At 37.0% G+C, this 72,089-nt stretch overlaps 2 pseudogenes; both read right to left on the reverse strand.

The window, feature by feature from the left end:
- Positions 1–26,751: 26,751 nt before the first annotated feature.
- On the reverse strand, positions 26,752–27,873 carry LOC140523689 (E3 ubiquitin-protein ligase RNF13 pseudogene; annotated as a pseudogene).
- A 13,627-nt stretch (positions 27,874–41,500) lies between these two features.
- Positions 41,501–43,417, reverse strand: LOC140523690 (bromodomain-containing protein 9 pseudogene; annotated as a pseudogene).
- Positions 43,418–72,089: the final 28,672 nt, after the last annotated feature.

Consider the following 72,089-nt stretch of genomic DNA (forward strand, 5'->3'; position numbering starts at 1 on the left):
AAAGAATGTTTGAAAAAGCAGAATTAACCAAATGGAAAAGGAAGTACAAAAGGTCACTGAAAAAAATAGTTCTTTAAAAATTAGAATGGGGGAAGAGGCAAGATGGCGGAGCAGAGAGATACACATATGCTAGCTCCTAACCCACAGCCCATAAAATACCTATAAAGAAGAACTCCCAACAAATTCTGGAGCAGCAGAAGCCACAGAACAAGAGAGTGGAGGAGATTTCTGTTCCAGAGAGACCTGAAAAACTGACACAAAAGGTCCGTGGCACCCTGGACCCGGAGCAGAGCCCAGCCCTGCCTTGGCCACTTGGCACTGAGAGGAGCAGATCCAAGCAGGCTTCAGAGACAGAATCTCCAGTGGCAGCACAGGGCCCTCCACCCACAGGCGCCAAAGGTCAGTGAGAGTGTCTTTTCAGCTTGCTGAGAGGGGAGTGGGGTGTCTCCATAACTCAGGCCCCCTCGAGAGGCAGCAGCAGAGGCAGCAGCAGACAGGGGCTCCCAAAGCTGGCAGGAGCCTGGATCCATTGTCAAAGTTCTCAGCATAAACCCTCTGGAGGAACTAAGGCCCTTGTGGCAGACCTGCCCCCACCTGAGCACCCAAACTTAATTTCATACTGAATAGCAGCTCCACCCCTGCCTAAAGCCCTGAGGCTGAGAGGCAGCATTTGAATCTCAGCCCCCAAGCACTAGCTGGGCAGAACTGGAGGTGAGGTGGGTGTGGAGAGGAAACTCAGAAGTCAAGTAACTGGATGGGAAAATGCCCAGAAAAGGGAAAAAAAATAAGACCATAGAAGGTTACTTTCTTGGTGAACAGATATCTCCTCCCATCCTTTCTGATGAGGAAGAACAGTGCTTACCATCAGGAAAAGACATAAAAGTCAAGGCTTCTGTATCCCAAACATCCAAAATAAATATTCAGTAGTCTCAGGCCATGGAAAAGCTCAAAAAGGATTTTGAAAATCAAGTTAGAGAGGTGGAGGAAAAACTGGGAAGAAAAATGAGAGAGATGCAAGAAAAGCATGAGAAGGAGGTCAACACCTTGCTAAAGGAGACCCCAAAAAATGGTGAAGAAATTAACACCTTCAAAAATAGGCTAACTCAATTGGCAAAAGAGGTTCAAAAAGCCAATGAGGAGAAGAATGCTTTAAAAAGCATTATTAGCCAAACGGAAAAAGAGGTCCAAAAGCTCACTGAAGAAAATAGTTCTTTAAAAAAAATTATAATGGAACAGATGATAGTTAATAACTTTATGAGAAATCAAGAAATTTTAAAACAAAAGTAAAAGAATAAAAAAAGGGAAGGTAATAAGAAATATCTCACTGGAAAAACAACTGATCTGAAAGATAAATCCGGGAGAGACAATTTAAAAACTATGGAACTAACTGAAAGCTATGATAAAAAAAAGCCTAGACATCAACTTTCATGAAATTATCAAGGAAAACTGCCCTGATGTTCTTGAACCAGTGTGCAAAATAAATATTGAAAGAATCCACCTATCACCTCCTGAAAGAAACCTGAAAAGAAAATCTCCTGGGAATATCGTAGCCAAATTCCAGAGTTCCCAGGTCAAGGAGAAAATATTGCAAGCAGCCAGAAAGAAACAGTTTGAGTATTGTGGAAATACAGTCAGGATAACACAGGATCTGGCTTCTCCTACATTAAGAGATTGAAGGATTTGGAATATGATATTCCAGAATTCAAAGGAACTGGTATTACAACCAAGAATCATTTACCCAGCAAAGCTGAATATAGTCCTTCAGGGGAAAAAATGGTCAGTCAGTGATATAGAGGACTTTCAAGCATTCAAGGTGAAAAGATGGAACTGAATAAAAAAATTGACTTTCAAAAACAAGAATCAAGAGAAGCATGAATAGGTAAACAGGAAAGAGAACACATAAAGGACTTTCTAAATTTGAACTGTTTACATTCCTACATGGAAAGATAATATTTATTACTCTTGAGAATTTTATCAGTACTTGGATGGTTGGAGGGATTATACACACAGACACACACACACACACACACACACACAGATGTAGAACAAAGGGTGAGTTCAATAAGAAGGGATGATACCTAAAAAATGAAATAAAATTGAGGGGTGAAAGAGGAATATATTGGGAGGAGAAAGGGGGAAATGGAATGGGGTAAATTATCACACATTAAGGAAGCAAGAAAAAGCTACTTCAGTGGAGGAAAAAAGGGAGGATGTGAGAGGGAAAAAGGGAAGCTTACTCTCTTCACATTTGTCTTGAGGGAATGACATATTCACTCTTTGGTATGAAAGCATATCTTGCACTACAGAAGGGTAAGGGAGAAGAGGACAAGTGGGGTGAGGGGGTGATAGAAGGGAGGTCAAATGGCACAAGGAAGTAATCTGAAATAAACACTTTTGAGAACAGACAAGGCCAAAAGAGAGAATAGAATAAATGGGGGGCAGGATAGGATGGAGGGAAATATAGTTAGTCTTACACAACATGATTATTATGGAAGTCTTTAGCAAAAATACACTTACATAGCCTATATTGAGTTGACTGCTTTCTCAGTGAAGATAGGTGGGAATGGAGGAAGGAAAAGAAGTTGGAATTCAAAGTATTAGGAATGAATGTTGAGAATTGTTTTTGCATACAAATGGGTAATAAGAAATAGAGGTAATGGGGAATAGAAACCTATCTTGCCCTAAAGGAAAAGACAAAAGAAGGGAAGGGAGAGGTGTGATAGAAGGGATGGCATACTGAAAGAAGTAGTAATCAGAATGCAAGGTGTTATTGGGTGGGGGGAATGGAGAGATGGGGAGAATATTTGGAACTCAAAATTTTGTGGAAATGATTATTGAAAACTAAAAATACACATTATAAACATTTTAAAAATTAACTATTTATTTTTAACATTTTTTTCAATTTCTGAGTTCCAAATTCTTTCCCCACCTCCAGCCCCTCCCAACCTATGAAGCAACCAATATAACATCGATTAAACATGTAACATCATGCAAAACATAGTTTCATATTAACCATGTCGCAAAAAAGCAAGAAAAATAAAATGAAAAAATACACTCCAAAAAAAATTATAGGTCATACATGTGCAACAATGCAAAGCACTTCCGTAATAGTTATGTTATAATAGACTAACCACATTTCTCTCTGTCCTATCCTGCCCTCAATTTATTCCATTCTCTCCCTCGACCTGTCCTCCCACAACAGTGTTTGCTTCTGAATATCCCTTTCCCCAATTTGCTGCCCCTTCTATTTCTTCCCTCTCCTATCATCTTCCTTCTTTCCTTCCTGCAGGTTAAAATAGATTTCCATACTCAGTTGAGTGTGTTTTATTCCACCTTAAGCCAAATTCCATGAGAGTAGGGCTTACTTATTTCCTTTCATCTTCCCCCTCGCCCCCTCCATTGTAAAGCTCTCTCTTTCCTCCCTCTTTTTTGTGAGATGATTTGCTACATTCTACCTATCCGTTTCTCATACTCCTAGTAAATCCATTCAATCGTCAATTTTATTTTTTTAGCTATTCTCCCTTCTTCCTTCATACTGAGCTCACCCTGTGCCCTCTGCTTCTCTCTCTCTCTCTCTCTCTCTCTCTCTCTCTCTCTCTCTCTTCCACACACACGCTCTCTCTCTCTTTCTCTCCCTCATCTCTCTGCATGCATATATGTGTATTTACACACATATACATATATACACAGTATACATACATACACACATGCACCATTGTGCATATACCTACATATATACAGTATACACATGCATGCATATCCATACACACCTACATATTTATATTCCCTTTAACTACCCTAATACTGAAAAAGGTCTCATGAGTTACAAATAACATCCTTCCATGTAGGAATGCAGACAGTTCAATTTTAATGAGTTTTTTAAGGCCTCTCTTTCTTGTTTACTTTTCATGTTTCTTTTGATTCTTATATTTGAAAGCCAAACTTTATATTCTGCTCTGGTCTTTGCAATAAGAATGCTCTCTTACTTGATTTTCAAAATTCTTTTTGAGCCCTCCTATGACCTGAGACCATTGCATCCTTTTTTTGAAGGTTTAGGATATAGAGGCCTTGACTTTGATGTGTTCCTCTGACAGTATGCTTTGTTCTTCCTCATCCAAAAGGATGAAAGACAATACCCTTTCACCAAGCAAGTAACCTTCAATAGTTTTATTTTTTTCCCTTTTTTTTGGTTATTTTCCTAGTCAGTTCCTTGATTTTTGAGGCCTTTGTCAAGTGGAATGTATACTATCCTAGGCTTCAGAGGTTTTGTTCAGCTTTTTCGGGAGATATCTTTAGGTAACTGTAAGTTCTCAGTTCATCCAAGGTGGCACAATGAATGGAGAGGAGTTTATTCCTCTCCTGGCCTGTGTTCTGGTCTGTGTACAATCACAAGCATTCTTTTCTGTCCTGGAACTGCAGGTAGCATTCCTTCTCCATAGCTACCACCAGCTCCACCATGCCAACACTCTTCCTCACCTCAAGATCTCCACTCCAAACTAAGACCCAGATCAGCTTCTCATTTCTCCCAGCATCATGAGGACAGGCCTCCAAAGGTGGATGCTGCTACTGAGATGGCTACAACCCTGGGGCCAGGACTGGGGCCAAGTGTGCTCTCCTCTCACCCAGGTGAAAGAACTTTCTTAATGACCTCCAAAGCTGTCTTTGGATTGAGAAATTTGGGAACTGCAGTTGTGACCCGTGACTCAGTGTCCTGTAACCTGTTCCACTCCTTCTCATGTGGCATAGCCCATACTGGGCGGTGCTGTGCTCTAAGACTGATGCCATAGACCTTTCCTGTCAATGCTCCTGGATTTCTTGGGAGGAAAATCTGTTTTACTCTGTCATTCTGTGGCTTCTGCTTCTCTAGAATGTTTAGAGTTTTTTTTTTTTTACAGGTATTTTATGGGTTGAGCTAGAGTCGATCCTTCTACTCCCAATACATTTTTCTCATATATAATTAAACTTTATGGGGTCTGTAATCCCATCTGTGTACTTCTGTAATCTGAGGTGGGGTTTGGCCAATTTCCCATTCTCCTTGCAATTAAAAAGACCAATCATTCCCAGAATGGTCCAGAAAGATGTCTTTCTCCTTGCAATGGAAAGGTGAAGGAATTTGGATGCAATGTCACATACTGTTAGAATTAGCCTCTGTACTGGAATATCTGTTCACTGGATACAGATGGCTCCAGAGGACAAAGTGACGCTGGTGATATTGCACAGCCCCCCCTCACTCAAATGAAAGTCAGCTGCAAGTAATGGCCATCATTTCTGATGCCATAGTTCTCTTTTGAAAAAGGAAGGAAAAACACAACAATTCTCCCTGCAGGTGTGATGAACTTGTATACAATGATTCAGGAGGATTTGTAGAGGCTGTTTATACTTCAGTGTTATTTCTAGTAGTAAGTCCTTTCTCCCCATAAATCTTACATAGATTGTTATGTGGAATGTCATCTATTTTTTACAATCTTTCTCTGTTTTCAATAAAGCAGTAAACATTTCTCTCCTTGTTAATCTATTTTGATATTGAATCCACTGGCTATTTTCTCTTCTCTTGAGGAAATTTATCTTTTCCCATTCCCCTAAGTCACCTGTCTGTGCAGTCTTATTGAGCATCTCTATAAGAAGTTGCCCTATTTCCCCAATCAGTAGTGTCAGAATTATGTTTTTATAAGCAGTAGGAGAAATCTTCACTATTAAATTTCTATGAGAAACTGTTAATAGAGTGCTGTCATACACATCTGTATTTCCAATCTTAATTACTGCTTTCATTACCTCTTCCTTTAAGTTTCTCACACAGTCTCTAAGAGGATACCGGGGTCTGTCTCCATTCAGTCACATAAAATCAATGGGATACAATTTATTGCATGCCTCTGGAGCTAAAAGTAACAAATCAGTTCCATTATTATCTCCTAAAAGCTTGTTGTTCAAAGGGATTCTAATACCTAAAATTTAAAATATTCTATATTGTCAATCCATACTCCTCTGTTCCCCTTGCCACTGATTATCACCATTAAGGATAGTAGTGATTCTCCAATTTTTGCGGGGTGAATTGACTTAAAATATCTATGATCTCCTGTTGTGTAAAATCTTTAAACATGGTATCACCATCATGGTTCTCCTGCTTGCTTCCTAGTATTAGCTGAATGTCTGCATTCTTGAAAGCCTCTTAATCTAAATTTGTTTCAATGTCCACACACATGTCTTTCTCCCAGGTGTCTGAGTCCCAATCAGGCCCCAGAAGGTGCAAGAATTGCATGCACCTTCCTCTTTTTAACTGTTCTCTTTATTTATGAACTAACCTCACAACTGTCTTATTTGCTACCACTTGATACTTTCTAGCTTGCTTTTCTAATGGTATGTTCTGATGCTGTAGCATAGCAAGCTTCTGCTGCAAATCAGCTAACTCCTTTTTGAGTTGAAACTTTTCCTCCAGCAATCTGTCTCTACATTTACAAATAATATAACTTGTTAACAATGCCCATCCTCTTCTCCATACCTCTGCCATTTCTTTCCCCAGTTCTATTGATAATCCTTGCAAATATATTTCTAAATCTATGGGTTCTCCCTTCTGTAGCCTTGGTTCCTAGTTTTCACAAAGTCCTGTACTTTTATCCCATTCTCTCACCAGGGAGAATTAAGGTAAATCCTCCCTTCCCAAGATACTAATTTCTTTTCCTAGAGCCTTCTTATCTTCAAGTAGAGGTTTTATACTTTGAAATCCCGTCTTCACTGACATTTCTAATGCCAATATAATTACCATAACAGATACTATAAATATGCATGTGAATTTTCAGGGTAAATTTGAAAATATCATAAACTTTCTTCCTCAAAGGAAAAACCAAAATATTTATTTGGGACATCATTAAAATATCAGGAGGTAAGATTTAACAGGGTACTTATCAATAATCCAGGGATCCAACATCCCTTAAATCTTCTTTCTGTCAGGTCTTCCTACAAAAACAAATTCCCGTAGATGTATTCCTCCTTCTACCAAAACACAGTTTGCTTCTCTCTATGTGCTTGTGCTCTCCTTCTCTTTCTTTCTTGGGCAAGCTTCTTGCAGTCTGAGCTCCATGTGATCCAGTCTCCATATGACCATAGATTCCATGTGATTACAGGCTATGTATGTTGGACCTATTAATGGTCAGGGAAGATCTTCTTTTTCTATTAACATTACACCCTGGAAACAATTTAACCCATGAAACTTCATGTCAACAAGGCCAAGATAAATAAACTTGGAGAGATTTTACTAACAACATCATTTTTTTCTATCCAAATGCTTAACATACAGGAAGGTAAATAATATGAGGTAAGAATGAAAATATAGATAAGATCAGTATTCTCATAGGCATTCAATGATAACCTAAGGAGTGTGGGTTTTATTCAGTAGGTAATAAGGGATCACTGGAGGTCAGAAAATATGAAAATGATATGTTGGCAAATAAACATTTGGAAGGTTATTCAAGTAACACAAAATACTAGAACCAGAACAGGCAGCCTCACTTTATGGAAGATGTAATATAGGAGGTAAAACAGTACTTTAAGTAAAATGCAATGCAGGCAACAGTAGGAATAGAAAAGATATAGATTTATGATGTATTGTTGAACTAGCATAAATAGGTTTCAATAATTATTGGACATAGAAGTTTAAGCAGGAGTTAGTGATGAAGTATGACTATAAAAAGAGATATACCATAATAGATATGGAAGCTGGATACGTTGAAATATAGAATCAGAAGTTTAAGAAGTGTGGAGCTAGGAGGCATGGAGCCAAGATGGTGAAGTAGAAAGAAAGACCTGTAGTAGCTCCCCCAATAGTACATAAAATACCTGTAAACTCTAAACAAATTCTAAAACAGCAGAAGCCACAAAACAACAGAGTGAAAGAGATTTCCATTTGAAGAAAACCTGGAAGGCTGACAGAAAAGTTCTATTGTGCCAGGTGCAGAGCATGGCTCCGCCCAGCCTTAGCCATGCTGCGCACAGGGACAGGAGCAGAACAGGCTTCAGGGTACCACCAACAGCAGCACTTCCCAGATTGCTCAACCCACAAATCTAAAGAAAACTTCAAAGGTCAGTAAGAAATCTCTTTTACCTGGGTGAGAAGGGAACAGGAGTTTGGCCCCACCAACAGGAGCCACTGCACTAGAAGTGTCCAATTTTGGTGCCCTCAGTTTAAAGACACTGGAATAATTGAAGGGCTGATATGGATCTCAGTCCTGAGTAGCAGTCCTGGAGTGGGGAACATTGGGTGGTGGAGTTGGTGGAGGCTCTGAAGATGGAATCCTACTCATAGATCCTGGGCAGAACAGGGCTTGTCGTTACTCCCAGACCAGAGCACAGGCCAGGAGAAGAATAACTTCTCTGCCTTGATTGTGCCACCTTGGAGGAAATGAGAACTTAAAGGTCCCAGAGCATACCTTCCTCTTGACAAAGGACTCAAAAGTCCAGTAACTGTCTAGGAAAATACCCAAAAGAGGGAAAACAAATAAGATTAGAGAAGGCTAATTTCTTGGTGAACAGGTATTTTCTTCCATCCGTTCTGATGAAGAAGAACAAAGCATACCATCAGAGGAAGACCTAAAAGTCAAGGATGTTGCATCCAAATCCTTCAAAACAAATATGCAACGATCTCAGGCCATGAAAGAGCTCAAAAATGATTTTGAAAATCAAGTAAGGGAGGTGAAGGAAAAGTGGGAAGAGAAATTTAAGCAATGCAAAAAAATCATGGAAAGTGAGTAAACGGCTTGCTGAAAAAGACCAAAAATAATGCTGAAGAAAATAGCGCCTTTAAAAATGGCCAACTCAGTTAGCAAAAGATGTCTTAAAAATGAATAACAAAAAGAATGCTTTAAAAAGCCAAAAGAAAAAGAGGCTCAAAAGCTCACTGAAGAAAATAATTCTTTAAAAATTAGAATGGAACAGATGGAAGCTAATGACTTTATGAGAAACCAAGAAACTACAAACCAAAATCAAGAGAACAATAATAAAAAAAGAAAAAAAAACGTTAAATATCCCATTGGAAAAACAATTGACCTGGAAAATAGATCCAGGACAGACAATTTAAAAATTACGGGACTACCTGAAAGCCATGATCAAAAAAAAACAATCTAGACATCCTCTTTCACCAAATTATCAAGGAAAATTTCCCTGCTATTGTAGAACCAGAAGGTAAAATAAATGTTGAAAGAATTCACTGATCACCTCCTGAAAGAGATCTGAAAAGAGAAACTCCTAGGAACTTTGTAGCCAAATTGCAGAGTTTTCAGATCAAGAAGAAAATGCTGCAAGCAGCCGAAAGAAACAATTAGAGTATTGTGGAAATACAATCAGGATAACAAGGATCTGGCAGCTTCTACATTAAGGGATCAAAGGGCTTGGAATATGATATTTCAAAAATCAAAAGAACTAGGATTAAAACCAAGAATCAGTTACCGAACAAAACTGAGTACAGTACTTTGGGGGGGGGGGGGAGGCCATTCAATGAAACAGAGGACTTTCAAACATTCTTGATGAAGAGACCAGAGCTGAATAGACAATGTGACTTTCAAACACAATAATTAAGAGAAGCATGATAAGGTAAACAGGAAAGAGACATCATAACCGACTTACTAAAGTTGAACTGTTTACATTCCTATATGGAAAGATAATATTTGTAACTCTTGGAAATTTTCTCAGTATTTAGGTAGTTGAAGGAATTATGCACACACACACAGACATAAAGATGTATATATACATTATACACACACACACACGTATATATATAAATATATGTATATATATATATATATACATATATACATACATACACAGACAGAGAGCAAGGATGAGTTGAATAGGAAGGGATGATATCTAAAAAAATAAAATTAAGGGATTAGAGAGAGGAATATGATGGGAAGAAAAAGGGAGAAATATAATAGGGCAAATTATCTCTCATAAAAGAGGTAAGAAAAAGCATTTTCAATGGAGGGGAAAAGGGAGGGCATGAGAGGGAAAAAGTGAGGTTTACTCTCATCACATTTGGCTTAAGGTGGGAATAACATGCGCATTCCATCTAGTATGAAATTCTATCTTACACTACAGGAAAGTAGAAGAGAAGAGGATAAGTGGGGTGGGGGTGATGATAAAACCAAGGGCAAATGAGAGAAAGGAGTAATTAGAAGTAAACACTTTTGGGGAGGAACAAGGTCCAAAGAGAGAATTGAATAAATGGGGCACTGGATCAGATGGAGGGAAATATATCTAGTCTTACACATCATGACTATTATGGAAGTCTTTCCAAAAGTAGACATGTATAGCCTATATTGAAATGCTTGCCTTCTCAATGGGGCTGGGTGGGGAGGGAGGAAGGGAGAGAAGTTGGAATTCAAAGTATTAGGAATGAAGGTTGAGAATTGTTTTGCATACAATTGGGAAATAAGTAATACAGGTAATGAGGTATAGACATCTACCTTGCCCTGCAAGAAAAGAGAGAAGATAGGGATAAGGGAAGAGAGAGATGTGATAGAAGAGAGGGTAGATTGGGGAAAGGAAGAATGCATGGCATTTTGGGATGGGGGGAGAGGAGATATGGGGAGAAAGTTTGGAATTCAAAATTTTGTGGAAATGAATGCTGACAATTAAAAATAAGTAAATAGGGGGGCAGAACCAATATGGTGCACTAGAAAGACACACTTACATATGGTCTCGCCACACAGCCCACAAAATACCTGTAGAGAGGGACTCTCAATGAATTCTGGAGCAGCAGTACTGGAGAACAACAGATTGGAGGAGATTTTCAGGCCATAGGGACCAGAAAGACCCATGGAAACATTGGTTGTGCCTGACGCAGAGGAGAGCACAGAGTCCAGCCAAGCCTTGGCCACGCAGCAGGGCAAGATGAGACTCCTGGAGGAGGACACCTCGGGGGCGGAATCTCCAGTCACAGCAGCAGGGCCTCAGATCCCTCAACCCACAGGCAGTAAAGGTCAAAGAAGGGGTTTTATCAGCTGCTCAGGAAAGGAGAAGGGCCTTGCCATAACTCTGGCAGCAGGCAGCAGCCACAGAGGGTGCACAGCTGCCAGTACAGACCACTCAATGATGGAGCGAAAAAATCCTGGGGGCATTGAAGAGCTGAGTCTTACCTCAGCCCTGGGTGAAGGACCTGGCATAGCTGGTCTTTGTCTCACACTGAATGGCGGCCCTGCCCATCCAACTTATCTGAAAATCAGCCCCCATTGCTGACTTGGAGGAACCAGAGGCTAGGTGGCTGTGGAGAGGTAACTGCTAAGATTCTGGACATAAAAATCCCTCTCTGCATTCAAACCAGTACATGCTTGATTGGGCCACCTTGGAGGAACTGAGATCTCACAGATTCCAAAAGTATACCCTACTCTTGACAAAGGACTCAAAAGTCAAGTAATTTGTTGGGAAAATGCACAAAAAATGGAGAAAAAAATAAGACAATAGAAGGTTACTTTCTTGGTGAACAGATATCTTCTCCCATCCTTTCTGCTTACCATCAGGGAAGGACATAGAAGTCAAGGATTCTGTATCCCAAACATCCAAAATAAATATTCAATAGGCTTAGGCCATGGAAGAGCTCAGAAAGGATTTTGAAAATCAAGTTAGAGAGGTGGAGGAAAAACTGGGAAGACAAATGAGAGAGATGCAAGAAAAGCATGAAAAGCAGGTCAACACCTTGCTAAAGGAGACCCAAAAACAGCTGAAGAAAATAACACCTTCAAAAATAGGCTAACTCAATTGGCAAAAGAGGTTCAAAAAGCTAATGAGGAGAAGAATGCTTTAAAAAGCAGAATTAGTCAAATGGGAAAGGAGGTGCAAAAGCTCACTAAAGAAAATAGTTCTTTAAAAATGAGAATGGAACCGATGGAGGCTAATGACTTTATGAGAAACCAAGAAATCACAAAACAAAATGAAAAGAATGAAAAAATGGAAGATAATGTAAAATATCTCATTGGAAAAAAAAATTGACTTAGAAAATAGATCCAAGAGAGACAACTTAAAAATTATGGGGCTACCTGAAAGGCATGATCAATAAAAGAACCTAGACATCATATTTCATGAAATTATCAAGGAAAACTGCCTTGATATTCTAGAACCAGAGGGCAAAATCAATATTGAAAGAATCCACCAATCACCACCTGAAAGAGATCCAAAAAGAGAAACTCCTAGGAACATTGTGGCCAAATTCCAGAGTTCCCTGATCAAGGAAAAAATATTGCAAGCAGCTAGAAAGAAACAATTTAAATACTGTGGAAATACAATCAGGATAACACAAGATCTAGCAGCTTCTACATTAAAGAATCAAAGGGTGTGGAATATGATATTCCAGAAGTCAAAAGAGCTAGGACTAAAATCAAGAATCACCTACCCAGCAAAACTGAGTATAATACTTCAGGGGGAAAAAATGGTCTCTCAGTGAAATAGAGGACTTTCAAGCATTCTTGATGAAAAGACCAGAGCTGAAAATAATATTTGACTTTCAAACACAAGAATGAAGAGAAGTGTAAATAGGTAAACAGCAAAGAGAAGTCAAAAGGAACTTATTAAAGTTGAACTGTTTACATGGAAAGACAATATTTGTAACTCTTGAAACTTTTCAGTATTTGGGTAATGGGTATGATTACACACACACACACACACACACACACACACACATACACACACGGAGACAGAGAGTACAGAGTGAATTGAATAGGATGGGATAATATCTTTAAAAAACCAAATTAAGTGATGAGAGAAAAATATATTGGGAGGAGAAAGGGAGAACTGGAATGGGGCAAATTACCTCTCATAAAAGAGACAAGCAAAATACTTTTCAGTAGAGGGAAAAAGCAGGGAGGTGAGAGAGAAACACATGAAGCTTACTCTCATCACATTCGACTAATGGAAGGAATAAAACGCATACTCATTTTAGTATGAAAACCTATCTTACAATAAAGGAAAGTGGGGGAGAAGGGGATAAGCAGTGGGGGCGTCGGTGGAAGGGAGGACAGTGGGAGGAGGGAGCAATTTGAAGTCAACACTCTTGGGGAGAGACAGTATTAAAAGAGAGAACAGAAGTAATGGTGGGCAGAATAGGATGGAGGGAAATACAGTTAGGCTTACACAACACAAATATTATGGAAGTCATTTGCAAAACTACACAGATATCGCCTATATTGAATAGCTTACCTTCCCAAAGGGAACGAGTTGGGAGGGAGGGATGAAGAGAAGTTGGAACTCAAAGTTTTAGGAACAACTGCTGAGTATTGTTCTTGCTACTAGGAAGTAAGAAATACAGGCAATGGGGTATAGAAAGTTATCTGGCCTTACAGGACAAAGGAGAAGATGAGGACAAGGGAAGGGAGGGATGTTAGAAGAGAGGGAAGATTGGTGATAGGGGCAATTAGAATGCTCAGTGTTTTAGGGTGGGAGAGGGGAGAAATGGGGAGAAAATTTGGAACCCAAAATTTTGTGAAAATGAATGTTAAAAATTAAATAAATAAAAAAAAAAAACCCAACCGTTAAGGACATGACTATTAATAAAGTTAATGATTTTGATAGTAAAAAAAAAATAAGTAAATAAGCATAAAAATAAAAATAAAAGAAGAAGTGTTGACCTAGAAATCTTATGGCAATATTTAGAAATAAATGTTAAGCAGAAATTAAGATGTTGTCTTTTATAATTCAGGGAGAATGGTCAAATTTATATGTTTAGATTCAGGGCCTCTTTGTGAGATATACCAAAACAATGGGAAGGAGAAAATTGTTACAAGAGAGATCATAGAGGCTGAGAAAAAGTAGACAAAAATTGTACCTTGAGAAATAATATATTAAGTAAGGAGCATACGAGGAAATGAGCAGTAAAGGGAGAAAAGCATAACCTCTTTGAGCTATCAAATGAGAATCATTATGTTACATATACAGAAAATGAGAATTCTAGTTGAATATGAAAAATGAGTTTATCATTATCAATAATAATAGCAATAATTATCAATTATAAGAATAAGTATAATAATAACTATATATTAATGTCATCAGTAAGACCTAATTATTATATAATGTTTTAAGTTTTTCAAAAAAAACTTTTACACAGATTGTATTATTTTAATATTTGGAGAGACCGTATGATGAAGTTTAGGAAGAAATGAATTCAATTCTACACTAAAAATATATAGCTCTCTAATAATAATAATAATAATAATAATAATAATATAATAATGTATATATATATAACATACACAAGAATTTCTGTTGTACAGGTTTTTAGAACAGCTTTTGTAAAAGGAAAGCAACTCTTAAGGGGTCAGCAATCTATTTTAGTCAAGCATATATGTTATTAACTTAATTCAGGGGAAAAGTCGGCACCTTTAACTTCAGAGAAAACACAAACAGGAATTGCAAGTAGAAATTGCAAACAGAATGTCTAACAGATGTGATTTCCAACTGTCTGACTATGCATATATAGTTACCAGAGAGGGAAGAACCAACGACTGGATTTTCAAAGCCAGGGAGCCCCTTAGTGCCTTCCTAGAGTCTCATCTGGTCAAATAAACCTTCTTTCAAAAACTAAGCCCCAAAACAAAATCTCAACTCAAAGTATCTATACACTTTTCAGAGCCAGAGGGAAGGACCCTCTGACCCAGTACCTCAATAGAATTATCAAAAGGCATTGAGGCATATTAATGGGTGGAAAAGATCTTTAACTCTTATAACTCCCCTCCCCCTATTAAACTTAAATTACCATTATAGCATGGAGGACAAAAGTAGAAAATAATGAAATAATCACTGTTTTCAAGGAGATTGTGGTCTACTGATAATTCTATCAAGAGACCCATTTTACAGATAAGGAAACTAAACATAGAAAAATTTTCAAGGAGAGGGCAGTTACTAAATGACTGAGCTGGTAATTGCAGTAGCAGCTGAAAAAAGAGGAGTGGAATCACTGGATTTGGCAAATGAGACATGATTGTTGAACTTTTAGAGATTATTTTAGTTGTCTGGGATAAATGAAAACCAGATTTGGTTATGATCAAGTAGTGATTGATGCACAGATGTAGGAAGAAACTGCAATCTAACCTTTCCATAAATTTAACAGTAAATAAAGGAGAAAGATGGACGGTAAACTTGCAAATTGAAGGGGTAACAGGATTGTGGAAATACTTTTTATTGGCTAAATTATCTTTAAAATGATATGCTGCATTTTGAATCTTTACAAGGAAATTTGAAGTCACATTTTGACCACACATACATACAAATACATACATACACACACACACATATACATACATATGTATGTATATATATGTATGCATGCATATTTATACACATAAGCGCACATATAAATTTCTGTCAACAAAATACTATGATTTTGGGACATTTGAATGATTTAGTGAAAAGCACATGAACATGAAAGAACAGAATTTGAGACTCACCTTTCAAATGTAATTAGCTGTGTAAATGGGAAAATCTGTTATCCCTTTCGAGTCTTAGTTATTTTTATCTTTGTAATGATGAATTGAATGTTTTGTACTTCCTACAAATGTGGATTCCGTAAGAAAATATAGCTCACAGCTCCAACAACAATGAATTAGTTCCAGTTCTCCCACATCTTCCCCAACATTTATTGTCTTCCTGTCTTGCCATGTTAGCCAATCTGATATGTCTGATGTATGGTACTGCAAAGTTGTTGTGATTTGCATTTCTCTAATCAATAGTAATCTAGAGCATTTTCTTTTCATATGACTATAGATAGCTTTAATTTCTTCCTCTGAAAACTACTTATCCTTATACTTTGACCATTTATAATTTGGGGAATTACTTGCATTCTTGTAAATTGACTCACTTCTCTATGTATTTTAGAAATGAGGTCTTTATCACAGACACTACTTGAAAAAGTTCGTTCACAGTTTTCTGCTTCCCCCCCCCCCCCCGCCCAATCTTGCTGGCATTGGATTTGTTTATGAAAAAACTTTTGAATTTAATATAATAAAAATTATACATTTTTCACTTCATGATAAATCAATTTGGAACTATGCCCAAAGGGTGACAAAAATTTTCATGTCCTTTGACCCAGCAATGTTGCTTCTAGGACTCTATCCCAAAGAGATATAAAACTGGGAAAGAGTACCACATGTACAAAAATATTTTTAGTAGCTCTCTTTGTGGTGGCCAATAACAGAAAATCAAGGTGCTTCCCATCGATTGGGGAATGGCTGAAAAATTTGTGGCATATGAATATAATGGAATACTATTGTGCTATAAGAAATGACGAACAGGAAGAATTTAGAGAGGCCTGGAAGGATGTATATGAACTGATGTTGAGTGAAAGGAGCAAAACCAGGAGAACACCGTACATAGTAACAGCCACACTCTGGAAGGAATTTTTCTGGTAATCCTTCATAGCAATGGAAGGACCTAAAACATTCCCAAAGGACTCTTGAGGCAAAATGCCATCCACATCCAGAGAATGGACTATGGAACTGGGACACAGAATGAAGCAGAATATTTTCCCTTGTGTTATGTTTTGTTTTGTTTTGTTTTTTTCATAGTTTCCTCCATTCATTTTAATTTCTCTATACAGCATGACTAATGTGAAAATGTGTTTAATAAGAATATGTGTATAGAAACCATATAAGATTCCATGCCATGTTGGAGAGGGAGAAGAGAAGGAGGGGGAGAAAAATCTAAGACTTATGAAAGTGATTGTAGAGAACAGAAAACAAATAAATAAATTAATAATAATAAAATAAGATAGACTTTATTTCAAGAGAAAACTAGAAAAAATATTTTTAAATAGTTCAGTAGTATATAAATTTGAGGTATATTATGGTTACATATGCCCAATTTCATGAGATCTCAGAAAACAGGAAGGGACTGATTGCTACTATGCTTACATGCAGACTACATGAGAACTATAGGAGCCAAGGATACTTGATTTCATACTGACACAGGGTGGCTGTGATAAATCATTTAACTTCATTGTGCCTTACCTACTCTCAGAGCTTCCTTTTTAAATTGTTATTTATTTTCAGTTTTCAACATTCACCTCCACAAGATTTTGAGTAGCAAATTCCCCTCCTCTACCCTCCTCCCACCCCAAGACAACGTGTGTTCTGATTACCCTTTCCCAAGTTTGTCCTCTCTTCTGTCACACCCCCCTTGTCTTACCTTCCTTCCTCTCTATTTTCTTGTAGTGCAAGACAGATTTCGATACCCCATTGTCTGTATATCTCATATCCCAGTTTCATGTAAAAACAATTTTTAACATTCATCTTTAAAACTTTGAATACCAACTTCTCTCCCTGCCTTCCTCCCCACCCACTTCCACTGAGAAAGTAAGCACAGGTTATACCTGTGCTGTCATACAAAACACTTTCATAAAAATCGTATTGTAAAAGACAAACTATGTCTCCCTCCATCCTATTCTGCCCCAAATTTATTCTCTTCTGTCTTTTGACTCTGTTCCTCCTCAGAAGTGTTTACTGGTAATTGTCCCTTCCTACCATTTGTCCTCCCTTCTATCCTTTCCCCAATCCCTGGTTACCTCCTTGTCCCCTACTATCCTGCAGTGTAAGATAAATTTTCATACCTAATTGAATATCCATGTTATTCACTACCCTAAGCCAAGTCTGATGAGAATAAAATTTTCTGTTTCCTTCTCATAACCCTCCTTCCCCTCCATTGTAAAAGCTTTTTTCTTGCATTTTTCATATGAGAGATAATTTACCCCATTAAATGTCCACCTTTCTCCTTCTTCCAATATATTCCTCTCTCATACGTTAATTTCATTTTTTGTATATCACTTGTCATACTCAACTCACGCTGTACCCTCTGTCTATATTTATATAATCCTTGCAACTCCCCTAATCCTGCAAAAACTCTCAAGGGTTACAAATTATCTCTTTCCATGTAGTAATGTAAACAGTTCAACTTTAGAAAGTGTCTTATGATATTTGCCTTTTCTGTGTACTTTTAATGCCTCTCTTGATTCTTGTATTTGAAAATCAAATTTTCTATTCAGCTCTGAAGCTTTCATCAAGAATGTCTGAAAATTCTCTATTTCATTAAATGAGCATTTTTTTTCTTGAAGTACTATATTCTGTGTTTCCAGGTAGGTGATTCTTGGTTTTGATCCTAGTTCCTTCAACCTCTGGAATATCCTGTTCCGAGCCTTTAATTTCTTAATGTAGAAGCTACAATATCTTGTGTTATCCTGATTGTGTTTCCACAATAAAATACTCAAATTGTTTCTTTCTGACTCCTTGCAATATTTTTTTTCTTGACCTGGGAACTCTGGAATTTGGCTACAATATTCCTAGGAGTTTTCCTTTGGGGATTTCTTTCAGCTGATGATCAGTACATTCTTTCAATATCTACTGTACCCTCTGGTTGTAGAATATCAGGGCAGTTTTCCTTCCTAATTTCTTGGAAGATGATGTTTTGGCTCTTTTGTGGGTCATTATTTTCAGGTAATCCAATAATTTTTGCACTATCTCTTTTGCATCTATTTTCCAGGTCAGTTGTTTTTCTAATGAGGTATCACACATTGTCTTCTATTTTTTACATTCTTTGGGTTTTGTTTCATAATTTCTTGAGTTTTCATAAAGTCATTAACTTTCATTTGCTCCATTCTAATTGTGAAGAAATTATTTACTTCACTGAGATTTTGGACCTCTTTTTCCATTTGGGCCACCTCTTTTTAAGGCATTCTTCTCCTCATTTACTTTTTGTATCTCCTTTGCCATTTGAGTTAGTCTTTTTTCAATGTGCTATTTTCTTCAGAATTTTTTTGGGTAATCTTTATAAACGAGCCTTTGACTCGTTTTTCATGATTTTCTTGCATCATTCTCATTTCTCTTCCCAATTTTTGCTCTTCTTCTCTTACTTGATTTTCAAAATCCTTTTTGAGCTCTTCCATGGTCTGAGACCAATTCAGTTTTCTTGTGGACTTTGGATGTAGGAGCTTTGAATTTGTTGTCTTCTACTTGTGTCATCGAAGCAATATTCTATACTGATTTATTTTCTGTTTTTTACTCATTTCCCCAGTCGATTATCTGCCTTTCAAGTTCTTTGTCAAAGTCGTTCTCTACATCTAAGGGTGTGGGGAGGTGAACTGTCAACTGCTCAATTCTCCCATAATTTGTGGGCCTAGATCTCCTGAGCTCCAGAAACAGCTGCTGCTGCTGTTGCTCCTGCTGTTTTTGGTGCTGGGGCTGTGGTTGCCGTGGGCTTCTATGCCCCCTCTGCCACAACTGGCCTGGGGCTACTCTGCTACTCTCTCACCCAGGTCCAACAGAGCTTTCCTACTGATCTTCTATGCTGTCCTCAGAATTTTTGGATTGAGAAGTTTGGAAACCACCATAGGTGTCAGTGTTTCAGTTCGTCCAGGCCTGTTTAGGCCCCGTCTATACCAGCACAATCCATGCTGCACTGAGTTCTGCTCCCAGTATGACATGATAGATGTTTCTGGGACTAGAGATTTTCTTCACACCACCATTCCATTTCTTCCACAGCTCCAAAATTTGTTCAGAATTATTTTTTTACAGGTACTTAGGGGTTTTGGGAAAGAACTCAAGTAAGTCCTTGCTTTTGTTTTGTCATACTGGCTCTGCCCTCCCACTGCTTCTAAGACAATAAGTTGAAGGGTCGTCTCTGATTTATTTTCATTTTGCTCATCAGAATCTTTTGCATAGGTCTGAAGCAAAAACGAAAACTCCAAACAAATAAACCAAAAATTGACACTAGGTAAATTTTCTGACACCCTGCAACCACCCACCCACCCACACACTTCTGCTTGATTCAGCAGAAATATATTGTTATACAGGGCTCTGATGAAAGCTATGAGTGGTTTTCTTTAATCTCAACTGTATAATTCCTCTGTGCTTACAGGATAAGTCTGTTGGAAAGCCAAGATATGATATTTTGGTATCCAGCTGTAATTATGTCAATGCTAAATCCATAAACTATATACCAATGTGTCAAATGACTTCATTGTTTCAGAAAAGAAATAACATACCTCTCTGGAAATCTGGGCTTAAAGCCATCAGATCTCTTGTATTACTCTCAGATAACTGATAGTAAAGTTTCTCCCCATTGCCCACCAAATCTTCCCACTACACAAATAAACACACACTGTGAATTCACAGGGCTCTTGTGACTTATAGACTCAAGGATGACTAAAATATCCATAGTATCATTCTTAAGTTGCTATTAGGTTATAAGTGTGATTGTTCCAGGTAACTTGAGAAAGAGATGACTATCATTTACCATGAAACTCTGTGAGAATATATTATACTGTCTGGCTCTTTAAAGTTAAAATTCCTTTTTAAAGTTCAAGAGAATAATAAGAAAACAACAACAAAACCACTTAGCAAGAAATCTTCATAGTCTCTACCCTGAGAGCAATGTATTTTTTCCCTCCTTTTCAGCGAATAAGGAAAGAGATTCTTTTTTTTCTTTTTAAATTCATTTATTTAAGTTTTCAACTTTAATTTGAACAAAATTTTGGGTTCCAATTTTCACCCCATTTATCCCCTCCTCCACCCCCAAATGCCAAGCATTCTAATTGCCCCTATCACCAATCTGCCCTCCCTTCTAACATCCCTCCCTTCCCTTATCCCCATCTTCTCTTTTGCCTTGTAGGGCAAGATAATTTTCTATACCCCATTACCTTCATTTCTTATTTCCTAGTTGCAAGAACAACACTCAACAGTTTTTCCTAAAACTTTGAGTTCGAACTTCTCTTCATCCTTTCCTCCCCACTAATCCCCTTTGGGAAGGCAAGCAATTCAATATAGGCCATATCTGTGAAGTTTCGCAAATGACTTCCATAATAGTCGTGTTGTGTAAGACTAACTATAGTTCTCTCCATCCTGTCTTGCCCCCCCATTTATTCTGTTCTCTCCTTTGATCCTATCCCTCCACAAGAGTGTAGACTTCTAATTACTCCTTCCTCCCACTGCCCTCCCTTCCATCATTCTTCCCACCCTGCTTATCCACTTCTCCCCCACTTTTCTGTATTGTAAGAAAGGTTTTCATACCAAAAAGATTGTGTATTTTATTCCTTCCTTTAGTTGAATGTGATGAGAGTAAGCTTCATGTTTTTTCCCTCACCTCCTCATTTTTTCCCTCTGCTGAAAAGTCTTTTACTTGCCTCTTTTATGAGAGATAATTTGCCCCATTTCATTTCTCCCTTTCTCCTCCCAATATATTTTTCTCTCACCGCTTCATTTCATTTTTTAAAAATATTATCCCATCCCATTCAATTCACTCTGTGCTCTGTGTGTGTGTGTGTGTGTGTGTGTGTGTGTATGTAATCCCATCAACTACCCAGATACTGAAAAGTTTCAAGAGTTACAAATAATGTCTTTCCATGTAGGAATGTAAACAGTTCAATTTCAGTAAGTCCCTTATGACTTCTCTTTGCTGTTTACCTATTCACACTTCTCTTCATTCTTGTGTTTGAAAGTCAAATTTTCTTTTCAGCTCTAGTCTTTTCATCAAGAATGCTTGAAACTCCTCTACTTCATTGAAAGATCATTTTTCCCCTGAAGTATTATACTCAATTTTGCTGGGTAGGTGATTCTTGATTTTAGTCCTAGTTCTTTTGACTTTTGGAATATCATATTCCACACCCTTTGATTCTTTAATGTAGAAGCTGCTAGATCTTGTGTTATCCTGATTGTATTTCCACAATGCTTGAATTGTTTCTTTCTAACTGCTTGCAATATTTTCTCCTTGACCAGGGAACTCTGGAATTTGGCCACAATGTTCCTAGGAGCTTCTCTTTTTGGATCTCTTTCAGGTGGTGATTGGTGGATTCTTTCAATATTGATTTTGCCCTCTGGTTCTAGAATATCAGGGCAGTTTACCTTGATAATTTCGTGAAAGATAATGTCTAAGCTCTTTTTTTGATCATGGCTTTCAGGTAGTCCCATAATTTTTAAATTGTCTCTCCTGGATCTATTTTCCAGGTCAGTTGTTTTTCCAGTGAGATATTTCACATTATCTTTTTTTTTTCATTCACTTGGTTTTGTTTTGTGATTTCTTGGTTTCTCATGAAGTCATTAGCCTCCATCTGTTCCACTCTAATTTTGAAAGAACTATTTTCTTCACTGAGCTTTTGAACCTCCTTTTCCATTTGGCTAATTCTGCTTTTTAAAGCGTTCTTCTCCTCATTAGCTTTTTGAGCCTTTTTTGCCAATTGAGTTAGCCTTTTTTTAGAGATGTTATTTTCTTCAGCATTTTTTTAATTTCCTTTAGCAAAGTGTTGACCCACTTTTCATGCTTTTCTTGCATCTCCCTCATTTCTCTTCCCAGTTTTTCCTCCACCTCTCTTACTTGATTTTCAAAATCCTTTTTGAGCTCTTCAATGGCCTGAGACCATTGAATATTTATTTTGGATGTTTCTGATACAGAAGCCTGACTTTCATGTCTTTCCCTGATGATAAGCATTGTTCTTCCTCATTTGAAAGAATGGGAGAAGATATCTGTTCACCAAGAGCGTAATCTTCTATAGTCTTAATTTTTTTCCCTTTTTAAGGCATTTTCCCAGCCAGTTATTTGACTTTTGGGTCCTTTGTCGAGAGCAGGGTATACTCTGGCGATCTGTAAGATCTCAGTTCCTCTAAGGTGGCTCAATCCAGTGTGGACACTGATCTAGAAGCAGGCAGAAATTTTTGCGTCTAAAATCTTAGCAGTTTCCTCTCCACAGCTACCTGGCCTCTACTTCTGCCAAGTCAGCACTGGGAGCTGATTTTCAGATAAGCTACATGGGCAGGTTCGCCATTCAGCGTGAGACAAAGATCAGCTCCCTCAGGGCCTCTCCATAGGGCTAAGGTAATATTCAGCTCCTCAGTACCTCCAGAGGTTTTTATGATCTATCAATGGATGCAGGCTGCTGTACGGGCTGTGGTGAGAACTGTTGCTGCCTCCTGGATTTGGCTTCTGCAGGCCTCTGCCTGATACTGGAACTATGGGAAGGCCCTTCTCCCTTCCTGGCCAGCTGAAAAAAACCCCATCTCTGACCTTTGGCGTCTGTGAGTTGAGGGATCTGTGGACTGCTGCTTCTCGGACTGGGGATTAGCTGCTGCTGTGACTAGAGATACCGCCCCCAATGTCTCCTCCTCCCAGAGTCACGCTGCTCTGTGTGGCCAAGGCTCGGCTGGGCTCTCCTCTGTGTCCAGTACAACCAATGTTTTCCGTGGGCCTTTCAGGTCACCCTGGACTTGAAATCTCTTCCACTCTGTTGTTCTCCACTTCTGCTGCTCCAAAATTTGTTGAGAGTCCCTCTGTACAGGTGTTTTATGGGTTGTGTGGGAAGACCTTGCATATGTGTGTCTTTCTACTTCACCATCTTGGCCCCGCCCCCTCAAGAGATTCTTTTTTTGCCAATATTTCATACAGAAATGCTAAAAAGCTTTAAATTTTTCGGATTTTTAAGGGAAATACTTTTTAAAATAATACTATTTTAATCTGTCTTCTTTTCATTCAGTTTTGGTAAAGTATTTTCTGAGTTAAAGTTATTTATGACAAAGAAATGTATTTGAATAGCATTTATTTGCCAGATTTATACATTATTTACATTTAAGTGCCAATGAAAACATTCAAGGTAATTTTTATTAAGATGGTTCAGATCATATGATTTTGCGAAAAATACACTCACTTAATGAGATCTATAGCAATGTATGTAGGAGAGGATCCTCAGAAAGTTGGATCTGATTAAAAATAAAACTCATGGTGCTCTAGAAAGGTTGATACAGTAGTCTGGCAAATGTCACAGAAGACAATGCTGACATCAGTGACACTGCAGACATCTAATGGACATATATTTTCCCCAGGCTTCACAGAGAGTAAAACCAGAAGGAAAAGAGCAGTGAAATAGGAAAAAGCACCAGACTAAGAGTCACAAGACTTGACTTCAGTGACAAATCATTGACTACTAGCTCTGTCAGATAGTTGGCAAGCAAACATTTATTAAACACTTACTGTGTACTAGACATTGTTCTAAACCCTGGGAATATGAAGAAAGACTAAAATTTGGCCTCTATCCTCAAAGAGCTTTTATTATAAAGGAGGAAACTACAAGTGATTCTCAGGGATTTATTCTGTGATATTTGGATTCAGTCAATGGGCCACACTTGGTGACCTAAATGGTCGTATATGACCTCATGCCCAAATGCTTCCCACTGTTGGAATATGTGTGCACAAGATACGAAAAGGACAACTGGTAAACAACATGAGGGGGAAAACTCTAGCAATTGAGGATGGGGAGATTAGATGAATCTAAGAAAGACTCCTGCACGTAGGTAGACTTAGAAAACTAGATTAACTTCTCTAAGACTAGGATGACTTAAATGCAGCCTCAGGCACTGGCTAACTATGTGACCATGGATAAGTCACTTGAGCTGTGTTTACCTCAGTTTCTCAACTGAAAACTCTGCCTAAGAGTTGTTCTAAGGGTCAAATTTCATAATATTTGAATGGAAAAAATACTTAACACATTTCTTGCCATATAGTGCCCAGTATATAAATGGTTATTCCCTTGCTTTCCCTAACCTCATAAGACTGTGTAGGTCAAATGAAATTACATATACTGATTTCTTAGAATATTGTAAGTGCTATACAAATGCTAAATAAGAGAATAAAGAAGGAAGAATAGTATAGACAACATAATAGAAGTAGAATATTTACTGGTCATCAACTTGTGGGATAACAAGCTAAAAAGAGCAAAAATAAAGAGAATTTCCTCCCTGAAGTAGGATATATTCTTGTGAGGGAATCTACTGTACAAAAGGGGAGCTAGAAAGAGTGAAGGGAGAATGAAGGTACCCAGCACAGGGCCATGGCTTTGATATCACGAAACCACAGGGTTGGGAGGGTAATAAAGGTCAACCTAGGCAATTGGAGAAAGTGGAGACCACGGGAGTAATTCGCTAGGAGGAGCAGGGGGCAAAATTTACAGATTATTCTAGATTGAGATAATTCCAGAAAATTTGGATATTCCAAGGCAAGGAATTCCAAGAGGCTGCAGGAAATTCTAGGACAAAATAGTGACAGAAAAATGAATTTGAAGTCTAGAAGCCAGGAACAGAGTTAATTGGGGAATGGAGACTTGATTTCTATACTTGAGAAGCCTTTATCTATTTGAAGGACTAGGACATGCGCCTCTTAAATAGCTTGAAAAATGAGACAGTAGACCTGGATTCAAGTAATAGGCTTTCCATGCAGAAGATGGAGATACAAATTTAGATACAGGCTTAGGACTCATTAGCATTGATTTGACACTTGGTAGTATAAGAATAGAGGAATTCTGGGTAAATGAGTCTGAAGAGATAGGAGACAAAATTCTGAGTCTTAGAGAATGTTCATATTTAGAGGAAATGAAGAGGGATAAAAAGTCCTAATAAAAATAGAGAAAGTGGAAGTTCGAAAGGAAAGAGGAGAGCCAAGATATTGAGGTGTCACAGAAATTACAAAAGAGTACACGGAAAGCTGGTATAGATAACTGTTATGAAAATGGTAGACATTTCTCCCACATATTAAAATGTAATCAGTTTCATTCATTGTGATATTATTTCATCCTCTCCATGTCTAATGCTTATATTTTTGAAGCAAGGTTTATGACATAGAAACACAAAATATTAGTATAATATGTAATCATTTTGTATTTCCTATCTTTTCCTAGAACCATATTTTCGTATGTATTTCTTCCTGTCCCACTTTTTGTATCATAACATTGAAGAAATTGAAGTCAACAAGTATCATAATATATGCTGATGTAAAAGATTTTATCAAATATTTATTAAGATTTCTTGACCATATTATATGCAATAATTGATATTTTTGTATGTGACAAATATTTTGCTATAGTCTTTTTACAGATATTTAATAGTTATGTACTATGGTTTAGTCAAGTTTTTAGGAAACAAAGTTGCTTGTCACTTAGTACATGATAAAAATCTATTCTACAAGTTTCTTCTTTTAAAAAAAAATTTTATAAGAATATTGATTAATTGTCCTTTCATTTAGCTGTGGCTGTCTTCTTTGTTCAGATTTCCTTTGTAACAAGAATAAAAATTAATATATTTCATTTCCTCTAGCAATATACCCATGCAATGATCTACACTGGAGAATCAATCATCAGACAGATCAAATGGAATCCACAAGTTGAGACCAAAAGTTCTGGGCAATTTGGCTAGACCGTGCTTAGTGTGGCAGCAGAATTCATTATGGTATTAATTATACTTGTATATTGTAATCAAGTCTTCACTGCAAGCCATACTAGCTGTGACTTTTCTTTTTTAAACTTTTTGGCTGTGTTCCATTTGAAAAAGAGAATGATGCTTGAGATCCAGTACCTTGATAATGTTATGATTTAGAAATAAGAAGTGTGTGCTTTTCGTGGATGAAAACCTAAGAATATATATGTACATATATATATATATATATATATATATATACACACACACAATATACGTATACATGTTATATGCATATATGTGCACAAGCACATATTTGTATATACATACATGTACATGTGTATATATACATATGTGTAAGTGCATACACGCATATATATATATATATATACATACACATAAATATTTGATCTCATTAAAGCATAGCACTCGCTAAAGTTCCTCTCTACAAAAGTAACTGTAGGGGGGAATGGACAATGAAAGTATGTATTTAAATGCATATACAGAAATACGTTGATCAACAAGTTTTTTCATACAAGATATGAAGATGAATAGAGTTGGAAGTTCAAACTGTATTTGCTATGCTGTAATCCCTGTCACCACTGGGTTGCTATTGGACAACCCCAGTCTCTTAATTACCTTCATTTTCTGCATCACTCCTGTCAGTATCTTCATGGTCATCCTCCTCTTTGTAGTCTGAAGATTCTGTCATGTTCTGATGGGAATGAGATTCTGAAAAAATCCCAGGTGACTGGGCACTAGTCACAGCTAATTGTCTAAGTAAAGGGGTATGTTCTGAGACCTCATTCTCTCCTTGACTATGATGTGCATCTGAATCTCCTTGAGAAGGAACAACTTTCTGTTTACATCTTCTTGTTGTTTTAGTTAGGCAAGGATCCACACATTTGCAGTGATATGCATGGCATCAAGGAAGGCTTCTGAGTTTGTCTCCATATTGATATTCATCCAGGGAAATGGCATATATATCCTACTCATTTCCTTTATTGAATTTTTGTATAGTTGCTTAAGTTTATCTTTACGAAGTTGATTCCTTCTAGCTCTCTGCCTGTCCTGCACAAATTTTGTGATCATGAAGATGAAAATAATGAGGAGATACACTCCCTCTGATAAGGAATGGTATTAAGTAATATTCTAGAAGAATGTTAAACTCCAGAAAACAATAGTGTCTCCTTTTTCACATGTGAATTCAACTTTAGTAAATTAGGTGATGCCTCACGAATTAAGACAGAAGGAAGATCGGTCTTCTTTAAAATACCAGTGTCATTGGATCGCATGTAAAAATGTCATCAGAATCAACATTGTGAACTATGGCTGTTTTATATCCCACTTTCTGTGAATGTAAAACCTTAATATGAAAATTAAAATCAAATCTTCTAATTGATACAATGAAGGGACTGATGGAGTTGTCTTTCAGTGGTGGAGATCTTATATTTTCACAGGCTTTCTCTGGTTTTCAGTTCAACAGAAATTCCTTTAAACCTTTGGTTGGAAGTCTATAAACAAATCTTGCTGGTAGGTCACCAAATGTCTGTGATACATTTTAAAAATTATATGCTAAAATATCTGCCTCCACAGGTAGTAGGTTAAAGAATGCAAACAGCTGGACAGTCGAAACAGTATGTATTTGTGTGACTGACAACGTTAACATCCCTAGGGAAAACAGCATCTTAACCCCCTGAGAGAGGGCGGGAGGGGATTGGATCCTCTTGGCAAAGAGCAAATTCATCCCAAGTCCCTGCTCAGACACGTCAGGAAATCCTAAGTGGTGTCCATGACACCAGAGCCAGCTCTGCAGTCCCAACAGTGGAGAAACCAGAGAAGATGCATCAATGACTTTTTGATAATAAACATCAGAAGAAACATATATACAAATGTTAAAGATATTCACCACTGTGATGGAGGAGAAGGAGATCAGAGTCTAGGTCAAGGGGGTTTTTCTGTGTTTGATGCGGACTTAAATCTGCTCCTATATAGGCTCTCCAAGGATTCTGGTCTACTCAGTCATATACAAAAGACTAAGTCAACAATGTCTATTGTCCACATTTCAATAGTCATTTGAATAGACACTCTATTATTCAAAAGTATGTATATCTTGAATAAAGAGGAGAGTTAGATGGTGAAATAGACCTAGAATTTGTAAAGAGGATAATAGGAATTATTGCTACATGGAATGGTAAATTTATTTTACTGACCCCTAAATTAAATGAAGTCAAAGATTCAGTTTTAAAATATTTTCATTTTACTGGTGTTTCCATAGGATTGTGAATCATGGCATGCTATTGTTTCCTGAGAAGTAAAGATGCAAATGGAAATGGGTATATTAAGTGCATGCTATTGTAACATATAACTAAATAAAATGTGAAGAACAGGAGAAAAGGGCTATCATTGGAAATTGTACAATAGGAAGATAAGATTTTTTAAAACTATTATTGCTTTATTTGTTTTCAGTGTTCTACAATCACTTCCATATAACTTATATTTTTCCCCTCCCTCCCCCTCCTACTCCACAACTTTCCTACTGCCTCCCTGAGACAGCATGCAATTTTATATAGGTTCTACACATACATTCCTATTAAATACATTTTCAACTTAGCCATTTCTCATGGAATTAAAATAAATTGTAGAAATCATAAAACAAAACAAAGCACAATACAAAAGAAAATGATCTGTTACATTCTTTGACTGAATTCAATAGTTCTTTCTCTGGATGTGTGGGGCATTTTGCCTTAAGAGATCACTGGGAATTTTTTAATTCCTTGAATTTCAATGAAGTTCTACCAGAAAAAATGCTCGCACACTGTGGTTATTGCTGTGTACAAAGTTCTCCTGGTTCTGCTCCTTTCACTCAGCATCAGTTCATATAAGCCTTTTTTTTCTATGAAATACTCCTGTTCATAATTTCTTATAGCAAAATATTATTCCAGTACATGCATATACCACAGTTTATTCAGCCATTCCCCAATTGATGGGTATCCCCTTGATTTCCAATTTTTGACCAACACTAAGAGTACTTCTATGAATATTTTTGTACATGTGGGACCCTTTCCCTTGGGGATACAGTCCTAGAAGCAGTACTACTGTGTCAAAGGATATGCACATTTTTGTAACCCTTTGAGCATAGTTCCAAATTATTCTCCAGAATGTTTGGATCAGCTCACAACCCCACCAACAATGAATTAGTGCTCCAACTCTCCCACATCTTGTCCAACATTTATCATCATCCTGTTTTGTCATGTTAGCTTATCTGACAAGTGTAATGTGGTATCTCGGAGTTGTTTTGATTTGCATCTCTCTAATCAATAGTGATTTGAAGCATTTTTTCACATGACTATGGATACCTTTAATTTCTTCCTCTGAAAACTGCCTGTTCATATCCTTTGACCATTTATCATTTGGGGAATGACTTGTATTGTTGTACATTTGACTCAGTACTCTAAATATTTCAGAAATAAGGCCTTTACCACAGGCACTAGTTGCAAAAATTCTTTCCCAGTTTTCTGTTTCCCTGCTAATTTAGGTTGCATTGGGTTTGGTTGTTCAAAATCTTTTCAATTTAATGTAATCAAAATTACTTGAACTTTATAATGCTGTCTATCTCTTCTATAGTCAAAAAGTCTTTCTTCTCCATAAATCTGATAAATACACTATTCTTTGCTCCACTAATTTGTTTATAGTATCAATCTTTATACCTAGATCATGTACCCATTTATATTTTATTCTCATGTCTGGTGTCAGGTATTGATCTAGGATTAGTTTCAGCCACACTGTTATCCAGTTTTTCCAGCAATTTTTGTCAAACTGTGAGTTCTTATCCCAGAAGCTGGGGTCCTTCGGTTTATCAAACAGTACATTGCTATATTCATAGACTACTGTGTCTCGAGTACCTAACTAATTCCACTGGTCTAACCTTCTGTTTCTTAGCCAGTACCAAGTGGTACTGATAATTGCTGCTTTATGATACAATTTCAGATCTGGTAGAGCTAGACCACCTTCCCTAGTATTTCTTTTCATTAGTTCCTTTTGATATTCTGGACCTTTTGTTCTTCCAGATGAGTTTCAAAGTTTTGTTTTTTTTTTTTTCTATCTCTACAAAAGAATTATCTGTTAGTTTGATTGATATGACACTGAATAAGTAAATTAATTTAGGTAGAATTGTCATTATTATTATTATATTGGCTCACCCCACCCATGAGAAACTGATGTTTTTCCACTGACTTAGATCTGCCTTTATTTGTGTAAAACGTGTTTTGTAATAGTGTTCATATAGTCCCTGGGTTTGTTTTGGCAGGTACACTCCCAAATATTTTATAGTGTCTACACTAGCTTAAATGAGATTTCTCTTTCTATCTCTGGCTGTTGTACTTTGTTAGTAATATATAGAAATGCAGAAGATTTGTGTGAGTTTATTTTGTAACCTGCAAGTTTGCCAAAGTTCTTTATTATTTCAAGTTTTTCACTTGATTCTGTGGGATTCTCTAAGTATATCACCATATCATTTGCAAAAAGTTATTACTTAAGTTTCTTTTTTGCCAATTCTAATTCCTTCAATTTCTTTTCCTTCTCTTATTGCTATAGCTCACATTTCTAGTACCGTTTTGAATAATAGTCTTGATAATGGACATCCTTCTTTCACCCCGATCTTATTGGAAATGCCTCTGGCTTCTCCCCATTGCATATAATGCTTGCTGAAGGTTTTAGGTAGACATTTCTCATTTTTTCATGGAAATTTACATTTATTCCTATGTTCTTCAGTGTTTTCAATAGGAATGGATGTTGTATTTTGTCAAAAGCTTTTTCTGCATCAGTTGAGATTGGAAGATAAGATTGATTTACCTACTAGCAAGAAAGAGGAATCAAAGTGAATAGCCAGTTTTCCACTGGTATCCCCGAAAGGAACAGAAGAAGTTGTGAAAAACTGACAGCACATTGCCTGGATGCCCTGTGATGAAACATTGGTAGAATCAGGACAGTGAAAATGAAGACAGGCAAACATGGAAAGACTGCATGAAATTCAAAAATTGAAAAGAACTTTCAAATAAATGAAATCAAAAATTCTTTTGAATATGTGAGTATCATTGTTATAGCTAGAATTTATAAAAGCATGCAATTTTTTTCATGATCTCACTGGAATATCTAGCCAAACTTCTCCATTATGGATAATGCTAACTCCCCTCCCAGTCTAACAAGTTGAGTAGAGATATCAAAACGAACTAAGTGGTTTGTGAATAAAGTCAAAATAGGGATCCCTTAATGCTGAGAATTTACTAGTACATCCAGTAGCCCCAAGTACATACTATCAAGTTCCTATTCCACCATTGACAACAAAATTCTTTGAGAATTTATTCTGAACTGTATCCTCTCCAACCAGACTAGGAAGCTTGTCTTAATATTCTACCTTCTGCCCGAGGTTGCCCATAAGAGAGGGATTCTTAAGCTTATAGAGGCAATGCCCAGAAAATCTCTCAATCCTCCTCCTATCCTATTAAAAAAAAAAAAGCAGCAGAAGATTGATTCAACACAGCCCAAGAGGAAAAGGAGGAGAACTAAGGGAGGATCAGTGGCAAGGTACTAATGTTCGTGGAACAATATTGTCTCTCAGAAAAGGGACTGAAACCTATCTGAAGCTATATCACTCCCTCCTGAGGCTAATAAGCTGGTGAACACTGTATTTTCCAGTGTGAGAAGAGACTGAAACAGCTTTACAATACATCCCCAGAGGTGTGTCCAACACCAAATTAGGAAGCTGCAGAAAGTGAATGATAGGATAAAAGCAACAACCAAAAAATAATAGAATTAACTACTTCAGATCTCAAGGGGATGGAAACATTAATAAAAACTCAGCCCACAAATAAAGGATTCTGAAGTCATAGCTCTGTTAAAAGAACAAGGCAAATCACACACACACACACATACACGCACACACTCACCAAAACAAACAAAATGACTCTCCATTGCAATATATTAAAAAGTATTTTGAAATTGAATGGAATTGCTGAATACCAATAGTAAAGCACTAAATGAAAGAATCCACAAATTGCTTTCAAAACTAGGAAAACAACAACAACAAGACACTTTAAATTCGAGGACATTAAAAAGGATACAATGGCAAGAGACAAATTCTCCAAGTGTGCAGGAAAATAAAAACTTCATATATTAATGAATCAAAATATGAATAATCCAAGATTATACCATATGCAGTAGAATGGAGCAGTACAATTTTAAAAAGCGTTGGAGCTGAAGTTGCAAACCAAAATGACATACCTTGAAAACTCAAGTCTAAGCATCAATTAAAGAACATAAATTTTAAACAAGACAGGTGTTTAAATTTCAAATGTTCCTGATGGGGGAAAATGATAGCAACAAAAAAAGAGAAATACATGAGCAGAAAATTTTCACAAACTCAGGAAGAAAGGCACTGAATCCCTGTGTGTATCTGTGTGTGTGTTGGGGTGTGTGTGTGTGTGTGTGTGTGAGAGAGAGAGAGAGAGAGAGAGAGAGAGAGAGAGAGAGAGAGAGAGAGAGAGAGAGAGAATTAGTTATAAAAAGGTCACTGTATCCTTCCACAAAATGAAAGATCCAGCAAGAGCAATTGGAGCAAGGGGAAGGATTTACTGAGGGTATTCCAAACTGAAACAAACTTAGTTGTTTACCCTCAACAGAATGTACATTTCTGGAGGGCAGGAATGGGCTGTGTTATTTTGTTTTTGTGTCTATCACAATGCCTGTCATATATCATTCCCATTAACAAATTCTCAATGAATCAAAGAATGACTATGTAAACAATATAAAATTACAATATAGTATACAATATTAGATCAGTGGATAAGTTTTTATGAAACTCATAGAATGTAGCAGGAATCACAATAATGCAATACAAAGACTAATGAAAAAGTGCTTGCCCTCAAAGATTTTATGTGGATGTACATGTGTATGTATAAACACACATACATACATATACATACATACATATGTGTATATGTGTGTATACTGTTTCAGATAATTTCATAAAATTTCACTTCTGTGAAATAATGAAAACAGCTTTTATTAAATAAAAAATTATTATAACAGACTTCCTCTTTGACTAACCACAAATGTGCATACATAGACACATAAACACAAATGGAGACATACCCATATTCTTATCCTTAATTTGGAAATAGTTTCATAAGTTTCTCAAGTAGATTATATCACAAAATTTCAGTTTAAGAATATGTTTTATGGAAAAAAACACCTCTTTCACTTCAATCCAACTTATGCAAGAATCAAAAGATGTCAACTGTTCTATTTTACCATTTTCTCTTACCTCAAAGTCCTGTGACACTATGCAAGTGAAGACAAAGCAGGGAATATGGATATAACGGGAGTTTTAGTCACAATTTCGCTTTATGTAGCCCAGGTAAGATGGTTGTCTTTTCAGTGCACTGAAGCAGCAGGGAGATTCAGGGTGTGTGAGAAGCCTTTTGTACGGACCACACTAGTCACCTTCTGGCGTGAAAAAGGGACCGGAAAAAGTGTCCTGAAAATTGCTTCACCCAACGCTGGTCTACTTACTGTGGCAGGTAGGGATCCTACTCTAGAGTCAAAGCACATACACACATACACACACACACACACATTCACGTGGGCATGTGCACAAAACCACAAAATTACAAAAAAATTGTGAAAATTATTTCACTCACCATCAGTACATGAAATATGTACACATGTACGGATAACACAAAATCCGGTAAACCTGAAATAGGAGCAGCTCTTGTCTTGAGAGAACTGAGCAGGTATCACATCCAAATAGTAGCCCTGGGTGAAACAAGTCTGACAAATGAAGGGCAGTTTACTGAAGTCAGAGCTAGATACACATTTTTCTGTAGTGGAGTCAGTTGAGGGGGAAAGTCATGAAGCTGGCATAGGTTTTGCAATCAAAACTAATCTATTCAGCAAGATTATATGCCTACCAAAATAAGTGAGTAACAGATTCATGACAATGTGAATGCTACTTGCAAGAAAGTATGCCACCACCATCACCAGCATCCCACCATGATAAACCCTGATGAGATCAAAGATAATTTTTATGAAGACTTAGGGACCTTCATTATGAATGTGCTTAAACTATAAAAACTAATAATTCTGGGATGACCTTAACGCAAGAGCGATGGAATCCTAATAAAGCTGCCCCCAACCCCAATATTCTGACTTCATTATAGGTCCCACTGAACAGCAGTCCTACTGTACCTACCTATTCCTGAACCCCTGCCAATGTCCTAATTTCTTCATATATGTCTCATTGCTCACTGGAATAACAGGTGTCCCCCTGAACTCTTAGTTCCCACAGAAACAGCAGGTATGTCCATATGATGGGATCCCAGTCACTACCACCAGCCCCATTCCCACAGAAACAGATATAGTCTTGTACTCCACCACAAGCACATCATTCCTTTAGCCCAATACAGGACCACAATACTGAACTATCCATCTTGACCAGACAGTAGCTCCACTGATCATAGACTTTTCCTCTCCAAAAGGAATATTCACATTCAACAAAGGTGGTGACCCCAAGGACAAAAATCTGTCAACCGATTAGAGAGCTTCTTCGGTGGGACAATAGCTAACCAATCAGAAGACATCACTACCATGATGTAGAGCAGGATGTTTGAACACCAGACCACAGAAAGGACCCATCTTATGATAGTACTTGCACAGTAATAGTAAAGAACTGCCCTAGACTGAACTTATGACATAGAGAGTCTGATAATATCATTATCATATATACATAACCCCCAAAATGGGTTTCTCTGTATGCATTGTGCATAAGTGCATGCACAGTTCCACTGGGACCCCTTCCCTATTACCTCATCCATGAACAAACTCTTCCTGCCTTTCTAATATTCATAATTTCTGTTATGTAATTACAATTTTATCCTATAAAAATTCATCATGCTTTCTCTGAAATGGTTGGTTCCACTTTACGAGAGGTTTCAGTCTCAATAAATGCCTATACTTGGATTACAGATGGTCTAACTCTGAATTCTTTGAGACAGTTCCACCATGACACATCACACATCATGAAACCCTGAAAGTTTTTGGCACCCCAAAGCCTAAACCTCAACAAGAGTATGTACATACTTCCAGACATGGGAGGAACAGAGTGAAAAACAGCGACAATCAGTTACTGCTGCAGACTTGCTCATCTCATGACTTTCTGAGCACCCACAATGCCTTCCATTTATCTAAGTTCAATAAAATGTCAGGATGTATGCTGATAGGAAATATTATAATTTAATAGATTATGTCATCGTAAGAAAACTAAACAGATAGTATATGAGAATGACAAAGATGATGTCTGGGACAGAGTGCTCGACTGATCATAGACTTTTCCTCTCCAAAAGGAATATTCACATTCAACAAAGGTGGTGACCCCAAGGACAAAAATCTGTCAACCGATTAGAGAACTTCTCTTGGTGGGACAATTTGTTGCTAACTTGGAGGGAAAGTTGAGTCAACACAAGGTAAGCAGCAGTGGAGCATAAAATGAATGGGCAGCTTTCAGAAATTTAGTGTATACCATTACATTTACTCATTTTGGCCAGAATACTTGTAAACTTCAAGATTGGTTTGATGAAAATGATGGGGAAATTCAGAAAGTTCTAAATGAAAAATGAGAACTCCACAGGATCTACCAATAGGATAGTTCCTCTGTCTCTAAGAAGGCAGCACTTAACTCCACCAAAAACAAAGTGGAAGAGGAGTCAGAGTCAAGATGACAGAGAGATGAAAGAGGAATGCACTTGGAGAAAGGGAAAGTAGAGGTAGAGTGGGGTGAATTATCTCCCATAAAAGAAGCAAGAAAAAGTTTTTACAGTGGAAGGGAAGGAGGGAGGAGATGAGAATTCATCAGAATTGGATCAAAGAGGGAATGGCATACATACTCCATATGTTATAGATATCTATCTTACTCTATAGGAAAGTATCAGGGGAAAGGGATAAAAGAAGTGGTGTGAAAGAAGAGGGAGCATATGGAGGAGAGGGCAATTAAAAGCAAAACAGTTTTGAGGAGCAACAGGGTGAAAGGAGAGAGAGAAAACGGGACGGATAGAATGGAAGGAAATATAATTAAGAATAGTACTGGGGGAAAACTGAAGCAAGTTTCTCTGATAAAGGCCTCATTTCTCAAACTTACAGAGAGCCATTTCCGAAATGATAAATGGTCAAAGAATATGATCAGCTTTAATATGAAGTAATCAAACAATTTATAGTCATATGAAAAATATTCTAATTCACCACTGATTGAAGAGATGCAAGTAAAAACAATTCTGATGTATTGCCTCATACCTATTGATTAGGTAATTGGACAGAAAAGGCAATTGAGAAATGTTGAAAGGGATGTGGGAAAAATGAGACATTAAAGAAACATTGGTGGAGGTGTGAACTGATTCAACCATTCTATAGAGCAATTTGGAACTTCTCCCAAAAGTGTATAAAACCATGCATACCTTTTGACCTAGCAATACCGCTACTAGTTCTGTATTTCAGAACAAATAAAAACAAAAAGAAAATGGAGTGATATGGACAAAAATATTTATAGCAACTCTTTTCTGGTGGAATTAAAAATTGAGTGGGTGCCACTAAATTGGGGAATAGCTGAACCAAATTTTACACTTGATTCTCATGGGATACTATTGTGATATTAGAAATGAAGAACAGGATTCTCTCTCAAAAAAAAAAAAAACTTGGAAAGGCTTATGTGAACTGATTTAAGGTGCAATGTGCTGTGTGCAAAGCAGCAGAAATATTGTAAGATGATCAGCTGTGAAAGACTTAACTATTTTCAGCAATACAATGATCAAAGACCACTTTGAAGGACATATGATGAAAAATGCTATCCATCCCCAGAGAAAAAAACTGATGGCGTATGAAGACAGATGTGCTTATTTTGGCACAAAAGTTAGGACAAAGAATCCATATATGTGAAATTTATTTGTGAGGAATGGTATCAAAATGGCTTTTTAAGAATGAATAATTCTGATGAAATTTTAACTCCTTTTTCTTCAAAAATAAAATGTCAGGTTTTGTTAATTTGAGTATCAATAGTCACAGAATGTCTAAGATAGAAAGGACATTAGAAGCCATCTAGGGAAACCTATCCATAAAGAACATTCTTTCCTACATCATACATAGCAGAGAGTAATCCAACCACTGCCTGAAGAACCTCAATGAAGGAGGATTCAAAGCTCATTCCACTTGGGGGAAATTCAATTTACCTGAATTCCCCCCTCTCTAATTTAGATTTCAAATATGCTTCTCCACAATTTTCCATTTATTACTTCTGACTGATGATAACACTAATTTGTTTAGAACTTTGGTGATGCTTCAAAAGCTGAAAAGGTGTATTTGGTTCTTATACCCTTCCTGTTATAACTTCATTTGTTCTTCCTTCAGGCTACTATTCTTTGGATAATTAAGATTTCTACTTGAGAAGATTTGGAGTAGGAATAGGCTACCTCAAAACAACTAAAGATGTTTTCCCCTTTCCTATGGGTGTATAAGTGTTTGGTGGGAGAGTTAAAGAAATAGAGAAAAAGCAAAGTTTGTGGGTAATCTGTAAATTTCAAGAAGACCTGATGTGTTTGGATTGATGTCCATAATAGGTAGGTAGAAAAAAGAAAGGAACATGGTACATGGTTTCATTAGTAAACAGAACTCCCTGTATTAAGGTAGTTTGGCATCATCTCTGCAATCTATAAGGTGAGAGAGTTGTTACTCCATTAGGGGAGACTAAGGATCTTGTCCAGGGCCACTCATAGCTATTTTGTGTCAAAGGAATATCTTGAGGCCAGGTCCTTTTGGTTTCAAGGATAGTTCCAGATTTACAATGACATGCTTTCTCTTTAGGTAGCATCATTTTTCAGAATTTTGTACTGGTTTAAGCTTTTATTCTTTACAGTTTTTTTTCATGCCTTTATTTTACTTAGCCAGAAGTATACATAGAGGAGAGTCCCAGGAGATATAAACTCTTGTTTAAGAGGGGTAAATCCATCCTACTTTTGGCACTAGACAAACTAAGCCTCAATTCTTAGTGTCATTCACCTCTTGGGCGAATGAAGGACAGAAGCACTTAAGGGCGCAAGAATTTAGAGATTCCATCATAGCAATTGAACTTAGAAATAACCAGGGCAAAAAGAGAGACATGTATAGAGTTTCAGGGCACAAGGAAAATTGTCAACTACAGCAAAGATTTAGACCATGGTCTCTAAATAGGTTAAATGTCTGTGTTGAATCAGATGCTCCTTGCAATTCATCATTTCCTCATGTCTCACCATTCACCCTGCGGCTGACTGGCTGCCAAGGCAGGCCTTCTAATGAACACAGCCCAAATCAATTTGAGAAGCAAAATGGTTGCAGACATCTTCAATGTTTGTGGAAAGTGTGTCATTACTGTGCTGTTAGATAAAAATGCAATATTTTCATATAAAGGCAACCCTATTCATCAGGCAAGATAGGGCATGTGCTTTTATTTAGTGTCACGATTTTGAATTTTTTCACCCACTTATCTATGCTATCTTGTACAATCTCTTCTCAAGACTATAGCATGCATTCTTACAGTGTATCTTGTGTGTGTGTATGTGTATGTCTGTTTCTTAGACTATGTTTACTAGAACATTCAGTTTATCAAAGCCAAGCAGTATACTGTTAGATATCTTTGACCATCAATTTGATCACAAAGGAAAATTTCTTTAAATTTGTGAATACATTCCCTAACTTGTTTCTTCTCTCATTTGTTTTTCTGATGTACACTTTGGCATCTCCACCACAGCATGGCCATTAACAAAACAATAAGGTTAAATTAATATTCAGCAATTTCAGATGAATTTCTAAGTCTTTCTGATCTCTAGCCACGAATGTCAACTTTCTCTTTTTTTTTTTTTCTGCATTATGTAGGTATGGTTTGAATACTGCTGAGTTTCCAGAATGATAAATGTAGTTCAGGATGCACCTTCTCTTTAAATTAATTTAAAATTAGCTATGAGATTGTACATAATTTGCCACTTAGGTGGTTTGTGAGGAGGCCAAGTGATTGAAAGCCAAAAAAAGTGATTTTTGTGACTCAGTAATATCAGTTAGATTATTTGTTTTGCAATTCTGAAGGAAAGTATTGTCTTGAATGTTTAGCAACTATTGTTTCACTAGGTTCTCAATGAATCAAATGAGTGGAATTATAATTGTTTTCTTTAAATCCTTATCCCTCCCCCACACAGTATAAACAATATGAATTTTGTACACTTCCTAATTTTTGTTCATTCTGTATGTGTTACTTTTGTATTATATGAAAATGTAGATTGGAAAATGCACTTAAAAGACAGAAAAATATTTACCCTTCATAAAAATTTTGTAAGTCTATTTTTAAAATGTGAGCTTCAATTAGCTATATAATTTAAACTTTTAGAATTGGACTTGATATTGTCATGGAAAGACACAGGGTGAACCATTTTCACTCCAATTAGAAGTGTTACTCATTAAGTAAATTTGCAATTTTGAAACATTTAATAAGGACAAAAGTTTTGAGATGGATATATTTATCTCCTCTTTGTTTTAGTCTAGGACTTAATGTAGTAACTTAGTTACGTGGATTTTTCATTTTGAACTCCTGTACCTAGAAAATACACACAAAGGTCATTTCCCCCCACTTTCTCATTCAGGCAAAACTAAATTATCTGCAATAAATATTTCATTCATTTATTCAACAAAAAGAAGGCAGTGTGGTCCATTGGGAAGGGATTTCCTTTCGGAGTCAAATCACCTAACCTCCTTGTCTACAAAATGAAAGCCTTCCACTAAATGCCATTTAAAATGTAATCTTTTCAATGCTAAATCTATGATAAGTATGATCTTTATCAATTGATCATAATTTGACAGATATTGTGTTAGATAAGAGGGATAAAAACATGCCTAAGAAATAATTAATATAACATTAATTTACAAAAAGATCTCCAGGAAAAGATATTTCTAAGAAAGAGGTAATTTTCTTTTAAAATTTTGGAGGACAAGAGACTATTCCTAGTTATGAATTAAAGCAAATATCTTGATTTAAAAGAAGAAAGTTCATGATTATTCCCAGTACAGTTTGGTGGCAAAATTCTTAAAGCAAAGGCTTATGGCACTTAGGGAATTGGTGATAATTAAGAACTAGCATAGCATGTGTTCATTCAAAACAGATCATGATACACTGGTTTAATATAATTTTTTGGTAAATTTTATGAGAGAAATGATAGAATCATATTGGATTTCAGAGAAATAGTAAGCTAAAATTCATAAAAATTCGCTGGGCAAAATACAGTTTCATTAATGAATAAAAATAATGTTATTTTAAAAACTGTGAGAACTTAATACTTTGATCAATGAAAAGATAAACCAAAATAACACAGTAGAGGATAGGAAAAGTGTGTAATCTACCTTTTTAAAATTTTTTTGGCATATCTTTTATTAATTGCTGTGTTTACAATATTCAGTAAATATTAACAGTCATCCAGTAAACATATCAAGAATAAAAAAGTCTTGTCACATAAATGCTGAAACTTAACAATTCATTAAAAAATGCAGGAAAATGTATGCTCTTTCAGCATAGTGTCTATCACTCCTTTCCTATGTATACAGGTTAATAAGACAATAGGATGTGAATTCCCTTAACTTCAAGTATATCAGCATTTATTAGCAGAGGGTAAGCAACAATGCCACCCCCCGACAAAACAGGTTTTAAGTTATTCTCTTTAGGTTTCCAAATCAAATACCTTGTGAGGACAGGGAAAGGTGTGCATAGAAGGCTTAGAAATGTCATTTTTTAGATTCAAAACAACATAGGCTGTTTTAAAATAGGGAATGTGGGAATAAAAATTCTGAAATTATGTCTTTCGTACCACTCCTCGAAGACCTTACTTCTCTTGAGAAAAGGAATAGAATGGTACAACACTACTGACTAGAGTCAGCTTTTAGGACAGAAATCATAATGCTCAGAAACTGGTCAAACATACCTTTATGCACATGGCTGTAGGACACATCATTTAAATCTTCACTATCCAAGATTCATCCATTACACTATATACAAAAACTGCTGTATGTGTTATGTTGACATGATATTATGGAGACAATTTCCCCATCTCCCATGGCAGTATAATACAACTGCTTTCCTCATTCCAAAGAGGATACAGTGGAAGTCTTTGTCCCTTGACAAAAACTTTATAAAAGCAGTACATGCAATTATTTAAAAAAGCAAAACATGCACCCCTCAAAAATCCATATCTCTCAGATTAATTATTAATAGAGGTTGCGGTTTCTGGAGACCAAAGGAATTCATAAGGGTCGTGAACTATGTCTTGCTGTCCTCCAACACTAAAGTGAGAAGGGCTTCCCAGCTGATGCTGATCTCTTGCTGAAGTGTTAGAAAGAGAGCTGAGGTTGGAAGATGGCCTGGAGCCCACCTGTTCTGTCTGGGCTTCATGAAGATCTTGCAAGAGTTTAATTGTTTCATCTAAGTTTAAATGGTTATCATCATGGTCAAGCTCCTTCTTCACTTTCCCCAATGAACTGAGCATGGGTATATGAAGTGAGACATCAGAATATGATTTCATTGACATAAAGTCCAAAACAGAGCTGTTATTTTCTCCAACTGAATCATCAATCTTAATTTCATCTGGTGGTTTCATTGGAATATTCCTCCTCTATTTAGTTGGTAAATGATTTTGGAATGGTCACCACCTGTGATCTCATCTAGTAGGTCATCCACTATTTTCTTACTGTAACTCCCAGAGTCTTTCACAAACTTCCGTAGGCTAAAGGCACATTGTATACCAGTTTCATCTCCGTTGGTTGAGTATAACAGTTCTATTTCATCTGATTTCAGGGCACTGAATACTGAATTATTTTGCATTGAAAGTGCAGTACCTGAACTGTAGGAAATGTGACTTTGTTTCTTCTTTCATCTTTGAATCCTAAAGTAGTAAAACCTGGGAGCAATTTGATTGAGAGGGAACTCAAGTCCACTGGATGAGTCTCTTCATCTTCTGCCTCAGGATATGACAGGTTGACCACACTGTACAGTAAAGGCCCATCTCCATTCTGTTTTAGGTAGCCCATCTTGCTGTTTGGGAGATATCTGTTAATCCTGTCTCGGGTTTCATCGGCAGCATGTTCCACCAAGGCTAACGAGTTCTTCCACTACTTTGTCTGTCAGGCTGCAGGCATTTCCTTCTGGCTCAAATATGCAGCTAATAAATTCTTTACTTGGCTTTTTGGATGTCTTAGTTGTTTCTGCTTGGACAGGAACAACGTCAGGGACAGGTTCCTCAACAGCTGTGTCTTCATTGCCCAAAAGAGCTGCCTATTTGCTCATCATCTTAAAGCCTGTGTGGAGTATCTTCTCGGCTAATTTGTAGTACACAGTGTCTGGCCTGTTGTAAGTCATTGCATTATCACACATCAGTTTGAAATCTGCCTTAAACTCTGTGACTGATTTGTACTCTTCAGCTACAATTTTGTCTTTCATTGTACCAAAGTCCATGGGATCCTTTATTATCATGGAGTATCCAGGAGCAATTGCATTCGTGACAGGAAAAGCAAAAAACCCATGAGGATCTTTCCTCAGTAGTTGTAGAAGAAAATGCTCTAGCAATTGCTGCATAGGTGTGCTCTCATTTTCAGCTGATTGAGTTCTGCACGCTCTAATTGGTCGATCTGGAGGCGGTTCAACTTCCACCTTCTTTCCAGGATCAAAGTCATCAGTCTCCCACTCAGTGTCACAATGCTCCTTTTCTCGCTTCCTCTTCTCCTCCTCCTTTCTTTTCCTCCTTTCCTCATCACCAAGGAGCTTTTCTTTTCCTTTTTCATACTTCTTTTTCTTTTCTTTATGACGTTCTCGTTCAAGATCTGATCTGTCGTCATAACAACCAGAATCGTGGCCTGATCCCGAGAGCTCAGTAACCTCACTTCCTCCAACTTTAAGGAATAGTTTCAATGGCTTCTCCAAGGGCTTGGCTACATAATCGTTGTACGACGATCGCCACTCGGTCTTGTGCTTCTTGTGCTTCTTCCCCATGGCAGGAAGGCGGCCACGGGCGGGGGACTCAGGCGCCCCATGGTGTAATCTACCTTCTGCAAGAGAAGTGATGAACTTTAAATTCAGAATGAGCCATACATTTTTACAGATGGCCACTAGATTGTACATATTTGTAAAGATATAAATTTTTGTTAAATTGGGATGGGAGAAGAAAGAAAACAATAAATAAGACTAAAAATAAGATTAAGCTTTATGGGTTGAATGATAGTACAGTAAAGGAAGATTCAGAACTGGGAAAAACATTTTAAAATAAACCGTTATTTTTACTGCTTCTTCAAGAAAGAACTGGACACTATTAATGGATAAAACTTGAAGAAAGGAAAAGTATATTTGATATAAGGAAAATTTCCTACCAATTAAAAATGGCCCAACATAGAATGGACCTTTCTCCAGATTCAGTGAACAACATGAAGACTGTCAATGGGTACTCGTTACTGGAAAGTAGAGGATAACTTGTAAGTATATGATAACATGGATGTATTATTTTGGAAATTCCTATTAAGGTGCAGGTTATTCTATGCTATCTATGAGATGCTTTTTAATTTGGATTCTACTAGAAAATGAGACTAGAACTTTCTACTATAATCTTCAGTAATTGATTTCAGTTAATTCAATTCAACAAGCATTTATTAATGATCCATTATGTATCAGATACATTTTTAAGAAATGGGTATATAAAACTAAATATAAAACAGTCACTGTCCTGATGGATTATATATTTATTGACAGGATGAAATACGATAGAAGAGAATAATAAGATTAATAAATGTTATGTTGGAAAGTTATGTTGTAGGATTCTGCTTGTTTTCTCTTCTGATTGATATGATTGTTAATAGAAATTATTACCATTATGTATTGTTCACCTTTTCTTTTCTCAAGGAAATTAATCTCCCACATTTCACTCTATGTATAGCTCTTTTAAAAAGTCCTTTAATATTATATTATTTAATGTGAAATACATTACCTGGAGTAATTATTATCTTCATTTTTCTAATTAATTCACTGAGTAAATTAACTGCATAAGTAAAAATTATATGACCTACGATCTTAAAGAAATAAAAAAGAAATTAGTATTTAAAGAGGTAATCACCCAAAGATTTATATTCGTTTGTACAGAGGAGATTCTCTGAAAGAATCTATGAGTATTTATTATATATTGTGAAAGGTCAAAATCCACCAAAATCCAACTAGTTGCCTAAACATGTCCGGATATTCTTCCCATTCTTTTTTTTTGCACTATATGCCATATTGACAAAGTTAAGCAGCTGAAACTGACAAGTACCAGCAGACTTCCTGGATTAAATTATTTCTTCTTGGTCAAGACATTTGTTTGGTAGAAGACAGCTTTGAAGCCATATTGAATTCAGGTGGCATGTGTAAATTGGCTTTATTTAAGCTTTTGTGCCTTGCTTCTTGTGGTATGAATACAGGCATTGATTCTTACCAAAAACTATCTTCATAAGTATATCCTAACAAATGCTTCATAGATCTAGCCATTATGAAACATTGAGCAGTGTATGGCAGAGAAAAGATGGGGCAGGTTTTGTGATTTTCCTCCAGATATTAAATCAACCATTTTCAAAGAAAGTGTTCTGGGCATTTTTTTCTCTTTAATGTACCCTTTAACTTGTAATCCTTGTAGCTTAAATCCGTTCTGGCTTTCCTGTTTAATATAAGCTTCTTTCCTTAAATTTAAGATGTCATTTATTGATTATTAAAGCAAGTCTTGCTCTCTTTCTGTATAAATGTGTGTGTGTGTATATATATATAAATATACACACACACACACACATACACGTGTCTTATCTATATATAATCTACATTTCTATTGATATTTCCTCCACATCATTATTATTTGATCAAGTTACTATTCTTTTTCATTTTCACCCACTGAAAAAACCTATCCTGTTTACTGATTTTTACTTCCCCACCACTCATTACTCATTCATTTGCAATTTGGCAACCATACATAACACTGGCTAAAACTTCTCGAAGGTCATCAAGAATTTCCCAGTGTCTACATCCAATGGCCCTTTCTCATTCAACATCTTTTTTAACTAGTAAACACCATTTGGAAATACTGAATAATCCCTTCTCCTTACATATTTCTTCTTTTAGACTACAAGACTGTATTTTTTCCCTATCTTTCTGATCCTTTCTTCTTGATATCCTCCACTTACTTATTTTATTCTCAAAACACGTTTTAATTGTCTAAGTTTAAACTTCATTTACTTATATCCTATGTCTAATAAGATAGGATCTAAAACAATTGTCTAAGTTTAAACTTCATTTACTTATATCCAATGTCTAATAAAATAGCATCTTTCATAATATTCCTGATTCAAGTACCTCCCCTATATCTGCACAATCCATTTCAAACCATAAATGCATTTCCTATTTTGCAATGTGCTTCAATTAAAAAACTACCATTGCCAACCCATCACGTGCAGAATAACGTGCCATTCGATTTTCTTGGCATCCAAAATCCTTCACTTTCTGGTAATTTACATATCCTGCATTCCAATCAAGCCCTTTCCTTTGAGGCCATTTAGGAGTTGCCATTTTTCTTTTGGTGGATACCATGAATGTTCATTTGAATAATCGAGAGAATAACTAAACCCACTGAGAAAACAGCTTCAGTAAAGTAGCATGCTACAAAATAAGTTCATTAAATCATTTTTTTTCCTATAGAGCTACATAAAAATATGTCATAAAAAGGAAAAACCATTAAAATGAGTATGAATTCACAAAATTTGGGAAGTCAACCTCACATGAACCACCCAAGATTTGTAAAACAATTGAAAAAGAATTAACTTAATAAATAAATAGAAATGAATGGTTTATAGTTGGACCATAACAACAAAATAAAAATAATCATGAAATTGAAAATTTTAAATCATTTATTTCTACAAATATAAATGTAATACTATTCAGGGACAGAGCATTGCACCTGAAATGAAAAAGCCCTGAATGAAACTTGTGTCTTATATTTACTAAATGTTTAGACCTGGGATAGTCACGTAACCTCTGTTTCCCTCAGTTTCCTCATTTGTAAAATGGTGATAATAATAGCATCCACTTTGCATGACTTTTGTCATGATCAAATGAAATATTTCCAGAGGTCTTTGTAAAACACTATGTGAGTCAAACTACTATTTTAACTAATACTAAAAATAACTTATTTGGAGCAACAAAAACTTTAGAATCCAGAGGAAAATAGAGGAAAAGGAGTACCATAAGCTGTCGGGATTACTAAACTCTTAAATGAGAAAAATGAAGTGGATATATTTTGTCTAAATTTTAACAATATTTTTGAGTTCATATTTGTGAAGATGAAAGATTTGGTGAAATGATATATAAGTAAATCTGTACAGAGTTAGTTGGATGATTGGACTTAAGGACTACATATTAATAAATCAATAACACAATTGAATAATATTTATTAGTTGGAGAATGTACAAGACGGTTCAAACAAAATAGCTATGGGGTAATATGAAAATTGGTTTAAAATTTAGGCATGTTTAGCATTTAAACACATTATTATTATGTTTCACATTTTCTTTTTAACTTTCTTTTAAACTTTTTTTTTATAAATTTTGAATTCCAGTCTCTTTCCCATGGAAAAGAGGTAATAAGAGATACATAGCCTTTTTACCTGGACCAGTTTCAAATGCTTATGGTTTTGGATGGTATTTAGAGTGGGAGAAAAAGTGCACTGTAATGAATAATCAGGTATCTCACAGAGTGTATTGTGTTCATAATGAGTGTTGGTAAATTTTTTTCCTCACTGTTGACTAAAGTTAAAAATAAGTAGAAGATCAAGAAGGAACTGCTCAATGAATAGCCCTGAAAAGTAAAAAACAAAAATCATATCGGGCTATTTGCATTGATTATTTCCCCTTAAGTGAATGTTTTAATGTATTCAGGACTATTTCAAAAACCAAAAAGAAAAATCCAAAAAAACCAAAAAAAGAAAATCAGGATGCACTGGATAACAAAAATACATTAGAAGTTTTATGGAAAGGGGAATTTCCATGTTCTAGTCAGTGATCTTTTATTCAGGGATCCTGTTTTATATCCTTGAGAATCCTGCTCTACAGGATAACTATTTGAAGAGCTGATACAAATAGTGATCAAAACTCTCCACATCTTAAATATAAAGATTTCCCTGAATTTTTGAAGCCTTGAAATAAGAACATCTTAAGAATTATTACTCCACCATAGTTTGATTAGACTTGAGTATTACTTTGAGCACTTATTTTATAAAAGGCACTTTTATTTGTTTTTTGAAAGCCTATCTTCCATATCCTTTGTACTTCTCAATAAAATTATTATTTTTTGGTGCATTTCTATATTTTGTTATAAACTGAAATTTTTGAGAATAAAAAGTATTATTTCTCAAAGATGTGACAGATAATGCTTTGAAATTTTCATTGGCACAACCTGCTTAAAGAGTCAACGTTTTTTTTTTTCTTTTTTTTTTTTTTATTTAGCTTTTAACATTCATTTTCACAAAATTTTGGGTTACAAATTTTATCCCCTTTTCTCCCCTCCCCCCCCCAAACGCCAAGCATTCTAATTGCCCCTCTGATCAATCTGCTCTCTCTTCTATCATCCCTCTCTGCCCTTGTCTCTGTCTTCTCTTTTGTCCTGTAGGGCCAGAGAGCTTTCTATACCCCTTTACCTGTATTTCTTATTTCCTAGTGGTAAGAACATTACAGTTGATCCTAACACTTTGAGTTCCAACTTCTTTAGCTCCCTCCCTCTCCACCCCTTCCCTTTGGAAGGCAAGCAATTCAATATAGGCCAAATCTGTGTAGTTTTGCAAATGACTTCCATAATAGTTGTGTTGTATAGGACTAACTATATTTCCCTCCATCCTATCCTGTCCCCCATTACTTCTATTCTCTTTTGATCCTATCCCTCCCCATGAGTGTTGACCCCAAATTGCACTCTCCTCCCCATGCCCTCGCTTCTATCATCCCCCCCCACTCTGCTTATCCCCTTATCCTCCACTTTCCTGTATTGTAAGATAGGTTTTCATACCAAAATGAGTAGGCATTTTATTCTTTCCTTTAGTGGAATGTGATGAGAGTAGACTTCATGTTTTTCTCTCACCTCCCCTCTTTATCCCTCCACTAATGAGTCTTTTGCTTGCCTCTTTTATGAGAGATAATTTGCCCCATTCAATTCTCCCTTTCTCCTCCCAATATCTTTCTCTCTCACTGCTTGATTTCATTTTTTTTAAGATATGATCCCATCCTCTTCAATTCATTCTGTGCACTCTGTCTCTATGTGTGTGTGCGTGTGTGCATGTTTGTGTGTGTAATCCCACCCAGTACCCAGATACTGAAATGTTTCAAGAGTTACAAATATTGTCTTTCCATGTAGGAATGTAAACAGTTCAACTTTAGTAAGTCCCTTATGACTTCTCTTTGCTGTTCACCTTTTCATGCTTCTCTTCATTCTTGTGTTTGGAAGTCAAATTTTCTTTTCAGCTCTGGTCTTTTCATCAAGAATGCTTGAAAATCCTCTATTTCATTGAAAGACCAATTTTTCCCCTGAAGTATTATACTCAGTTTTGCTGGGTAGGTGATTCTTGGTTTTAGTCCTAGTTCCTTTGACTTCTGGAATATCCTATTCCATGCCCTTCGATCCCTTAATGTAGAAGCTGCTAGATCTTGTGTTATCCTGATTGTATTTCCACAATACTTGAATTGTTTCTTTCTAGCTGCTTGCAATATTTTCTCTTTCACCTGGGAGTTCTGGAATTTGGCCACAATGTTCCTAGGAGTTTCTCTTTTTGGATCTCTTTCATGCAGTGTTCTGTGGATTCCTTGAATATTTATTTTGCCCTCTGGTTCTAGAATATCAGGGCAGTTTTCATTGATAATTTCATGAAAGATGATGTCTAGGCTCTTCTTTTGATCATGGCTTTCAGGTAGTCCCATAATTTTTAAATTGTCTCTCCTGGATCTATTTTCCAGGTCAGTTGTTTTTCCAATGAGATATTTCACATTATCTTCCATTTTTCTATTCTTCTCTCTTTGTTCTGTGATTTCTTGGCTTCTCATAAAGTCATTAGCCTCCATCTGTGCCATTCTAATTTTGAACGAACTATTTTCTTCAGTGAGCTTTTGAATCTCCTTTTCCATTTGGCTAATTCTGCTTTTGAAAGCATTCTTCTCCTCATTGGCTTTTTGAACCTCTTTTGCCAATTGAGTTAGGCTAGTTTTCAAGGTGTTATTTTCTTCAACATTTTTTTGGGTCTCCTTTAGCAGGGAGCTAATTTGCTGTTCATGCTTTGACTTCATGTCTCTCATTTCTCTTCTCAGCTTTTCCTCCACCTCTCTAACTTGATTTGCAAAATTCTTTTTGAGCTCTTCCATGGCCTGAGCCCATTGAGTGGGCTGAGACACAGAAGCCTTGATTTCTGTGTCTTTGCCTGATGGTAAGCATTGTTCTTCCTCATCAGAAAGAAAGGGAGGAAATGCCTGTTCACCAAGAAAGTAACCTTCTATAGTCTTATTTCTTTTCCCTTTTCTTGGCATTTTCCCAGCCAGTGACTTGACCTCTGAATATTTTCCTCACACCCACCTCACCTCCTGATCCTCCCAACCAGTGTTTGGGGTCTGAGATTCAAATGCTGCTTCCAGCCTCAGGGCTTTGGGTGGGGGCAGGGCTGCTATTCAGTGTGAGATTAATTCAGATGCTCAGGTGAGGGCAGGGCTGCCTCTCAGGCTCAGTTCCCTCAGGGAGTTTATGCACAGACCTTCAACAATGGATCCAGGCTCCTGCCTGCTTGGGGAGCCCTGGTCTGCCGCTGCCCCTCAGCTTCTGTCTCCCGAGGGGGCCCGAGCCATGGGGGCACCCCACTCCCTCCTCAACCCGCCAAAGGGACTCTCTCACAGACCCCCCTCACCTGTGGGTGGAGGTACTTGTGCGGCTGCTGGAGATCCCGTCCCTGAAGCCCGCTCGGATCTGTTCCTCTCGGTGCCACGGCCACGGCAGGGCTGTACTCAGCTCCCAGTCCCGGCGCCCAGTCCGCAGCACGAAGGACCTTTTACGAGAGGTTTGCAGGTCTCTCTGGAACAGAAATCTCCCTCGCTCCATTGTTCTGTGGCCTCTGGGTGCAGAATTCGCCGTGAGTTACTTCTTTGTAGTTGTTCTATGGGTTGTGGGTTTGGAGCTATGTGTATGTGAGTCTACTACGCCATCTTGGCTCCGCCCCAAGAGTCAACGTTTTGCAAAACGTTTTTGTCTTAGTTTGGTTTGGTTTGATTTGTTTTTTTTCACCAGAAAATCCTGAGACATCATTTAAGGGAAAGACATTCTTTTCCATAATTACATGACTCAGAAATCTAAAACAAATATAATCCATGTTTGACAATAGTATGAGAAGTCACTGGATATTTATTTTCTTTTATGGAGCTGAAGGACATGAAAGCTTTCCTTGGAAAATTGTACTAACAGGGGCTAAGATGAAGAAGAGGTTAAATATTTTCTCACCATTATTTCTTAAACAATCCTATTTAATTCTAATGTTATTTTTCTTATTTTTCAAATTATAAAAATATATTTGACAATGAACCAGATTCTCTCTACCCCCTGCTGAGAATTTCCCTAGCATTACAGTAATATCAATAAGTTCAAATTTTCCTCATTACATTTGACACTCTAGTTCATGTGGCTTGTGGTCCACATTTGTATTCTGATATTTCTTAGAGTACAATATTGTATTACTGGTAATCAGCTTAATTAACAAAGAGTTGAAAGCAGAATTTTGTTAATGCAATTTTCTTTCACCTCAAACAATCTCACAGTGGATCACAAAAGTATATATAAACATTAGAAATTTTCTATTTTGGAGCCTCCAATAAAAAAATGAGGGAGGATAAGCAGCCATTTTTTTTAAATTTGGAAATAATTAATTTTAATTTGTCATGTAAAACAAAGGAAAATGATCACAATTACCAGTCATGATAGTTGCTATTTCCTTCCCAAGTACATGGTCATTTTGTAGAAGTGATCTTTCATTCTCAAATGCACTTTTCCTGTTACTCTACCCATGGCAGGACCTACTACGTCATAATAATTTTCAATAGACAATGATAGATTGATATCTGAGGTCTTGCTTAACTGAGTTCAGAGAGGTTCATTATAATTTCACTCGATATCAGGCAAAGAATAATTTTTGCCCATAATAACTCATGCAATGTAGCACCAAAGCAATTTTCACAGCACCCATGGCAGCTATGAATATCATGGCACAATTTGGAATCGTGAAATACCACAGACCTCCACATGGAAGGCAGAACCAAAACATTTATTGAGACCCAAATCCATCACAGTGACAAAAATCTATACACAATAACAATGTAGAGGACAACATCATCCCCAAGTCTTCCCCCTGCTAGGCACCCCACAAACTATATCCATCACACTCATCACAAGCAGGCTCTCTTAAACAAAATCACAGTCACAAAATCACTCACACTCTCCAGGAGGCTGCATCCTTCCTAGTTCTGATTGCTCTCAAGACTAACTTTCTCTCAGCTCTGTTCTATCTGTCTCTTCCTGCTCCACCCATGCAGCAAACTTCTCCCACCTCAGGCTCCATATGACATAATAGGCCTTTTAATGAAGAGGAAAGATTTTCCAATTCAAATTACCATTATCAAATTGGCCCCAAGGTCTTTCATATTCATTACATATGTTGGTAGGGCAACTCGTGTCAATAGAACTTTACAACAATGTAACAGGGATTACACAAAAGGATCACAGAAAACAATATCTTAGGGTGGGGCATGAGCACAAGCACCCTATCATTCCCCCCCCGAAGAAATAGGGCTCAAAATCTTGGGGTAAGAGGGGAAGGTCTCTTCTTCCTTAGATACTTTTGCTGAGATTGGAGGTAGAGTTTTCCCTGCCCCAACAAGTCCCATTTGAGAGATCAGTTCTTTACCCGGCATATAGAGTTTAGTTGTCTTAAAATCCAGAGATGACACAGCACAGTCATGGATAGGGGGTGACATTCAGTGTAATTGATCAGGCATCTGCAGCCGGAGGATTTTAAGCCTGTGGAAAACAAATCTGACAAACAACGTGAACAGACAAAAAGCCAAAAAGCAACAAAGAGACAATAACCAAAAGCAGAGGAGACAGAGGGTCAAACATGCTTCTGGAATCCATAAACCCATTATCATAGCCTCATTCACTATTGTTTACTATTTTCCAATTTGCAGTCCTTGGGTCATCATTCTGGCTATTGGTAAACTCTCCTTGAGCTGGCGCCCTGGACAAACCCCACCCCCATTCTCCCTGCAGGTGTGATGAACCTAGATACAATGTTTCAGAATGATCTGCAGGGGCAGCTCCTATCTCTCTGCTCAGTCTAAAATCAAGCCTGTTTTCTCAATATATTTTATATTATTCATTAGTTGGAATGCCACCTATTGTTCCAAAATCTACCCCTGCTCTCAACAGAGCAGCTAAAAACTCTTTTCTTATCAATTCACTCTGAGCAAGAATCCACTTGCTATTCATACTTCTCTCTAAAGAAAACCTATCATTTTCACTAATTCTCACCATCCAAGGTACCAAAGATTCTCCCATCTTTTGGGTGAACCAACTCAAAACATCTGTGACCTCTTGATGAGCAAAATCCTCAATTACCTCCTAAAACACTATGGGTCCCCCCCCCCATTCTCCTGTGCCCTTCTTAGTACTGGATGAACCTCAACACCCTCATTTGTTTCATTTTCCTCCCACCAATACTCCTGACTTGTGTTTAGGCCTAAATCAAGCCAAGCCTGTACAAGGGCTGCATTCAATTTCCTGTTGTTAACTTTTCACCTCCTGTGAGATAAACCAGCAACAGCTCTCTTTTCTACCACCCAAAACTCGCCAACTTCCTTTTCCAAAGGACAGCAGGAATACTCCAAGACAAAAAGCCTGTGCTGCAAACCAGCCAACTCCCTTTCCATCTGAGCCTTCTCCTCCAGCAGCCTCTCTCCATATTTACACCTCCAGCAGCCTGTCTCCATATTTACATACAATTTGATAGCCTGTTAGCAAGGATCTGCCTCTCCTACAAATTCCTGAAATTTCTTTCCCTACTTCCATTGTTACTACCTGTAAATATCTTTCTAAGTCTCTGGGTTCTCCTCTCTGTAGTCTTGGTTCCCAGTTTTGACAAAGCCCAGTGCTTTTAGCCCATTCTTCTTCTAGGGAGGAAAAAAAAAACCCTCTATGGGACTTCCTTTTTTTTTCTGTGTCTCCTCTGCCTTTCTGACTCCAAATGGAGGTCTGATATTTCTTGATCCCATTGTCTTCACCATTTGTAGCACCAATGCAATATTTACAGCTCCTAGGGCAGTCATGAATATCATGGCACAATTCCAAATCGTGAAATACCACAGACTCTCCACATGGAAAGCAGAATAAAAACATTTATTCATATCCAAATTGATCACAATGAGTGTAATAGGTTTAGTGAAGTCTTCTCAGATTGTAATTCTTATTCCAGGGGTGAGGTAAGACCAAGAGGCTCAAGGTTACAATATTTTAGAGAGGAATAATTCCATATAAGGATATAAAACTGTGTAGTACATCAGGGTCTCAGTGATTGGATGAAACTTACATAATTCCTCGATGTCTTCATTTCAAAAGGGATTGGCTAGATTTCGCGTCTAGAATGTAAGATCATGTTCTCAGCTAATGAGGATAATGGTCAGTGGGGAGGGAGGGACTTGCGTTAGAGCCTATATGCGTATTATTGCCTCTTCTTTGTTTTCAGCTTTTCCTGGTAGAGGAATTGCCCACTTCTGGAGAATCAAATAAAGAAACTTTCTGTCATCACTTTGAGAGACCTCTGAGTAATTAATTTAAGTAGGGATCCGATCCATCCCACACAGTTTTGTGTGGCTTTCTGTGGCTTTCCAGAGAGATTGCTGGCAACTTCTTTCAAGGGCAAGCCCCCTTGGGGAGACCCCCCTCCCCATGGTCCTTGAAACTGAGTTATCGAGCCTCCCTCTCTGCAAAGTAAGGACCCGAAGCAGAGGAATTCAGTGAGAAGAGAAAGAATAAAGATAAGGACTCCAAAGACTCTGAAGCTATGAAGTGTGCAAAATGCCAACCAGTTGGTGTTGAAGGTTGCAGTCAGGCAACTTGTACTCGTACAGCCTGGACGTAAGGTGGGGGAGGATCTGAGGGTCGAATTCTAGAGTCTTTGATACACTCGGGGAGAAAGTGACAACTCCCAAAGAAATTAGTGGACTGCAGACCCCAAGGGCCAGCCCCCCCCCGCCCCCAAAACGCTCCTGTGTTTCTGCTTGTGGGTGGGTGACCCCCACTGAGAGCTAGCAAGAGAGCTAGCAATGGGAAAGAAGTAGTCCAAGCCCCGAGCTTCAGAGTGGAGTCAGGAAATACCGGTAAATAGTCCCTTGGGAAATCAATTACAAAATTCGCACGAATTACCCAAATATAAGGGAAAGACAAGAAGAAGATGATTAAGTATTGTTGTTTCATGTGGGATGAAAGAGAAATCGGAGGAGGCACAATCTGGCCCAAATATGGTTCCTCCAAGGACTAGGTTTGCCCAAAATTTAAACCTATATGTACTATTTTGTTTTGTTAAATGTTTTGCTCTGTATATGTTGTGTTGGTATTTCTGTGTGAATGAAAGTCTGTGTCTCTGTTTTATCTGATAAGGTTTTAAATTTAGCCAGCCAGCCAGCAGGAGCAGAAAGGCTGAGCTGGACTGTCCTTGAAATTCCTGAGCCTGGTGGGATATTGCAGGACTTGATAGACTCGTATGCAGTTCTAACTAAACCCTTTATATAATCATCTGCTGGAAGGAAAAACCAGAACATATTCAATGGGACTCTGAGAGTGAACAAAGTTTTTAAATAACTCAAGGAAATTTTAATCTCAGCCTCAGTATTAATGTAACCCTCAATAGAGAAGCCCTTTCATCTCTTTGTGAACACAGACAAGGGGGTGGCCTTGGGAGTCCTGGCACAAATAACAGAAGGGCAGAGACATCCAGTGGCATTTTTATCAAAAATGTTAGATCCAGTAATAAAAGGATGGGTATTAGTTAGATGCAACATTAATCTAATGTAATTGTTACATGATTTTTTTAAATTTGTAATTTATTACATATAGATTGGAGTTTTAAAAGGACATGATAGAAATTTGAAAATTTGAAACTTATATTTGGTTATAAAAAAAAAGAGCAGTAAAAATGCTGATGTGTGCTATATAATGGATATTCAAGCTGGAAGGGAATTCCAGCACAGACAGTTGTAGTTGGGGTGTGGAGGAAGGCTGGATGGTCTTCAGTGGTGGGATTGAGAGTCTTAGAAAAATAAGAATTTTGTTTGCAGATGGTTTCAGTAAGTAGTGAGGGTGTGAGGAAGTATTTTAAGAAGGAAAAAGAAAAGGAAAAATCATGTAATTTGAGATGACTCTATCTGAAAGAATATCAGGTGATAGTGTGCCCATGTGGTGGTAAGCTGAATGGGTTAATGGCTTATTTTAAGTTTTAAGTAAACTTAAATAAGTTTAAATTTTTAGGTAATCCATCTAAATATTGTACTAGGAATTCAATTGTGAAGTTAATTAATGAATTCGTTAAAGAGTTGTTATGAATTTTTTTTTTGTAAGAGTTTCCTTGTTGTAACATTCTTATTGAGAGAATGAGAACACTTTAAAAATGTACATGTGTATATATATGGGTGTGAATTTCAAGCCTGTTCCATCTGAGTATGTATTAAGTATGTTAAAAGTCTATTTCTGCTGTTGAAAAGAAAATTTTAGCTAAAATTGTTTTTGCCATGAATCAAGCATTTACTCTGAAGTTATGTTTGTAAAAGAAAGTTTATGGGCAAATGTGAAAAGGCTTTGGGTTTACGTCTTTTCTTGTGATTTCTGTCAATTAGTTTCAAGGGGATTGTGATAAATTGTAAACTGTTCATAAGAGAGGAAATATTTGTTGTATTAAGAAATACTTTGTAAAATTTTTTGTATGGGTTTTTGGAAGGCCTGCCTATCCAATTTGTATTTGTAAGTTACAAAAGTGGGAAGAAGTTAGTTTCTCTAATAGGATATGAAAATGCAATTTATGTCATCTGAAATTTATTCTTCGGGTTCATAGTTGAAACAATTTATCACTTATGAAAATTATGTTTGTCATTTGTAATTCTAATGCTAAAACCTAAAGCTGGTACACTGTGTGTATATGTGTGGAAAGAAGCAGTCCTCAGGCTAGTAACAAGTACAGCCCCAGCAGCTGAGGAGATTGTATATAGAACTTGCTTTGGTGAGAATATGAAAATGTGTATGAAATGATCTTCAGTGATTGGCTTTTTAGGGCAAATTTAGGATCAAAGATGTAAGATAAAATCCCTGGGAACATTCTTTCTAAATCTAATGGGAATAAATAGATGTTGTATCATTGTTCTATAGAACAAGATTGGGATTTAAAGTAAACTGCAATTGTATGTTATTTACGGAGGGATTGAGGGAAAGGACAAAAAAAAAAAAGGGTGGCCCCAGGTGGTCTGGGAGCTCCAGGAATGGTCTTGATGGGAGTGGCCAGTAAACTGGAGATTTGGACTGATAGAATTAAGAGTGGGAAGTAGATTAGACTTGGGCATAGTGATAGAGTGAACCTTAAGAGAGCCAGTTCCTGGGGAAAAAAAACAAAAACAAAAACAAGGAGTTTTCAAGGTGAGGTTTTCCAGGGCCTTTAGACAAATGGGACTAAAACTCTTTTGGGGTAATGGACAAAGGTCCCAACTTGGAATGAGATCTTTACATGTTACAAAATGATGTAAAAGCAATTAGTATTAAAACAATTGACTGAATTAATTACTGAGACTAAATCAGAGACATCTTCAGTTTGGGGAGAAGAATTTCAGTCTAATTTTCTTAGAGGCAGGTAGCCTCTGGTAACATTTGGCATTGAAAGTTAAATGATTATTTTGATTTGAATTCATTACATGAACACAAAAAATTCAAGTTAGTGTTTGAACTTGTCACATGTGTAGCTCATTCTTTTAGATTGAGCAGGGTTAGGAAGTGATAAAGTAGTTTGGGAAACAAATATGAATCTATTAGAGCAATGACTTATGGTTGTTATTCAATCAGGAACTAGAACATGTATAGAAAGGCATGTAAGCTACTTAAGACTTGCTTCAAAAGATGTTCCTTGGCCAACGTGAAATTAGTCATGTCTGAAACTGGTTATTGGAGCTTGCTATTTTAAGATTTTTGTGGGACTATTAACTGACTGTTCTTCTGAGTCTAAGTCCAGGTGTGGATAGCAAGAGAGGTGGTCTGAGCCACTGATCCATGATGCCAGTAAACCTGTGAGATGCTGGTATGAACTGTAAAAAGGTGATCTCATGGGAAGGTTGAGAGAGCGGCTGTTCAGCCTGGGCTGAGGTAGGATTCTCCTGACTCAATTTCCCCACTGACACCTGGTAGACTTTAAGCCTGGCTGAATACCAGTTGACAATCTACTCCTGCCTGGAATTGACATGAAGTTAGGGAGATGTTGTTTCCCTGCAATGTCCCTACTTTTAATGGCAAATTCCTAAAATCAAAAGTTTTGTAAGTGATAATACCAGATCTATCGGATAATAGATTGTTGGTAGGGGAACATCTGAGGTTAAGTCTAAAATTAAGCTAAGAGGCTTAGGACTTTAGACTAACAACAATAAGTTAGGGTCTTTTAATTCTTAGTAATGGTGTGGAGACAATCAGGTCAAGGGCTTGTGAGACTAGCATGCATAGTTATTATTTTGTCTCAGTTGGTTGATGTTAAATGAAAAATGGTTTGCTGTCTATAATGTAAATGCTTTAAAAGAAGCCTCACATGTTGGAATTGTTTTATGATGTGATATTCACCGTGTTAGAAATGATTATTTATTGTATTTATGCAATTACTGGAGCCTGGTATTGACTCCTTAGTGAAATCTCATCTTCTTAATGAGAGAATGAATAATGAATTACTGTGAAATGTAGAAGCTGTATTTTAATGTGAATTTTATTTTATTTTTTTAAAAAAACATAACAATTGGTCAAAGTTTCCATTTTTATTTTTGTCGAAGTGATAGGAATGGTAATCTAAGACGGTATTAAGTTCAGTTTTGTAGGAGAGTGGACATCTGGATTTCTACAAGAAGATAAAGAGAAGAAGATGCTGAAATGCTATGCTGAAGACTGTTTGAAGGAACATCCAGACCAGAAAACTGCATAAGATGATACTTCTCCCCAGACTGCTGTATGAGATGGAACCTCTAAATGGATAGTTCATTAATTTAAATCTCTGTATTTCTACTTATAACAAGGGGACTGCTCCTTGTAATTTGTCAAGGTGTCAGTCAACTTTGCTCCCTTCTCATATTCATATAAAAAGGGAGATAGATGAAGGGAAGGATTCATAGGGGAAAGAATGTGAAGAGGTACTTATTGATTGGATTTAGGTGTGGAAACAGGAATAAATAAGAGGAGGGGAGGAATATGGGTAAGATTGAACCTTGAACTATCTATTCCCCCATCCCAATTCAGAAAATGTTTAGCATGATTGGGAAACCAGTAGACAAAGTTATGGAAGGTTATTGCATTAAAAAAAATTAAAGTTGTTTACTGTCATTTATAATTATTACTATTAGTTATTAAACTCCCAAGCCTCATGCTTGGAAGACACACTTTGTCAGTGTTAAAAGCTCTGTTTAAAGCATGTGTGAGAACATGTAAAATTTGGAAAGGGATAGCCAATGAGGCATGTATATAAATTCACTATATGTTTTGTTGTTTGGGGAACTATACTAGGGTTATTATTGTTTGTTCTTAACAGAGCAGTACTACAACATAGATTGATCTCAGATTATTTAATTGCAGAAGGAGAGGGAGTTTGTGGAAAACTCAATCTGTCCACAAGTTGTTTGATAATTCATGGTAATGGAAGAATAGTGAAAGAGATCACCAAGAATATCAGGAAAGTTGCCCAGGTTCCTGTACAAACTTGGAACTCCCTTTTTAATGTGTCCTGTTGGTTTTGGTTTGAAGGGAGCTGGTAGAAGACACTACTGTGGTTTGGCCTTGTAGCAGTTAGTGGTATTATATTACTTCCTATTTGTTTACCTTGTTTGATTTCACTTATTACTGGAATAGTTAGAAATTCTGTACTAAGGCTTGCTAGAGTAGAAGAGAGGACCGAAGGAGCCATTCGGTTGATGATACTAAAGAAGGAAGGATGGGCACCCGTGGAGACAAAAGACAGGAGTGACCCTGATGGGGATGAAGAAATTAACAGACAGTGTGAGATCATGTTACAGAACTTTGGTTGAAATATCTGTGAGTAGTCTTCAGGTTAATAAATAAGAGGAGGGATTGAGTGAAATAGGGTTAGTGAAGACTTCTCCGATTGTAATTCTTCTCCCAGGGGTGAGGTAAGACCAAGAGGCCCAAGGTTACAATATTTTCGGAGTGGAATAATTCCATATAAGGATATAAAACTGTATAGTACATTAGGGTCTCAATGATTGGATGAAACTTACATAATTCTTTGATGTCTTCATTTCAAAAGGGATTGGCTAGATTTCGCGTCTAGAATGTAAGATCATATTCTCAGCTAATGAGGATAATGGTCAGTGGGGAGGGAGGGACTTGCGTTAGAGCCTATATGCGTATTATTGCCTCTTCTTTGTTTTCAGCTTTTCCTGGTAGAGGAATTGCCTGCTTCTTGAGAATCAAATAAATAAACTTTCTGTCATCACTTTGAGAGACCTCTGAGTAATGAATTTAAGTAGGGATCTGAGCTATCCCACACAACAACAAAGATCTATAAACAGTAACAATGCAGAGGATAACACCATCCCCAAGTCTTTTCCCTGCTAGGCTTCCCACAAACCCAGTCCATTACACTCATCACAAGCAGGCTCTCTTAAACAAAATCACAATCACAAAATCACTCACACTACTCAGGAGCCTGCATCCTTCCTACCTTCCTACCTACTGCTCTCAAGATTAATTTCCTCTCAGCTCTGCACTAGCTCTGTCTCTTCTGCTCCACCTGTTCAGCAAACTCATTCCACCCCCGGCTCCATGTGACTTAATAGTTGTATTAATGAATAGGAAAGATTTTTCCAATTCAAATTATCATTACATGGAGTAATGTATATATTAACATATTTAGTGTCATAGAATTTTAGACATTGAATAAGCTATAAAGTTCATTTAATCTGATTTCTGAAATTTCCAGAACAGAATGATGAGATTTGGAGAGAATAAATAGCTTCTGAAGTGCCTTGCAGCTTGTAGGTAGCACAGACAAACTGTGGATTCCAAGGCTAATGTTCGCTACACTATATACCATGCTTCTCTAGTCCAAACAATTAATGAAATGATAAACAAGATTCTGATGAATTATAATAATTTACTATAATAAACTGCTGAGCAAGGTTTTTTTAAGGCAAAATCAATTGGAAAAAATAAAACTTGTAGGATAAAAGTTTGCACTTTCATTTTTACATCATTTTATTCATTTTGTTGATTTTACTACTTCAATTTATATTATTGCAGTCATGGCCTTTAGCCAAACTTAATCTATGTTATATATGGTGGGTGTACATTGAAGCTTAGTTAAATGAATCATCCATGCTTATAAAAAGAAATAGCATAATTTGATATTAGAACTCAGACACAATATCATTTAATGTCTTGCAAACTAATTGTGGGTGTCCTCTTTTTTTGCTCTCCTCTCATTCTATAAAAACTACAACAACCAAATAATGTTAAAACAACCAGAAAAAAGATGTAGTATTTTAAATCTGATGTTCCAAAGAGAAGTAGAGAGAGCGTGGCTTCATGGATAACTAGAAGATCACAGAGTTACAAACTCTTAGACTAAAATTCAAAGTCTGACATATTAGGAATCTGTGATCCTGGAATAATCACTTAGTGCCCCTCTCTCAACACCTCCAGTTTTTGAAGCAGCTTTAAAACACATAGTGACAAAATGGGTATTATGGGAAGATATCATTTTCTTATTGTTGTTTTCCTACATTGCTAAAACTATTGACTTGGGTACTAAATAAATAAATGATAGAAAAAGTAATGATACTATAATCATCTATTAAACTACAAAATACTTTAACCTCTTGGCCCAGTGTCAACCATAGGATAGCTGCTAAATAAATACTTGTCTCCTTCCTTTCTTCATTTGTTCCTTCTTTCCATTCTTCCTTCCTTCTTTCCTTCTTTCCTTCCTCCCTCCATCCCTCACTCACTCACTTCCTCCATTACTATCAATGCCTGTTTGTTTGACTTAAAAAGACATTGTGGGATCTTGCCATTTCCCACACGCCTTTCCAAAATTTTCACCGGTAAGCGTTAAAATAACATTTATGTGTGGTATTTTTGATCATCTTGTGAAGCAATGAGGGATAATTTATTCAGTGTTGTGTTTGGAGTGAAAAGTTGTAGGTTTACTCTCAGTTGGGAATATTACTCTTATGGAATTTAACTTTTCTTGATCCTGGATTTCCTCATCAATAAAAGAGGGTTAATGAAACTTGTTCTATTTATTTTACAAGGTTATTGTGAAGAATTTGTTTTCCACATATTATATTTCTTTTAGGATTTTGAATTGTTAACCTGTCATCATTTTCCTCAGGTATTTCTAAATTTCCATCAGAGAGACTACTAAGGTTAAGGAAAATTATCTAGATCAAAAAAAAAAAAATAAAGCATGGTATATTGGTAAAACTACTGAACTAAAATCAGAGCATCTGAAGTGTTAAAAAGTTGTTCTCTCTAGTTTCAGCATTTGTTCTTAACTTGAAGAAGCATCATACTATAGGTATGAATTTTTATCAGAAAAACATGGTTCAAATCACAGTTCAGCTACTTAAGCCTTTTATGATGATGGACAAGTTACTTAGCTGCTCTAGGTTTCAGTTTCTTTATCCCTAAAATGAGCAAACTGGATGAAACTCTGAGATATTTCCAATTCTGAATCTTGATCTTGTAAACTTTCATAAGCCCCTGCGTCTTCTGCCACCATCAGTGCTTTGTAAAAATAGCAAATCCTTTACTATACATATTATCTTTTTGTTCTCTTCCACAAAATTACGTGGCCCCTAAAAAAACCAAAAGGAACACTGTTCATGAGGAATTGCAGAATGATCAAGAAAAGAGAAATTTTAGAATTTATCTAGGCCAGGGGTGGGTAACCTGCCATCTCAAGGCCATATATGTTTCTCTAGTTCCTCAAGTGTGGCCCTTTTATTGAATACAAACTTCACAGAATAAATCTCCTATAAAAGGATTTGTACTATAAAATGTGGACTGAGGCAAAAGGTCACACTTGAGGACCTAGAGGGCCTTGAGGGCACAGGGTGCCCAGTCCCGAATTCTAGCCTTTCACCCTTCTTTTACCTATGTAAATGTTATGCCTCCATAAGGAAAAGGAACTTGTTCAATGTTACACACATGTAAGCAGAAGAGCTTGGATTTAAACCTCAGTTTAAACCAACAGATGATTCACTCTCTGTCTTAACTATTACCTGTTCAACCTTTTAAAAAAAGGAAAGAAATGTTATATCTCAAGATGGGTTCCCTATCTCCTTCTTCATTCACATGAAATGTGGTTAAGGTTGAGTGGAACATGATGGTGTAGTAGAAAGACGGACCTGTAGAAGTTTCCCCACATAGCCCATGAAACATCTGTAAAAAATGGCACTTAACAAATTCTAGAGCAACAGAAGCCAAAAAATCACAGAATGAAAGGGATTTCCAGCCCAAGAAGCCTGGAAGGCCAATAGGAAAGTTCTATCACACTGGGCACAAAGCGGAGGGCAGTCCTGTGTGGGCCAAGCTGCGCAGAGGTGTGGCAGGGACAGTAGCTGTAACAGGCTTCAGGGAGCCACCAGAAGCAGCAGCTCCTAGATTGTTCAACCACAAATGTCACAGACAGCTTCAAAGGTCAGTGGGAAAGCTCCTTCACCCAAGAGAAGGGAATGAAGTTTGGACTGCCAGCAGCAGCCACTGCAGAGGCAGCATCCACTTTTGCCTGCCACATAAAGCCCCTAGAGGAATTGAGCAGCTGATCTTCATCTCACCCCTGAGTAGTGGCCCTGGGAATCCTCTCCCTAACGCTCCTAGGGGAACCAGGCTGCTGATCTGAATCTCAACCCTGAGAAGGGCACTGGGGTGAGGAGGAGTGCTGGCATGGCTGTTGTGGAGAGGGAATTCTACTCCCAGAATCTGGGCAGAAAAGATTGTGGTTGCTCTCAAACCAGTGCACAGGCCAGGAGAGGAGTAAACTCTGCCCCCTTGATTGTGCCACCTTGGAGGAACTGAGAACTTATACGTCCTCAGAATGTACCATCTTCTTTTTTTATTTATTTTTTATTATTTTGATAGTTTTCAGAGTTCAACAATCACTTCCATAAAATTTAGATTCTTTCCCCTCCCTTCTCATCCTTCTCCCTTCCCTTTCACCTCACTCTCCCCTCCCTCCCTAAAACAGCATACAATTTTAAATAGGTTCTACACATACATTCCTATTAAATACGTTTTCACCATAGTCATGTTATATAGAAGAAGGAATATGAGTGGGAGCAATCATAAAACAAGCAAAATGTAATGCAAAAGAAAACAACCTGCTACATTCTGTGTTTACATTCCAAAGTTCTTTCTCTGGATGTGGAAGGCATTTTGCCTTAAGACACCACTGGGAATTTTTTAAGTCCATGCATTGCAATGAAGTTCTAAGTCTACCAGAAAAACTCCTCACACACTGTGATTGTGGCTGTGTATGAAGTTCTCCTGGTTCTGCTCCTTTCACTCAGCATCAGTGCAAGTAAGTCTTTTCAGGCCACTCTGAAGTCTCCCTGTTCATCATTTCTTATAGCACATAAGTATTTCATTACATTGATATACTACAATTTATTCAGCCATTCCCCAGTTGATGGGTATCCCTTTGATTTAAATTATTTGGTTACCACAAAGAGTGTTGCTAAAAATATTTCTGTACATGTGGGACACTTTTCCATTTTTATGATCTCCTGGGGATACAGTCCTAAAAAAGGTATTGCTTTGTCATAGGGTAAGCACATTTTTGTAGCCCTTTGGGCATAGTTCTGAATTACTATTCAGAATGGTTGGATCAGCTCACAGCTCCACCAACAATGAATTAGTGTCCCAACTCTCTCACACCTTCTCCAACATTTATCATCATCCTGTTTTTCATGTTAACCAATCTGATAAGTGTGATGTGGTATCTCAGAGTTGTTTTGATTTGTATCTCTCTAATCAATAGTGATTTGAAGCATTTTTTCACATGACTATAGATACCTTTAATTTCTTCCTCTGAAAACTGCCTGTTCATATCCTTTGACCATTTATCATTTGGGGAATGACTTGTATTGTTGTACATTTGACTCAGTACTCTAAATATTTCAGAAATAAGGCCTTTACCAAAGGCAATAGTTGCAAAAATTTTTTCCCAGTTTTCTGTTTCCCTCCTAATTTAGGTTGCATTGGGTTTGGTTGTGCAAAATCTTTTCAATTTAATGTAATCAAAATTTTCCATCTTGCACTTTATAATGCTGTCTATCTCTTCTTTAGTCAAAAACTCTTTTCTTCTCCATAAATCTGATAAATACACTATTCTTTGCTCCACTAATTGGATTACAGTATCAATCTTTGTATCTAGTTCAAGTACCCATTTGGAATTTATTCTTGTGTAACTGGTCAGGTGTTGTTCTATGCCTAGTTTCCACCACACTGTTATCCAGTTTTCCCAGCAATTTTTGTCAAACTGTGAGTTCTTATCACAGAATCTGGGGTTATTCAGTTATTCAAACAGCAGATTGCTATATTCAATCACAATTGTGTCTTGGATAACTAACATATTCCACTGATCTACTCTTCTTTTTCTTAGCCAGTACCAAGTGCTTTTGATGCTTGTTGCTTTATGATAAAATCTGAGATCTAGTAGAGCTTGGCCACCTTCCCCAGCACTTCTTTCATTAGTACCCTTGATATTTTCCACCTTTTATTCTTCCAAATGAATTTTGATATTATTTTTTTCTAGCTCTAGAAAATAAGTATCTGATAATTTTATTGGCATGCACTGAATACGTAAAGTAATTTAGATAGAATTGTCATTTTTATTATATTCCCTCGACCTACCCATGAGCAAATGATGTTTTTCAACTTACTTATATCTGACATTATTTATGTGAAAAGTATTTTGAAAATGTGTTAATGTAGAACCTGGTTTTGTTTTGGCAGGTAGAATTACAAATATTTTACAGTGTCAACCCTAGCTTTAAATGAGAATTCTTTTTCTATTTCTTACTGTTGGGCTGTGTTACTAATATACAGACATGCAGAAAATTTGTGCAGGTTTATTTTGAAACCTGCAACTTTGCCAGAGGTGTTTATTGTTTCAAGTAATTTTTTACTTGAATCTCTGGAATACTCTAAGTATATAGTAATATCATTCTCAAAGAACGACAACTTAATTTCATCTTTGCCTATTGTAATTCCTTCAATTTCTTTTCCTTTTCTTGTTGCTACAGCTAATACTTCTAGTACCATATTGAATAATAGTGGTGATAATGGACATACTTATCTCTCATAAAATTCAGAACTATGCCCAAAGGGCTACAAGTACAGAACTTACCCTGATGGTACTGAAAATGCATCTAGTTTATGCGCATTGCATATAATGTTTGCTGAAGATTTTAGTTAGATACTACTTATTATTTTATGAAAAGTTCCATTTATTCCTGTGTTATCCAGTGTTTTCAATAAGAAGGGGTATTGTATTTTGTCAAGTTTTTTTTTTTCCATCTATTGAGAAAATCCTTAGTTTTCCTAATATTGAATTAGTCCTGCATTCCTGGTATAAATCCTACCTGATCATAATGTATTATTCTCATGAGAAGACCCTGTATTCTTTTTGCTAAACTTTTAATTCACATGTCTGCATCTATTTTCATTAGAGAAATTGGTCTATAATTTTCGTTCTCTGTTTTGGCTCTTCCTGGGTAGTTATCAAAACCATATTTGTATCATAAAAAGAATTTGGGAGGATTCTTTCTTCCTCAGTTTTCCCACATAGTCTCTATACCATTTGAATTAACTGTTCTTTAAATGTTTGATAGAATTAACTTGTCAATCCATCTGGCCCTGGAGATTTTTTCCTAGAGAGGTCATTGATGACTTGTTCAATTTATTTTTCTGAGATGGTATTATTTAAGAATTCACCTTCCTCTTCTCTTAGTCTGGGTGATTTATATCATTTAAAATAATCATCGGTGAGGGAGGAGCCAAGATGGCAGAGTAGATAGGTACACATATGCTAGCTTCAAACCCACAGCCCATAAATTACCTATAAAGAAAAGCTCCCAACAAATTCTGGAACAGCAGAAGCCACAGAACAATGGAGCAGAGGAGATTTCTGTTCCACAGGGACCTGAAAAACTGACACCAAAGATCTGTCACGCCCCAGACTCAGAGCAGAGCCCAGCCCTGCCTTGGCCATGCAGCACTGACAGGAGCTGATACCAGCAGGTTTCAGGGACAAAATCTCCAGCAGCAGCTCGGTTCCCTCCACCCACAGGCACCAAAGGTCGGTGAGAGAGCCATTTTGGCTGGCTGAGAGGGGAGCAGGGTGTCCCCATAACTCAGGCCCCCTCGGGAAGCAGTAATGGAGGCAGCAGTAGATAGGGGCTCCCAAAGCAGGCAAGAGCTCAGATCCATTGTTGAAGGTCTTCTCATAAACACCCTGAGGGAACTGAACTCCATGTGGCAGCCCTGCCCCCACCTGAGCACGTGAACTTAATCTCACACTGAGTAACAGCCCCTCCCCTGCTGAAAGTCCTGAGGCTGGGAAGCAGCATTTGAATCTCAGATCGCAAGCACTGGCTGGGCAGATCTAGAGGCGAGGTGGGGGTGGAGAGGACACTCAGAAGCCAAGTCACTGGCTGGGAAAATGCCCAGAAAAGGGACAAAAATAAGATCATAGAAGGTTACTTTCTTGGTGAACAATTATCTCCTCCCATCCTTTCAAATGAGGAAGAACAAGACTTACCAACAGGGAAAGACACAGAAGTCAAGGCTTCTATATCCCAAACACCCAGAATAAATATTCAGTGGGCTCAGGCCATGGAAGAGCTCCAAAAGGATTTTGAAAATCAAGTTAGAGAGGTGGAGGAAAAACTGGGAATAGAAATGAGGGAGATGAAAGAAAAGCATGAAAAGCAGGTCAACACCTTGCTAAAGGAGGCCTAAAAATGCTGAAAAAATAACACCTGGAAAAATAGGCTAACTCAATTGGCAAAAGAGGTTCAAAAAGCCAATGAGGAGAAGAATGTTTTAAAAAGCAGAATTAGCCAAATGGAAAAGGAGGTTCAAAAGCTCACTGAAGAAAATAGTTCTTTCAAAACTAGAATGGAACAAATGGAGGTTTAATGACTTTATGAGAAACCAAGAAATCACAAAACAAAACCAAAAGAATGAAAAAATGGAAGATAATGTAAAATATCTCGTTGGAAAAACAACTAACCTGGAAAATAGATTCAGGAGAGACAATTTAAAAATTATGGAACTACCTGAAAGCCACGATCAGAAAAAGAGCCTAGACATCATCTTTCATGAAATTATCAAGGAAAACTGCCCTGATATTCTAGAACCAGAGGGCAAAATAGATATCAAAAGAACCCACTGATCACCTCCTGAAAGACAACTGAAGAGAGAAACTCCTAGGAACATTGTGGCCAAATTCCAGAGTTCCCTGGTGAAGGAGAAAATATTGCAAGCAGCTAGAAAGAAATAATTCAAGTACTGTGGAAATGCAATCAGGATAACACAAGATCTAGCAGCTTCTACATTAAGGGATTGAAGGGCATGGAATAGGATATTCCAGAAGTCAAAGGAACTAGAACTAAAACCAAGAATCACCTACCCAGCAAAACTGAGTATAATACTTCAGGGGAAAAAATGGTCTATCAATGAAATAGAGGACTTTCAAGCATTCTTGATGAAAAGATGAGAGCTGAAAAGACAATTTGACTTTCAAACACAAGAATGAAGAGAAGCATGAAAAGGTAAACAGCAAAGAGAAGTCATAAGGGACTTACTAAAGTTGAACTGTGTACATTCCTACATGGAAAGACAATATTTGTAACTCTTGAAGCTTTTCAGTATGTGGGATTACACACACACACACACACACACACACACACACACACACACACACAGACAAAGAGTGCAGAGTGAATTGAATAGGATGCGATCATATCTTAAAAAATGAAATTAAGCAGTGAGAGAGAAATATATTGGGAGGAGAAAGGGAGAAATGGAATGGGGTAAATTATCTCTCATAAAAGAGGCAAGGAAAAGGCTTTTTAGTGGAGGGAAAAAGATGGGAGGTGAGAGAAAAACATGAAGCTTACTCTCATCACATTCCACTAAAGGAAGGAAAAAAATGCACACTCATTTTGGTATGAAAACCTGTCTTACAATACAGGAAAGTGGGGGTGAAGGGGATAAGCAGGGTTGGGGGATGATGGAAGGGAGGGCATGGGGAGGAGGGAGCAATTTGAGGTTGACACTCATAGAGAGGGACAGGATCAAAAGAGAGAATAGAAGCAATGGGGGGGGGGGCAGGGTAGGATGGAGGGAAATATAGTTAGTCTTACGTAACAGGAATATTTTGGAAGTCATTTGCAAAACTACACAGATTTGGCCTATATTGAATTGCTTGCCTTCCTAAAGGGAATGGGTAGGGAGGGAGGGATGAAGAAAAGTTGGAACTCAGAGTTTTAGGAACAACTGTTGAGTGCTCTTCTTGCTACTAAGAAATAAGAAATAGAGGTAATGGGGTATAGAAAGATATCTGGCCCTACAGGACAAAAGAGAAGATAGGGACAAGGGAAGGGAGGGATGATAGAAGAGAGAGCAGATTGGTGATAGGGGCAATTAGAATGCTCAGTGTCTTGTGGGAGGGGAGGGGACAACTGGGGAGAAAATCTGGAACCCAAAATTTTGTGAAAATGAATGTTAAAAGTTAAATAAATAAATTTAAAAAATAAAATGAAATAATCATCTGTCTCATTTAGATTGTCAAAGTTATGGACATACAATTGGGCAAAGCAATTTCTCATTAATGTTTCAATTTCTTCCTCATTGGAAGTAAATTCATCCTTTTCACTTTTGACATGGTAATTTGGTCTTCTTCTTTCTTTATTTTTTAATCAAATTGGCCAAAGTTTTATCAATTTTATTTGTTTTTTCATAAATCTAGCTCCTTTTATGTATTAGTGCAATAGTTTTATTAATTTCAATTTTATTAATATCTCCTTTTGTTTTCAGTATTTCTAAATTGGCATTTTTCAATTTGTTCTATATTTAAATTTTTTAGCTGCAGGCTCAATTCATTGAGCTCCTCTTTCTCTATTTTATTTATGTAGGCACTTAAAGATATCAAACTTCCCTCAGAACTCCATAAAATTTGGTAGGTTGTCTCATTATTGCCATTCTATTGAATGATGGTGTTCATTGTTTCTATAATTTGTTGTTTAATATGGTCATTCTTTAAGATTAGATTGTTTAGTTTCCAATTAGTGTTTTGGTTTATGTTTCCATAGCATTTGATTACATATAATTTTTATTGTATTATGATCTGAGAAGGATGCATTCACTATCTCTGTCTTTCTGCACTGGATTATGAGGGTTTTACGGTTTAGTACATGATCAATTTTTGTATATGTGCCATGTACTACTGAGAAAAAAGTATAATCCTGTCTATCCCCATTCAATTTTCTCCAGAGATCTATCATATCTACCTCCTTAACTTCTTTCTTGTTAATTTTGAAGTTAGATTTATCAAATTCAAAAATGGGGAGTTTTAGGTCCCCCATTAGTGTAATTTTTCTGTCTATCTCTTCTTGTAACTTCCTCAATTTCTCCTCTAAGAATTTGGATACAATGCCACTTGGAGCATACATGTTTAATAATGAAATTGCTTCGTTGTCTATGGTGCCTTTTAGAAGCATATAATTTCCTTCCTTATCTCTTTTGATTAGGTCTATTTTTGTTTTTGCTTTGTCTGAGATTAGGATTGCTACCCCTGCTCTTTTTACATCACCTTAAGCACAAAATATTCTCCTCTAACCATTTACCTTTACCCTTTGTGTATGCCCCCATTTCAAATGTCTTTCTTGTAAATAACATATTGTTTATTATAGTTTTAATTCATTATTATTCTTCTCTGTTTTATGGGAGACTTGATCCCATTCACATTCACAGTTGTGATTACTATCTGTATCTTTCCTTCCATGCTCTTTCCCCTTATTTATGATTTTAGTTCTCCCTTTTCCCTTTGCCTCCACATTAGTTTTAAATGTTGACCACACCCTTTCTCAGTCTTCCCTCTCTTCTTTCAGCTCTCTCCCTGTTAATCCCCTTTTCCCATATTACTTCCTCCCTCCCTTTTAGCCTCCTCTCCCTTTTTTTCCCTTCCCCTTCTACTGCCTGTAGAGCTAATTATATTTCTATAATTACCTGAACTTGTTGTACCCTCCTTGAATCCAAAAAGCTGAGAGTACCTCTCAAACAATGCTCATATCCCTCCCGTCTTTCCCTCTATTGTGATATATTTGTTTACCTCTTCCTGTGATGGATTTTTTTTTTCCTGCCTCCTCCTTTTCACATCTGTGGTTACAATCCCTTCACACCCTTAAATCACATTTGTTATCATCACATCATTTAATTTACACCTACTTCGTCTATTTGTGTATATCCCTTTTACATTTCATAATAAATTTACAATTCTCAAGATTCACAAGTATCATCTTCCCTTATAGTAATGTAAACAGTTTCCCCATATTGTGTAACAAGGTGTTTTTTTTTCCTGTTTACCTTTTTATGCCTCTCATGACCTGCCTTCGAAGATCAAATTTTCCATTGATTTCTGCCCTTTAAATGAGACAGGTCTGAAAATCCCTTATTTCACTGATTGTCCATCTCCACTGCCTGAAATATTATGATGAACTTTGCTGGGTAATTAATCCTTGGTTGTAGTCCCTGCTCCTTACCCTTATGGAATGTCATATTCTAATTTCTTCAGACATTTAATGTAGAAGTTGCAAGGTCCTGAGTAATCCTGACTGTAGCTCCTCAATAACTGAATTGTTTCTTTCTGGCTGCCTGCAGTATTTGATCCTTCACTTGATAGTTCTGGAATTTGGCAATGATATTCCTTGGTGTTTTTAGTTTGAGGTCCCTTTGATTCTAGGACTTCTGGGCAATTTTCTTTTATGATTTCTTAGATGATATTGTCTAGGCTCTTTTTTTCATCGTGTCTTTTGGGTAGAGCAATAAACCTTAGAGTTTCTCTCTTGGATCTATTTTTTCAGGTCAGTTGTTTTTCCAATTAGATATTTTACATTTTCTTCTATCTTTTCATTCTTTAGATTCTGTTTGACTGATTGTTGATATCTCATAGATTCATTAGCTTCTTCTGTCCAATTCTATTTTTTATCAAATTGTTTTCTTTTGTTAACTTTTGCATCACCTTTTGCATCTGCCCAATTGTTTCTTTTAAGGAGTTATTTTCAGCAGTTAAGTTTTGTACTTCCTTTTCCACTTGTAAAATTTTCTTTTTTAAGAAACTGTTCTCTCCAGTGAATTATGTTTTCAAATTTTTAAAATCATTGGCCAGTTTTTCTTCTGTTTCTCTTATTTAGGTTTTA

The sequence above is a fragment of the Notamacropus eugenii genome, chromosome 2, assembly GCF_028372415.1.
Source record: "Notamacropus eugenii isolate mMacEug1 chromosome 2, mMacEug1.pri_v2, whole genome shotgun sequence".
Taxonomy (NCBI): domain Eukaryota; kingdom Metazoa; phylum Chordata; class Mammalia; order Diprotodontia; family Macropodidae; genus Notamacropus; species Notamacropus eugenii.